This window comes from Canis aureus, chromosome 13, assembly GCF_053574225.1.
Source record: "Canis aureus isolate CA01 chromosome 13, VMU_Caureus_v.1.0, whole genome shotgun sequence".
Classification (NCBI taxonomy): Eukaryota; Metazoa; Chordata; class Mammalia; order Carnivora; family Canidae; genus Canis; species Canis aureus.
Window position 1 is genome coordinate 49,222,749 of NC_135623.1, and position 71,332 is coordinate 49,294,080.

Below are 71,332 nucleotides of genomic sequence, written 5' to 3' on the forward strand. Positions count from 1 at the left end.
ATTAAATTTAGAAATTTGTTTCGGTTTATATTGATAATTAAACATAGCACAATCTTTAATTTTAGAGAAAGAATCTGATAACCAAACACCAAATGCTTTTATCAGTTATGTACTGGATCAAATGGAAACTATTTCAGAAATACACTACTATGGAAGTATCAAAAGCATTAAAATTTTGTGTATCTGTTAACCTTAGCAATTCTACTTCTAAGAATTTAAGAAAATAGTCATGGATGTACACGATTCAGTGAAGTGTTTTTAACTGTGAAAAGATGCATATAGTCAAAATGTCCAATAGAGGATTAAATAAATTATAGTTCAGCCATACTAACAGAATAATAAATGAATAAAAATAAAAGACTATGTAATGACCTGGGAAAGATGTTTACAATATATTGTTAAGTGAAAAAAAGCAGGTTACAAAACAGTAAGCAAGTATGAGCCCATTTTTATAAAAATATACATATTTAGCAAAGTAAGAGGACAAGTGATATTTACCAAAATATTAACATTGGTTATTTCAGCATAGTAGGATGATAGTTGATTTTGCTTAATGCCCCCTCCCCCTTTTTTGCCTATTTGAATTTTCTATACTGAAATTAAATGGGAGGGTATTGAGGAAGTTATTAATAACCTCAGATTAGCCCAAATATGTGCCCCAAAGTCTCCCTCTGACAAGGTAAATATTTCTGTTCAGCCCATATCTGTGAAATTGCTTCTATCTTATAAATTTGAGTGTCCTTCCAGGATGACATTTAAATCGTCTTTTAGGCAAACTATTATACAATAGCAATTGTTGATATTAAAAAAAAACAAAACAAAACAAAACCCAAAACAGGTTAATCATCACCAAAAAAACCAGATGAGAATATACAAATCCTCATTTTAAAAAAGGAACAACCCAAGTACATACTACTAAATTATACAAAGTTACATTATCTAAGTTTAGTTTATTGCAAAGATCAAGACAGCACTAGAAGTTGGGGCTTCTGTTTCACACCATCTGTAGCACACACTCTGTTCTCCACTGCATTCACTCACCCATGTAGAGAAAGGTCTGTACACACACAATGATGTCTGACGTTTCTTGGTTCCCATAGTATAATTAGGAAACTTGACATATCAATTAAAAAGGTAAAACGAGGACATTTACCATCAGACTATAAAATTCCTCTTCTGGAAGAGGATACTTTAGTATTTGAAGATATGCTTTGGAAAAATCATATAAAAATGAAAAGGGCACCATTTCAAGAGCACTAGGACTACATTAAGCTTAAATGAATTCCAACACTCATAATAACATAACTCAAAAACAAATCTGGTCTTAACAAAAGCTCCAATAAACTAAAACTATCTTAACAGGCACAATGAACAGTGTAAACACTGTTAACGGGCACCGAGTTTAATAGGGCAGACAATGTTTGCTTCTGCATTTACACTTGATTTTTCAATTACATTTTTAAAAAATGGTGCTGCTTAAGCTATGAATGTTTTACAAAAAATTAATTTTAATAAATATGGCAAATGCTAAAAATCTAGCTAGGTTACCATGCAAGATATTATATAACCAAGACAAACTCAAATTTATAATAAAGGCAACTTGCATTCAAAATGAACTCTACCCTTGTATTTTATTAAAAGGGCAAACATCATGAATTAACCCAGCTGCTTACTTGAATTACAAAAGTAACATGATTCAATATGAAAATAAGAAACTGTCTACAAATCTCTGACAGTAATAAATTGCAATATACAATGCATACAGGAGTCATACAGAGCAACAAACTCTCGTACAAAACAAAAATATTTTAATACCTTTAAAATCCAAATTTTTCTTTAAAATCATTCATGAAAAAAGATTCTCAAGTCAGAATTAACACCTCAATTAGTCAAGCATCAGGAAGCTACATTACAGCTATTTAATATACAAAGAGACATCTTTTCCCCAATCACTTCCTTATAAGGTCTCTGTTTCCAGAATCATACAGACTCTTTTGCTTCTCTCCACTCCCCATGCCACCATTTCTTCAGATCATGAAAACTGAATTTGTTGAACACCAGAAATCTAAGAGCAGAAAATTTAAATTGAGCAGAATTAAAGAAAAAAATATTTTAAAAATAACATACATATTTTAAAAATAACATATATTGTAGATATTCAAATAAAAGCAATAGACAATGGAAAATAAATCCACTTCTCACCCCCAAATCTCCATTCTGTCTACCCAAGGGAGCTACTTTAATAATTTATGTATCTTTCTAGAAATCTATGCAAATATGAGTATATGTGTACATATTTTTAATCAATAAGAGAATATATAATTATATGTTTTGAGAAAGCAATTTTCAATAACGTTATTAGGTCCTTTTTTTTTTTTTTAAAGATTTTATCTATTCATGACAGACACAGAGAGAGGCAGAGACACAGGCAGAGGGAGAAGCAGGCTCCATGCAGGGAGCCCGATGCGGGACTCGATCCTGGGACTCCAGCATCATGCCCTGGGCTGAAGGCAGGTGCTAAACCACTGAGCCACCCAGGGATCCCCTATCAGGTCCTTAATACAGATGATCCTTGAACAACACTAGGGTTCGGGGCACCAACCTCTGCAGCTGAAAATCCTCACACAACTTTTGCCTCTCCAAAATCTTAATAGCCTCCTATTGACCAAAAGCCTTACCAATAACATAGTCAATTAACACGTTTTGTATGCTTTATGTATTATATACTGTATTCTTCCAACAAAACTAGCTAGAAAAAGTAAATGTTATTAAGAAAATCATAAGGAAGAGAAAAACACATCTATAATACTATTAAAAAAATCCACATAAGTGGAACCGTGCAATTCAAACCCATGTTGTTCATGGGTCCACCGTAATGTGCTGCAATTAACTACCTGTAATAAAAATCAATGACTACAATCAATTTTTTAGATAACTTAAAATACAAAGAAGGTTGTATTTACCTGTTGATATGACGTTGTATAAACCATAACATTTTGCTGTTGACCATCTGCAGTTATTAACCCAGCTGGTAACTGGTTAGCTAGAAGACAAAAGTTAAAGCAGGAAGATATTGCATTGACTTTGGGTCTGAACCCTAAGGTTGTGCCATTAGTCTCATTACAATTCTGCCACTAATCAATGTAATCTTGGACAAAAATCATATTTAGCATTTTAAAAAAAGTTCCCTAAAAAAACATTTTTCCTCGTACAGTTTTCAGTTTTCTGAATCTTCATTTCTCTAAAATGTAGCTGAGCTAACTGCCTGTGTGTACAAATCTGCAGAGAGACTAGATGGGGTTTCTAATTCATAGGCAGACCTATATCACGAGGCTTAGCTGGGAGCAACACTTACATTAACTAAGCACATGTATTTTACATATGAGAAATACAAAATATATACCTATAAATTTTATATGAGAAGTAGAATCACCATAGACCTTTTATTTCACCAATGACAATATTGCTTTTTTTTTTTTTTAAGATTTTTTATTTTTAAATAATCTCTACACCCAATGGGTGGGGGTCAAACTCAAATCCCAAGATCAAGAGTTACATACTCCTCCAACCAGCCAGGCATCCCATTCAGTTTTTTTATTTTTAAATCCTTCAGTTCAAATTTATTTAAATCACAAGATTTTTTATTACAAGCTACAATTCTCAATATTCCTATCTCATGTGAATCTTTTATTATTAAAAGATTTTATTTATTTATTCATGAGAGACACAGAGAGAGAGGGAGAGAGGCAGAGACACAGGCAGAGGGAGAAGCAGGCTCCATGCAGGGAGCCCGATGTGGGACTTGATCCCATGACTCCAGGATCAGGCCCTGGGCTGAAGGCAGTGCTAAACCGCTGAGTCACCCGGGCTGCCCTCATGTGAATCTTAAACCAAAAACTAGAAGCTATGGAAATCAGAACTATGGGTAAAAGATTATAATGTCTGCAGAATTTAAATTTCTATACTTATCCCTCACTGACTTCAACTAGAAGATCATGAACTAGTAAGAACTACTCAAAATAGTATTATATCAAAATAGTCGGGGCTGATATTCCAAAAGTACCATTACATTTAGTATTAATAACTGCTAACAAACTACAGGACTTATAAGAACAAATTTAGTTGCATAAATGTATCGTAACACTGCTTACTAAATGCCTCCTCTGTAAGTTCTTCACTTAGCCCATCTGTAGCTGTGACTGTTCCACCAATTCCTTTCTCTCCTTTCATAGCCTGGGGAAGGAAAAATTAAATAAGTAATCACTGGTATTCAAAAGAAACTGTTTTCTAGATGAAAATGCTTGTTTCCTAAAATTAGGAGCTTCTATTATTACAAACACTGCATGGAATATTTATTTACACTTCTGGTTAATTATATATGAAGAGGTCCTTCAAAATGCTAACTTTTTATATAAGCAGTATTCATCACAAGACAGTGTTAGTAATGGCCTAGAAAATCTAAAATATTTATGGATAAAAATAAAATTATTCTAATTCCACACTACATCAAAAGGAAAATAGAAATCTACTTACAGATGAAGTAGTCTGCAAAATACTATAAATGTTCAGCTCATATATCTACTATAAATGATCCAAATTATCATTTAACTATATATATAGAGCCACTCTCAGCCAAGTGGGCAGTACTATAACAGCAAGTTTAAAAGTCTTAATTCCTAAATCAAAAATATAGTTTGGACCAAACATAATATAGCTCTAAGTTTCCATTCATTCACTCTAAGATTCTATGATGAAAAAATTTGGAAAAGTACTGTGAAGAATTTTTACATTCTCTTCATACTTTAATCATTTGATGCATAGATCACTAATTTAATGGGATTCTAACATTAAAGCTAATAAAGTATTCTGAAAGCAATGTGAATCTGACACCCAAGTTGGAGTATAGAAATAAATATGCTGATCTCAATTTATCTCCACAAAATTCATACCATGGGCAAAGATAAATCCAAAAGGAAATGCAGAAGAATTTAACTAAAAAAAAAAAAAGAGATAGTTATAATTCCTTTTTTCTTATCTAGAAGGCCCCAAGCTTTAAGATGCTACCTCTTTTAAATTAATAATAACCATAGCATGTTTTACGATTACTGAGTGCTCACTATATGCCAAGCTAAGGGCTGTACATAGATTATTTTACTTAGTTCACTCATTAACCCTGGGAGGTAGGTACTATTAGTAACCTCACTTTACAGACCAGGAAACTACAGCCTAATGTATTAAATAATCTGCCTGATGTCACATGTGGAGCTGAGACTCAGCCTCAGGTGGTTGTAATCCAGAGTCCAATGCTCTCAATCATTACCCAACAATGATGTCATTAGTAACAACGGGAAAAAGAAAGGATATACTATTTCCTTTTTTGACATACTATTTAAATGATTTAAATGATTACATGCTTCTTCTGATCGATGATACATTTAAAAAATTAAAGTAAATAGTATATCTTAGTTTCTTAAAAGCAAATGGAGATCATCTTACTTACCTCTCTGAATTTCTGAAGGTATAATTTTAGAGGTTCTACATAACTGTCAAAGCCTAAGGTTGACATGGCAAAGAGAATATCTTCTCCATTGATTGTCTTCCGTTTCTCTTGATGACATCTTTCACTTGCTTCAGATGTTATAAAGCTGATGAACTCACTCACACATTCCTGAACACATTCTTTGGCATCTTTTGCAATCTGAAGAGAAAAATCACAGGTAAATTTGAAGGGAATATAACCATCCCATTCATAACAACCTACAAAAATAAAAAGCTATTTAGAAGAATACAGATTTTAGTTCATGGCTGTTGACATTTCATCTTTGAAATAACATGCTAATTACATTGACAAAATGTGTACTATCAAAATCCCAACACTCGGAGTGAGATAAAAACTCAAATACCAGTGAAAGAAGCCACTGTGACAACTATTCACAGAAAACAGGTAAGTTTAGGTTATAAAAGCAACCACTGGGGATTGATTGCCTGGGTGGCTCAGTGGTTGAGCGTCTGCCTTTGGCTCAGGGCGTGATCCCAAGATCCGGAATCTAGTCCCACACTGGGCTCTCCACAGGGAGCCTGCTTCTCCCTCTGCCTATGTCTCTGCCTCTCTGTGACTCTCATGAATAAATAAATAAATCTTAAAAAAAAAAAAAAAAAAAAAAAAAAAAAAAAGCAACCACTGGATGTCCCTACCATCCCGTAAAGATGAAATCTTACTAACCAAGTACCCCAAGAAAATCAATCCCATAGTGTATATAGTATAGTGTGGGCTAGATGCAGGTATCACCTCTTTGCCCTAGCACTTCCACAAATAAGGACAAGAAAAAATTTTTAAAAGACAAAACAATGAATTCATGTAAGGCTTACAGGGAGTGAAATAATGACATCTTGTGACATTTTTATTACTGAAGATATTAAGTGTCAGGTATAGATTTTGAGTTTATTAAAAAGCAGCATACACCTGCCACTTTACTATAAAAGCAATTCTTCTCTTAAAGGTGTGGGGTTTCAAAGTTAAACTAATGAATTAAATCATGCAATTCCAAAGTCATTTCTTTTTCTTTCTTTCTTTCTTTCTTTCTTTCTTTCTTTCTTTCTTTCTTTCTTTCTTTCTTTCCTTCCTTCCTTCCTTCTTTCTTTCTGTTTCTTTCTTTCTTTTTCTTTTTCTTTTCTTTCTCTTTCTTTCTTTTCTTCTCCCTTCCCTTCCCTTCTCTCCTCCTTCCCTCCCTCCCTCCTTTCCTTCCTTCCTTCCTTCTTTCCTCCCTCCCTCCCTTTCCTTCCTTTCTTTCTTTCCTTCCTTCCTTTCCTTTTCTTTCCTCTTTCTTTCCTTCCTTCCTTTTCTTTCTTCTTTCTTTTCTTTTCTTTTTTCTTTATATTGGAGTTCAATTCGCCAACATATAGCACGACACCCAGTGCTCATCCCATCAAGTGCCCGCCTCAGTGCCTGTCACCCAGTCACCCCCACCCCCACCCACCTCCCTTTCTACCACCCCTGTTCGTTTCCCAGAGTTAGGAGTCTATCATGTTCTGTCTCCCTTTCTGATATTTCCCACTCATTTTTTCTCCTTTCCCCTTTATTCCCTTTCACTATTTTTTATATTCCCCAAATGAATGAGACCATATGTTTGTCCTTCTCCAACTGACTTATTTCACTCAGCATAATACCCTCCAGTTCCATCCACATCGAAGCAAATGGTGGGTATTTGTCATTTCTAATGGCTAATATTTCATTGTATACATATACCACATCTTCTTTATCCATTCGTCTTCCAAAGCCACTTCTAACAGGAACAATAAAAGCCTTGCTGAAACGTACTGTCTTCTACCTCCTTGCCCATTTTACATCCCGAGAAAAGTAAAGAGCTGCATAAATGTAGGTGGGCAAGATAATATGCTAGCTATACACATAACTTTAGATTTTCTAGTAGCTATGTTTAAAAAAAGGTGAAATTAATTTTAATAATTATTTTAACCCAATAAATCAAAATATTTAAACACAGAATCTATTTTAAAATTATTTTCCTTCTTTTTTTCATACTAAGCCTCTACAATCTGAAGTATGTTTTACATTTACAGCACATCTTAATTCAGACTTGCCACATTTCAAGTGCTCAATAACTGCATCTGGCTGGTGGCCTGAGGTACTAGACAACACAGGCCTAGCCACAGAAACAGTAATCAGCAGTTGTGCTTTATTTCCCTTTAGAACATAAGGAGAACCTCTCATATTGGAATTTGTAGGCTTAGCTATGTATTTTAATAATATATTTCTTTGTGAGCTTTATTACTTTTGTAAGTACTTTATAAGCTACAGTGAGAAAAAGTTTATTGTGCAATATAAAATATTAAAAATGTGGATTGTAATTCAGAACAAGTGATGAGTAGAGTGACGAGTTTTTGTAAGTTGGTATAAATGTCTATATGGTTGTCTCAAGACAGAACTACTTTTTAAAAAAATCATGCCAGTTAAATTTAAATGTATGTTAATATTTATGATTATATAAAAATAGCTGATTCCAAATCTAAGGATTTTTTTTCATTAGACCAAAATGACCCAATTTTGCTGCAACATTATAGAAGCTACAACTCCATATACCCAAACCTGATAGTTCTCATAATGTACCTATTTTAAAGGAGATTCTTAATTTTGTTTTATCAGCTTCAAGTCGGGAAGGGGACGCAGTGTTGTTTGGGGTGGGGGTGGGGGGCGCCGGTGTGAGAACTGCAAACAGCGTAACTAAGTGTGTAAAACTGGGGCAGCCCAGGTGGCTCAATGGTTTAGCACCGCCTTCAGCCCAGGGCCTGATCCTGGAGACCCGGGATCAAGTCCCACGTCAGGCTCCCTGCATGGAGCCTGCTTCTCCCTCTGCCTGTGTCTCTGCCTCTCTCTCGTTCTGTGTGTCTCTCATGAAGAAAAATAAAATCTGGGATCCCTGGGTGGCGCAGCGGTTTGGCGCCTGCCTTTGGCCCAGGGCGCGATCCTGGAGATCCGGGATCGAATCCCACGTCGGGCTCCCGGTGCATGGAGCCTGCTTCTCCCTCTGCCTGTGTCTCTGCCTCTCTCTCTCTCACTGTGTGCCTATCATAAATAAATAAAAATTAAAAAAAAAAAAAAAAAAAAAGAAAAATAAAATCTTTAAAAAAGAAAAAAAGTGTGCAGAACTGTAGGAGCTACTGGACTTGCTGGAGGGCTGAATGGCTGAAATCTACAACTGACCGTATTCAGGAACTACACACCCATGTAGGTCTATGTTCCCCTCTTCCCTGGAAAAGGAAACTGGGTAAAATGTGTCCTCTGCATTACCTTTCCCGTTTGAGGTATGGCATTTTTCATTATCCTTGCTACATTTGCAATTGGAAGATAGATATCTTGTTCTCTGAAACTTTCTTTTGAACCATTTGTGTCTTCATGATCATTCATGCTGTCCTCAGTATCTAAAGAAACAAAAAGGACTTGGTTTAAAGTTTCTCATCATCTTTACTTCAAGATAGAGAAGACTACCTGAAACTAAGAACCATTCTGGCTCATTTCCTAATCACTTTTAGGGAGGAGAATAGTAGTTCTTTTCACATTCTCACAGCCATAACCGAACCTAGTTATTAGTTTCAAACCCACGGCCTCAAGTCCTTTTATCCTCAACTTGGCCTGCTAAAACCTTACGTATCTGTTCTCCAGAAAGCTCAAAAACATCTCCACAGCACCTTCAGAAGTGATCTCTCAAAGAATATCAAAGTGCTTCTCTGAGCCTTTTCTGACATATTTTATAATTCCTTTTATTTCTCATCCTCCCTATTCGATGTTTACTATCTGAGGCCAGGGACCAGCTCTATATACTTCCCAGAACTTGGTAGATTATCTTCCACAGAAGAGGTACTCATAAATATCTGTTACATAGCTTAACTAGAAAACTTACAGACTATGACCTATGGTTCCTTGCAAATTGCCAGATTATGAGGTTATATGTTTATGCAAAACCAAGTTTATATAGAATGGAAAAAGTGGACTTGAATATTACTGACCCAATTGGATAAAACTAATGTAAGTTTCTGAACAAAGCTGTAGTCTGATCCAATGTTTATATAAAAACGAATCCTCAAATTATCCAGACTTAGATATAACTGCAGCTTTCACAGTACCACTAATATTCTCTTATAATGAAATACAGTATCCTGTAAGTAAATTTCCCACTCTTTGTATGTATTAAAAAAAGAAAGGCACTTATGCTGATTCGAGCTACTTTTTTTTTTTTTTTTTTTTTTTTAGTTACATTTTTATGTGTATCTCTGTTTCAGGATGAAGTAACTAATTACCCACTTCCAACTGCCTCCTAAAAAATATATCTTCGGGGTGGCTGGCTAAGTGGCTCAGTTCAGTTAAGCATCAAACTCTTGATATCAGCTCAGGTCTTGATCTCATCATGAGATCTGACCCCAAGTTGGGCTCCACTCTGAGCATGGAGCCTGCTTGGTATTCTCTCTCCCTTTGCCCCTCTCCCAACTCACACACAAGCTCTCGCTAAAATAAATAAATAAATAAATAAAAATAAAAATAAAAATAAAATGTATATATCTTTCTCTCAAAAACAAACATCTCTCACATTTTTTTAATATTACACATCAGAATGACACTGAAGTACATTATTTCTCATAGGCCAACATGATACTGCCATTCTAATACCTAACATAGTTCAAACTTAATATTGAATAAAACCCAAAAATAGTCTGCTCATAAGTACTAGAAATACAATAGCTAGGAACTCACCCTCTAAAGAACTATTTAATTTACTCTACCAATTAAGTAAGAATTTGTCATACTTAATACTTAAACAGGACATCAGTAACAAATCTTTAAAGAAACTGTGCCAATTTTAAGAAGCATATATATATTTTCCTTTTTTAAGTATGCCCAGCATGGAGCCCAATGAGGGGCTTGAACTCAAACAGTGAGATCAAGATCTGAGCTGATATCAAGATTGGATGCTTAACTGACTGAGCCACCCAGGTGCCCCAAAAACATACTTTAATAGAATTCTTTTCTAGACTTCATCTCTCTTTTGATGACTATTTCTAGTAAAAACAGTATGGTACATCTTTTTAGACTATCACTGAACTTTGACACAAGACTGCTAATTTTCCTGTAAAGATAAAAGTAACCTGGAGCATCACATTAATATAATTCCCACTAAGTTGTTTCTGCTAGTGAATGTCTTTGACCGTGGCTTTCTTACCATCATGAGGCTGTATAACATAGTGGCTTCCTCCGATGTAGTCTGCAGAGATGCCTAGTTGAGAAGCATCTGTGGTAGCACTGTCGCCATCCATCTACGAGGAAAGAAATTTTATAATACTCTTCAATAAAACGTCTAAAATGCGTAATAGATTCAATGCTCATAACTGTCATAGGATGGGTCAATTAGTTTTCAAGACATTAAGCTTACTGAAAGAAAAGATACCTCTTGATTTGGAAACCTTTTGATAATTTTCCAGTGATTCAAGATTCCCCTATCTACACTGTATAAGTGATAGGCATAAGACCAACAAGGAAACAAAATGAATCTAAAACACACACCTCTTTCTTTTCAACTGCATACTCATCATAAGTGCAGACAACCCTGACTTACAACCTAGCTTGTCCCTGGAGTGACAAGCAAAGCCAAAGTCAGCTTAGCAGTCACCTAAAAGTCACCGATTTCCAACACTTTCTGCTGTCTTGCTAAAGCATGATAGTCCTATGCAAATACTTTGCTCCTGCTGCAAACTTTCTCTGATGTCTCACAAAAGCTCCACGAGAGGCAATGCCTTGGTTCAAACTGTTGTTTGGTATGGGATGCATATGGATTCCTTGGATAAATCTGTGCCCATGCAACCCAAAAGCACACTAATACTTTAAATGAGCCTATAACCTCTAATTCTACTCAACAGTCCTACCTCTGTCCTCAAACTTCAGATTCTTTAAAGAAAAAAGAAAAGGGGCAGCCTGAGTGGCTCAGCGGTTTAGCGCCTGCCTTCAGCCCAGGGCATGATTCTGGAGACCCGGGATCAAGTCCCACATCGGGCTCCCTGCATGGAGCTTGCTTCTCCCTCTGCCTGTGTCTCTGCCTCTCTCAATGTGTCTCTCACGAATAAATAATTAAAATTAGAAAAAAAAAAAAAAAAAAAAAAGGCAGGGTCAGGGAGATTGAAGATCTACATATGAAAACAATAAAATTATAACCATAGACAAGAATGGGAATTAAAATGACTATTTTAAAAGAAGTCTGCTAGGGATGCCTGAATGCCTCAGTCAGTTGGGTGTCTGCCTTTGGTTCAGGTCATGATCTGGGATATCCTGGGATAGAGCCCCACATTGGGCTGCTGGCTCAGCAGAGAGTCTGCTTCTTTCTCTCTCTCTGCTGTTCCCCTTTGTGTGCTCTCTCTGTTAAATAAATAAAATCTTTAACAACAACAAAAAGAAAGAAGCCTGATTAATTTTGCTTAGAGCTAAAAGAATTCTAAGAGGGAAAATCTAGAGAAAACAACCATAAGCCTTGAACTGTCTCCATTCCATTTCACCAACATGGCAAATCCTGGAAGTCTTTCTGCTTTGCAAATACTACTATACAAAACAATAAGGGACTAGCTATTTGTAGGTGGAAAAATTGTAAAGCATTACCTGAATAAAAAGAGTAGTAAAACTAAGTACAATCTATACATGTTTTCAGGCCAAATCAAAAAAACACTTGACCCTAAATGTTTATCCAGGCCCAGGACCTTGATAACAAGTTTAATGTTATTAACTGCACTATTTAAATCCTTGTGTACCATGTCCTTCTCTGGCTGTTGGATTTTCATCTACTAGGAAAACAGCAGGCTAGTTTCCAAGTCTTCAATAACATGGCATTTCTTTGATACATCTGTTGACTGCAGTGTCTAATTTAATTGTTGATAAAGATACATTTCCATAATCTACATAGTTTTCTAAGGGGCTAGAGAATAGAGTTTACCTACCTTTAATAATTTGCACAAGTAGAGGGTATCTATTTATTGATACTTCTTAGTGGCTTCTAAAAGGTAATAAACAACAGTTAGTGAGCTCTGATACTGACTCTCCTGCTGATCCCTGAAAACAGCATCCCTACCTGTTAAATGTATTTCTATATAAAATGGAAATAGTATCACCTTCCCCATATTAAACAGCTAATGTGAAACATTACCCAAAAATAAAATGCCATTTTAATCCTAAAATATCAACGAGATACTAGAAGAGTGCTCTTTGATTTGATGATGGATTTATTAACCATAAAAGCTCAATTAGGATAGCTGTGAACTGACTAGTTTTTACAATGCCCTAAGGGAGATTAGAGAGATCAAGGTTCAAGAGAAAGGACCAAAGCCGCTGTTTCAGAACCTACAACTGGAAACAAATCTTTGTTGGGGTGGGGTGGGGTGGGTGGGTATCTGGGAGATTTTTTTTTTCTTAAAATTTTATTTATTCATGAGAGAGACAGAGAGAGAGAGAGGCAGAGACACAGGCAGAGGGAGAAGCAGGCTCCATGCCGGGAGCCCAACGTGGGACTCGATCCTAGGACTCCCGGGTCAGGCCCTGGGCTGAAGGCGGCGCTAAACCGCTGAGCCACCCGGGCTGGCCCTGGGAGATTTATTAATTTATAAATAGAACACTAAAAAAGTATTAAAGGTAAAAAGTTCAAATCACATTACCTTTGTCATACACTGAAATTAGTAGCAAGATTATCATTTGGATTCACAGCATTAGCCTCGAAACCTCAGTCTTCTAAAACATACTCTGCAAGTATTTGTTGTCAGAATCAAAGAAAGGGAACCTGCTCAAGAGCTATGTTTGGTGCGTGGTGTACCCAGGAGACAGCAATCCCATCCTCCCTCCCTGAGGATAAGCTGCACATAGCAGGCTTAGCTGTGTGTCTTTAGGTCTACAAGTCGTAGCTCCTCTTGTCGTTTCACCCCATCTCTGTCTTCCTGTCCTCTATCTTTCTACCGTTAAAATCCTGCCATTAATCCCAGTGTTCTCCCATCCTCCTGAAATCTTTGATTTACTCCATCCTGCACGTCCAATATTAGTGTTCCCTTCTTTGAATCCCCAAGGATTAGTACCTTCCATTCAACAAACTGGCCTCATCTTTTATGTTTACAATAGCTAGCCACTCAAACATCTGAAGGGGGAAATGAGGCAGGGAAACTTGCTAGATACATCCTGAAGGCTTTTACAAGGTCTAAACTTCTATTAAAATATTCAAAATAGGGACTCCTGGGTGGCTCAGCGGTTGAACATCTGCCTTTGGCTCAGGGGTGATCCTGGGTCTGGGGATTGAGTCCCACATCAGGCTCTCTGCAAGAAGTCTGCTTCTCTCTCTCTGCCTATGTCTCTGCCTCTCTCTCTCTCTCATGAATAAATAAATAAGTATTTAAAAAATTTTAAAAATATTCAAAATAAAGTGGAGATTGTAAGCCAGATTGTAAGTAAGCCACTTAACAAATATTTACCAAGTAAGCACCTGGTATTTATCAGGTCCGTGCTATGTGCTGGGGATGTAGCAGTCAACAGCATAGACAAGATCTCTGTCCTCATCTTGCAGGGAAGACAGGTATTATGCAAACTAGTGGCAGGGGAAAGGAGTGGGGAGTGTAGTCTATTAATATTTCCACAGCACAGGCTCTGGAATCCTATCACCTGGTTTGAATTCCTTCCTACTTACTTGGCATGAGACCTTGAGCGAGACGGGACTCCCCATGGAAAGACAGCACAGTATTAACAGGAATACCCAGTAAACGTTATGTATATAGCTATTAAATAATTACAACTGACTAATTGCTAGTGCCAAGTGCTAAGGGAAACAAGTGTTTTGTTGTATGCTTTGAGAGCTTATTGCAAAAGGGGCCACATTTGTCTGGGGAGTCAAGGAAGTGGTCACGGGAAATGACACTTAAACTGAGATTCAAAGACAGAAATTGGTCAGGCAAGGAAAAAATGGGAAAACAATGTTCCAGGCCAAGGAAATAGAAATCTACTACTGGTGGACCAGAATGGACAAAGTAGAGGCTAGATCAAGCAGTGCCTTGTGCATAAGAACAAATCAAAAGGAAGTTTTTGCAGAACTGTGCAAAAAAGATTTTTTGAAAAGATCACTCTGGCTACAGTCCAGTGTCTAAATAGGCAGAACAGGGCAAGAATGGGGGCAGAAGACCACAAAGGACCATGAGGCCATAGTCAGAGCATGAATTCTGGCGAGATGATAACACTCCCCAGATGCTGTCCAGCAAAACGGCAGTAGGGATCAAGGGGACTGATGAAAGAGCCTTTCAGGAGGTCAGATGAGCAGGCCTGGGCACTGAGTAAAAACAAAGCAGACAAGGATGGAGGAGACGCTGCTGGGGTTCCTGCAGCTGGAGACAGAATGGGAGCACTGGGCAGTGCGAAGAGCTGAGCAGGAGCTGACGACCACAAATGCACAATGGGACCAGCATGGCCAGGCGTCACACATGTACCCGGTGTAAGAGTAGAGAAGCTACAGTGTCAAGTTTTATCCAGACAATGAAGAGGAAGGGCATGTAGGAGAATGACAAGACAGTAGGTGAACTAATGAATCATTAGATGCAATCCCTATCAAAATACCATGGACTTTCTTCAGAGAGTTAGAACAAATTATTTTAAGATTTGTGTGGAATCAGAAAAGACCCCGAATAGCCAGGGGAATTTTAAAAAAGAAAACCATAGCTGGGGGCATCACAATGCCAGATTTCAAGTTGTAATACAAAGCTGTGGTCATCAAAACAGTGTGGTACTGGCACAAAAACAGACACATAGATCAATGGAACAGAATAGACAATCCAGAAGTGGACCCTCAACTTTATGGTCTACTAATATTCAATAAAGGAGGAAAGATCATCCACTGGAAGAAAGACAGTCTCTTCAATAAATGGTGCTGGGAAAATTGGACATCCACATGCAGAAGAATGAAACTAGACCACTCCCTTGTACCATACACAAAGATAAACTCAAAATGGATGAAAGATCTAAATGTGAGACAAGATTCCATCAAAATCCTAGAGAACACAGGCAACACCCTTTTTGAACTCGGCCACAGTAACTTCTTGCAAGATACATCCACGAAGGCAAAAGAAACAAAAGCAAAAATGAACTATTGGGACTTCATCAAGATAAGAAGCTGTTGCACAGCAAAGGATACAGTCAACAAAACTAAAAGACAACCTACAGAATGGGAGAGGATATTTGCAAATGACGTATCAGATAAAGGGCTAGTTTCCAAGATCTATAAAGAACTTATTAAACTCAATAGCAGGGATCCCTGGGTGGTGCAGCGGTTTAGCGCCTGCCTTTGGCCCAGGGCAAGATCCTGGAGACCCGGGATCGAGTCCCACGTCGGGCTCCCGGTGCATGGAGCCTGCTTCTCCCTCTCCCTCTGCCTGTATCTCTGTCTCTCTCTCTCTCTCTCTCTGTATCATAAATAAATTAAAAAAAAAAAAAAAAAGACTGTTTAAACTCAACAGCAAAGAAACAAACAATCCAATCATGAAATGGGCAAAAGACATGAACAGAAATCTCACAGAGGAAGACATAGACATGGCCAACACGCACATGAGAAAATGCTCTGCATCACTTGCCATCAGGGAAATACAAATCAAAACCACAATGAGATACCACCTCACACCAGTGAGAATGGGGAAAATTAACAAGGCAGAAAACCACAAATGTTGGAGAGGATGTGGAGAAAAGGGAACCCTCTTACACTGTTGGTGGGAATGTGAACTGGTACAGCCACTCTGGAAAACTGTCTGGAGGCTCCTCAAAGAGTTAAGAATAGACCTGCCCTACGACCCAGCAATTGCACCGCTGGGGATTTACCCCAAAGATACAGATGCAATGAAACGCAGGGACACCTGCACCCCAATGTTTATAGCAGCAATGTCCACAATAGCCAAACTGTGGAAGGAGTCTCGGTGTCCATCAAAAGGCGAATGGATAAAGAAGATGTGGTTTATGTATACAATGGAATATTACTCAGCCATTAGAAACGACAAATACCCACCATTTGTTTTGACGTGGATGGAACTGGAGGGTATTATGCTGAGTGAAATAAGTCAATTGGAGGACAAACATTATATGGTCTCATTCGTTTGGGGAATATAAATAATAGTAAAAGGGAATAGAAGGGAAGGGAGAGGAAATGGGTAGGAAATTTCAGAAAGGGAGACATAACATGAAGACTATTAACTCTGGGAAACGAACTAGGGGTGGTGGAAGGGGAGGAGGGCGGGGGTTGGGGGGATGGGTGACGGGCACTGAGGGGGGTACTTGATGGGATGAGTACTAGGTGTTATTCTATATGTTGGCAAATTGAACACCAATAAAAAAATAAATTTATTATTAAAAAAAAAAAGATCCAAGAGAACTGGTAAGAATGGACAAAGAGTAGTTCAATCGCATTTAATTAATGTTTAATGACTATTCTGATTACTTAGTTGAACTGATACTGTTCTCTAAAATATTATGTGAAAGGAATGGTCAGCTGGCTAATATATTTTTATTCTACAATTCTGTGATGTAGCAGTTTTTAAATTATGTTAATAATTTGTTGCCCAAATGGAGGAAACAGTTCCCTCTTTAACATGTTTAACATTTATTGAACACTTTCTAAATATCTCATGCAATGTTCATGACCCCATGAAGCAATGAGAGAACTGAGGTTACAAAAGGCTAATGACTTGCCCAAGGTGGCAGAGTAAATGGGATTTAAATCCAAGGTGTCAGATGCCAAGTACTTTACAGCATTTCTTCCTAATAATTTTTCCTATAGTCCATCAGCCTAAATGTTTACTTTGCCCTCTCTAAATTCTGGGTCTACTGGTTGTATATTAAAAACATGTATTCTCAAGTAAGGACACTATGTGTGAGATGTAAGCAAGGCACCTGGTTTCGGGTTCAGGATCAGGAACACTGGCCCTTAGGACGGACTACCCAGGTTGGTCTTGACTTACTCTTCTCTTGGTGCCTCGGCTTCCCCATTTTTAAAATGGAGTTGCAATGGGAAGCGAAGCTATTCTATAAAAAGTACTTAGCAAAGTGCACGATACATAATAAGAACTCAACAAATGTAACCTAATATTATTTTTGTCCCTTCAAATGCAGTTCTCACCTTTATTTTCAGGCATAGTTTTCTCTCTCACATAACCCCTTCACCTGTCGTCTGGACCAATTCTTTTTTATCTCTTTGAGGATAAGAACACAAAGGTCCCTCACCTCTACTGGATCTTCCGTGCCCCCCCCACCCCCCCCACCCCCGACCAGCTGCTTCACTCTTTTTTCAACATGTTTAGGCTCCCTCACTGAACACACACAAGTACACACAGACCTGTAAAACCACAATTCTGCTCCACACCCTTGTCTAGCTATCACTGTCACCCCGACAGTCCTCATACACCTCTTCATCCCCATTCAACTCCTGGCATGCGCTTCTCTACCCCATCAGGTACTGAAACTGTTCTTTGAAGTTGCCAGTATAATCTTGCCTTCATCCTACCTGACTGCTCTTGGTAATCAGACCCCACACTTACACATGGAATTCCTTCTCCCTTGATTTCAAAAGCTACATCATTCCCTGGTTTATTTTTTCCTCCAAGGTTATCCTTCCCTCTTTCTTCCCTCACTCTCTTAATGGATTCGTTAAATACAACTTCTATGCTTAGAAGTCCTAAACCTACAACCATATCCTGCCTGTACATGTCTGATATCCCATCACTGCCAACTTAGGATTCTGGAAAATGAAACTCACCGTCCCCATTCTTGCAAGGAGGCGAAAGATGAGAGCTCCTGATCTCCTTTTCAAATACTGCAATCCCACCCTCCCAGGCTAATTATACCAGTATCAGTATTATACCAGATACTTAGAATATTCTATCTCCTCTAAGTTCTACCTAAGCTGTTACCTCTTAAAAGGGGTAAGTAAGTTTCCTGGATATGCCCTTCCTTTTTTTACTGCCACTGCATCACTACCCAACCTACCAGGGTGCACACTGTTTTAAGACAGGGCCCACTAAAACACCATTTCTATGGCTCCTGAACCTAGAATGGTTCTCAAAGTCTTTCGCAACAAATCAAAACCTAGTTTTTCACAGCTTTTCATTAGTGGATCCCCCACTTAACCTCACTGAACTTGTTTCCAACTCTGTTTTCAGGGCTGATAAAAATCTTAGTGCTAGCATGTACCTGTTTAAGGATCACCAGGTACAGCTCTTTTATTTTAGGAGTGAGGCATGATTCCTGGCTCAATGAAGCTGTAACATGCCTGACATCACAAATATAGTAGCAGATCCAGAACTAAGTATCCGGACATGGCAAGCGGTATCTCTCACTAAATTACCCTATGAAATCTCCACTTGGACGATGTAGATCTACTTCTCATCCCTTAAACAAATCAGTTACTCATCCCTCCCTCCAGGCTTTTGTTTTCGGCAATACCTTCCACCTATCCACATCCCACTCATCCTTCAAGGCTAAATCCACAACATTCCCAACTACCCAGGCATACCACACCACTGGTCTCTTCACCTCTGCTACCCTTAGAACCAGCATTTCCCATTTGGTGCTTGACTAAAGTCCTAGCAAAAGAGACAAACTCTTAAGAGCTGGGACAAGCTTTTTATCTTGTAATTTCCACAGCTCTTAGGAGCCCACAACAATACGTGCAAGTCACTAAAAAGAAAGAAGCAACAAGAATGAGTAGAGATACTGTCTGTCTAGACTTGAAGAGCATTCATCCTACTTGGGATCTCCAATATACATTACTTATAATTTTGTTTCCAGCTAATTACTGTTTAATTGACAACCAAAGTGGTAAGCATACTTACTGTCATGAAATACTGTCAGAACTGTGTTGTCAGTGGTGTTCAGGAACACCTTTTTAAAAAGGGATCCAATCTTCACCCAATTTCAACCTAGAAGATAAACAACTATTAGTAGTAACACCGTATAGCCTACAGGCTTTCTTCCTAGTAAAAATTTAAAAGGCATCTATTCTGATTCAACAGAGTGCAAAAAAGCAGGCACCCAGTCAAAGTTTCTTAAATTGGTAGATATATTTTGGAGACCTTGCAAAACAAGTTAATTCTATGGCAGGAAGGAACTGCTTTTCCAACATAACCCTGAATTTAGTCATGTTCATCATAAATATTCATCACAACATCCCAAATTATATGCACGAGACCAAAATTTACACATCTAAATTATTCAATTAAGACACAAACACCCCAATTTAATTTTTCGGTGATGATTTTCTTAACGTTTTAGAGTGAGATTTAGGAGTTCAAAAGCTCAAAAGGGGAGAAGAGTATCTCAGAATACAATGCTTTTAAATTAAGCACCTCAGATTATACTGAAAAGAAGATAGATGCTGCCAAGAGAACATACATGGAACATAATCAATTAGGACCTTTATTTATCATTTTAAAGCACCACCATTTTGGACTAAAATTGCATCTGAATAGCACTTCATTTTCGCTGTAAGGCATAAATAGCTGAATAAATTGGTATCAATTACAATGTTACAATCTCCATTTTTCATTTGCTCCTTTCCTTTTTTTCAAGTGAAGCAATTAAATTGGGGGGAGGGGCAAAACAAAAACATATCCTTTCAGTGCTAATTTTAAAGGAAGAGAAAATGATATGCATTCAAGCATGAAATCTAGTAAACAGAAAAAAAAAATTATAGCCACGAATTGAATTTTTTAAATGTCAGTCGGGGCAGCATAGACTGGCTGACATTGTCTACTCTGCTATAATCTTAAGAGCAATGTCTAATTTCTTTTTAAATATTCTCATCTAACCCCAAAACTGCCCAGAAGATTCCTTCCTTGTTTTTTGAAGTGTGTCTTTGAAAATGGAAATCCTCAGTACACTTAAATAATGGAGCTATATATATTTATGTATTTTGTTTGGGGGGGGGTGGTCGGGGTGGGCACACCTCACCACACACTCTCGCCCAAATAGTTGACTCAGTATATATTTAAATTCAATATATTAAGGATAAACACTGTCACCTCATATGGTATACATTTTCCTAAAGGCAGGTTATGATATATGTGAAAGCTCAAGGGAATGCATACATCTGTTTAATGTTTGAAGAAATGCAAATTTGTATCCAAGAAAAGCAGCAGACCCTTCCTCCACCCTCCATTCTTTGGCATCAACAACCAGAGTTTTGCATCAATAGAATCCTTAAATTAAGCTACAGGAGCAGTGCGGGGAAGGAATAATTGCCTTTTAAGGCATTCTGGTTAAACTTTCAATACTTTACAAATAAAACCCTTATTTATTAATGCCACTAATATCGATCAGCTTATCTTACCACTTTATTTTGCCGATGAGTTTCCATACTAAGAACGAACGCCCAAACCACCCCAGTGATTCGTGGCACGAACCAGGGCACCGTGGAGTGCGTGCGGGCTGGTGGGATGCTCTTTCTGCTTAAGGTCGTATGCTACCTAACCTTGTTTAAATTATCCTGTTGCAGTACTTTGGGCAAGATTGCGACTTGTGGGTGCTCTGTAATTCTTTGTTCTCGAAGACTACCGCTCCTCAGGGCTGGCAGATCCTCCCCGCCTCCCACCGAAGATTAAAACCTTAGTCCAATCCGAAAGGCTTCCTTCCTTCCCACCTTCGGGGCAAGTCCAGGGACCGCAAGCCGCCAGATGGCTGCATTCTTTACGTGAAGCCAGACTGCGGGGAGACCAAATCCACTCCTTCCTCCCGGGGACCTCGCTTCCTCCCCACGAAGGTGCGCGGGCTGGTCCCGGCCCCACCGCCCGGCCCCACCGCCCGGCCCGGCCCGGCCCCGCCGACTGTCAGTCCCGCGGGTGTGGGGCGGCCGCCCCCGGCGCGCGTCCCTCGACTCGCCCGCCCAGGCCCCGGGCCCGCGCCCAACGCCCGCCGCCCGCCGCCCGCCGCCCGCCCGAGGCGCCGGGGCAGACAAAGCGGCCCGGCCCCGCCATGCCCCCGCGGGCCGGCGGGCGGGAGGGAGGCGCCCCCGGGGACTCCGCGCGGCCGCCCGGTCAAGGGCGCAGGGTCGGGGCCGGCGCCCCCCGCCCGGCTCCCCGCACAAAATGGAGCCGGCCGGGACGCCGCCGGGACGCGGCCGGGACGGGCCTGACGGTGCCCCGGCGCCCCCTCCTCGGCCTCGGGCCGGAGCTCGGCGGCGGCGGGCAGGAGGCGGCCTGGCCCGCGTCCCGCCGCTCCTCGGCCCGGCGCACAAAGAGCCGCTCCCCGGCCGGGCCCGCAGCGGGAGCGGCCTCGCAGGCGCCGGCCCGGCCCGGCCCCGGCCCCGGCCCCGGCCCCGGCCCCGGCCCCGGCCCCGGCCCCGGCCCCGGGCGGGAGGGCGCGCGGGAGGGAGGCGAGTTGCCCCGGCCGCGGCGGCGTTGGCGGCGGGGACGGCGCCGGGAGGAGACGGACATTTCATTCGAGCTAAAGTGGAGTCGGTTTAGGAGCGATCATTGGCCGAAGCGAGACACAAACCTCCAATGCAGCCCTGGTTGGCTCCCGTCTCCAATCGGCTGTTTGGTTGGACAGAAAATGGCTGCGAAGGAACCAGTCCCAGCGCGGAGCTCCGCTTCCAGGACTCGGCCTCCCCTCCCTCCGCCGCGGGCCGCTTCCCTCGGCGCGACACCCTCCCTCCGCGCCTCCCGCGAGCCCGCCCGCCGCGGCCCCGCCCCCGGCCCCGCCCCCGGCCCCGCCCCCAGGCCCCGCCCCGCCCCCGCCGGGTGTGCTGAGCTACTGCAGTGGCTGGAGCCTGCAGAGCGGGGAGCGGGGAGCCGGGAGCGGGCTGCGGGCAGCGGCGGGCGGGTCCTGCAGCGGCTGCTCGGCGGGGGCTCCTCGGGGCCGGGACCCCGGCACGCTCGTGAGGCCTGTGCGGGCTTTCAACCCCCGGTGTTTGCCCGGGCCCGGGCGAAGCGTGATTTCTCAGGCTTCCCTCCCTTTTCAGGCCCCTCCCTCCCCCACGGGAGAGCGTCCCACCACGGGAGCGCAGCCTGCCTGCGCCTCGGCTCTTTAGAAGGGGACCTCAAGGGCAGAGCCCGCCGCCCCGCCGGGTGGACTTGAACGACGGCTCTCTCCCGGAGTGTCTCCAGCACCGCGTGTGCCTGAAAACGTTGCCAAATGCACGAGCGGCTCCCCCTCGGTCACTGAGCTCCGACGTGCGTGGTCGAGATTTCATCTAAAGATACAATCCTCTCCTTCAGGTTTAACAGGTTGGTCAGTCTGGCCAGCCTTCACCCCGAGTTTAAAATGCTGCATTTCCTGTCTTCCCCCCACACGCCACCCCCTGCCCCGCACTCCCCGTAGTTGCTCCCTGACTTGTGGCTTTTCCCACCCCGATGATCATTTGGGCCGCACGAATCCACGGCCGGTTCTTGCCTCTGCAGCCAGGCTCCCCCGCCGTCCCTCCCTGGCTGCAGTGTGGGTCGGGCTTCCCTGGGCTGCGACCGTCGCAGATGGGCGGTGAGCCAGGCACCGCTCGCTGCAAAGGGCTGCAGGATTTCTGCCATGGGAGCCAGCGATCGCCCTCCCTTTACTTCCACTAAACAAGTGGCCCGGTGCCACATTAAACTTTCCAGCTTTAATCATTTAAAAATATATAGACATGTTTTATTTATAGAGCTCCTACTGTTTCTCCGCATATTTTAACATTTCAAGAGCAAACAAGGAAGCAAAGACAAGTGAGAGCCTCCAAGTTATTCCAAGAGTTAGAGTAAGTGGCAATGCCACTGTGGAATCAAACAACCTGATTTGAAGTCCAGCTCTTCCTTGTCCTGGCTTGTGACCTTAGCCAAATTTCTTTGCCCACTCCGTGATGGTTTCCACATCTCTGTAATGACACTAATAGTAGCTTCTTAGGATTGTTTGGAATTAAAGAAAATGCACATAGAAAGCCCTAAAAAAAAAAAAAAAAAAAAAAAAAAGTTGGCCAACTATCTTAAGATCTTTATATGATATGAATTTCAACATCCATCAAACTTTTAAAAACCGTTATTCGCTAAAAAGGAGTAAAATTGGCCTGCATTGGACTTCTCCCTTTATGATTACCCATAAGAGTGGGGTTTTCAGAGTGAAATGATGTGCTCAAAAGACAGGAAATACAAAAAAGGAAGTAGTAGGATTGAGAGAAATATGACTAATCCGCGCACTGGATGATGAACCAAGCGCTACAAGATGCCTGCTTCCCTGAGTTAATATGCTCTTACTTCACTACTGTCCATCTAAATGACATATGCTTCATCCAGATTCAACAAAAAGGTGATTCAGCTCCCTCTATTTACCTGGGGCAGTGCCAGGCGCCCCAAGGCCGCAAAGGTGGATAAGGCACTCTCCTTATCCTTGGAGCTAATGCTAGAAGATGGGAGACCTGGTCAACATGCCTCTGATGTTGAACAACCTGTGTTCTCTGTGTCTTTTAAACCTGCATTCAGGAAGCCCCCCCAGTAAATGTTAACCCCATTTTTCATGATCACAGGGTAGAAGACATGGATCACAGTTTAGTTGTGGAAAAGACATTATCTAGACTAATCAAGACTTTCCTTTTTCCGCCTCTTGGCTATTCAAATGTTTTATTATTTCTAGGCTAATCTGAACTTTTCAATTAGCAATGATCGCGCCTCGGATAAACCTCATTGGCTATGATACTGCCACTGTGCAAAGCTTAATTTGGACCTCTCATTAAAGGTCAGAGGACAGGTGATTGTCTCTTTTACTAGTCCACACACCATAGCTGCCCCATAGCTTGTACCATTATTTATATGAGTCATAGTTCAGTAGACAACAAAGCGGAATCTTTGGCACGACAAAGACTTCCCAGTTGGATTTTATTTTATTATTTTGATGAGGCCTCATAGAATTTCCATAATGACAGTGTCCAGTATAGAACAGTCTCTGTTTCCAAATTCTTGATTCTATTCTTGCCCCTCTCTTCTCAGTCCATTCTATGCACTCAAGGCCTGGAAGGATCTGGCTTCTGCTTTTTTCTCCCTCGCTGACTTCTAACTCTACCTCTACCCGCTTCCACCTTCTACTTGCACTGGTCTTGGCTCTGACACGTACTCTCTCTCTCTCACACACGCACACACACAAGTGCGCTCCTGCGGCTCTTGCCTTAAGGTCCTAGCTGGCTTTCCCTCACCCCTCCTCAAGGATCCCCACCTGGTTGCTCTGTAATGTCTTCTACCATATCACCTCGTGTGAAGGTAAATACTATTCTCTTCACTCCAATAATATTTAGCCGAATTGGATTATCTTCTCTGTTTGTAACTATATTCAAAGTGGGGGCCCTTCTCATTGCCCCCCATTACTACCCTCATGGCTGAAGCCACATCTCCTCTCACCAGGATGACTGCCGTGACCTTTTAACTGATCCCCCTTGCTTCTGCCCTTGCCCACACAGCAGCCATAGTGATCCTCTGAAAATGTCAATTAGATCCTGTCACCCGTCTGCTCGGAAATCCTCTGGAACCTCCCCGTTTCCCTCCAAGTAGAAGACAAAGACTTTACAGTGACCTGGCAAAGCACAGAGTGACAAGTTTGTTCATTCTAAGTTGGACAAAGGAAAAGACTCATTGTTCTTTGGTCCGAGTATAAGTAACAGCCAGAATCTTCGAATCAATCAGTGACAACCTCTCACTCAGAGACAGCTCATCACTATAGAAAGTCAGCCAATCAGCCGCAGCCCCGCTTCAGTGATCCTGTTTCCTTAGCTAAAGGTCAGCTCATCCCCAAACAGTCCAGCTTCTGAAAGTGTGAATCTCTGAGCCTACACTTTCCAAAACACTATGTAAGACCACAGCTTTCTTTGTTCACAGGCTTTGCTTACAATGCAGCCATCCTTTGCTTAGCAAGAAATACATTCAGCACTTTTTGTTTCTCTCAGAAACGAATGGTGGCCTTTTCACCGGGCCAGGCCCTTAGCGATCTATGATCTATCCCCTCTCTGCTTTCCCATTATAACTTGGACTTTTTCCTTTGCTCGCTCCACTTCTTGTTCTTATTTCTATCAGGAATGCTCCTGCCTCAGGGCCTTTGCATTTGCTGTTCCATCTGCCTTGTACATTCTTCCCTCAGAAATCCACATAGCTCACTCTCTCAACTCCTTCCATTTCTCAATGAGACTGACCCTGATCACTTATCTAGAAGTTGCAGTTCTAGCTCCCTCTCCCCACTCTCCCTTAACTGCTTTGCTTTATTTTTCAATGACACTCATCACCTTTAATAAACTGTAGAGTTGCCTCATTTATTTTGTTCATGATTTATTGTCTGTCTTCCCACTAGAATGTAAGCTCTATGAGGACAAGGATGTTTGTTTTGTTTATGCATCCCGAGCACCTAGTAGGTACTCAATAAATATTTTTTACATGAATAGATTTTTAATATTTCACGTTATTAGGATATAAACTCTCTGAGTGCAAAGACCTTGTGTTTGCCACTATATACTTGGTGCCTGAAACAGTGCCTGGCACATAATGGGAGCTTTATAGATATGTATGGAATTGAAATATTTTTTTTAATTTTTTTTTTATTTATTTATGATAGGCACACAGTGAGAGAGAGAGAGGCAGAGACACAGGCAGAGGGAGAAGCAGGCTCCATGCACCGGGAGCCTGATGTGGGATTCGATCCTGGGTCTCCAGGATCGCGCCCTGGGCCAAAGGCAGGCGCCAAACCGCTGCGCCACCCAGGGATCCCCGATATGTATGGGATTGAATGCATAAGCAGGCATTGGATAAAACTGTATTTTAATTGATAATATAAATGACCCTGAAATTACTAAAGCTTGATATGTCATCTCTCTCTGGAGAAACAGTTAATAAACATATTTAAAATTCTTCAAGTTCTTATGAAGTGTTAATCACAATATTCAAAACATATTCATCACTATTTCCTCATGGATTAGTGAGTTATTTAAATATCTTTGAAAATATCTTTGATCAACCTGAAAAATCAACAAGATCACTCCTTTCTGGGGCTGCTCAGGCCATGAACTAGAGGAAGACTTGTCTTGAATAGGAAAGAAGGCCAGAAAACTTCCTTTTGGCTTCAACTGTTGGGGATCCTCTGAACTGGTGGCCTTGTCTGCAATCTCTCCTTAATCTACTTCATATAATAACATGGCCAGATTTATCTTCCTGAAACACAGTTCTTATCATGTTGTTACCTTTACAGATCATGAAAAGAGCTCCAATTTATTGCATGTTTACTGTGTATCAGGCGCTTTGCTAAATCCTACATGTCTGTTTTCTCATTTCAGCCATGCGGTGATCTCATGAAATAGGTATTATTATTATCCCCATCTAATAAAGACTTGCAAACAGGCTAAGATCTTCAGAAACCCAGAAATCACACAGCTAGAAGTTGGGGGAACCAAGTCTTAAACCTACGACTCTGTCTTGATCTCACCGCACCGCAGGTTCATTCTGGTCCCAATCCCTCCCATAAAATCCATCCCATTCCTAGGATCTGAACAGACATTTCTCTGAGAAGATATACAGATAGCCCATAAGCACATGAAAAGAGGCTCAACATCATTAACCATAAGGGAAACCCAAATGAAAACCACAATAAGATACTACTTCATACTCATTAGTTAAGCTATAATAGAAAAGATAAACAGTCGCTGAGGACATGGAGAAATCAGAACCCTCATATGCCACTGGCGGGAACACGGTATGGTGCAGCCATTGTAGGAAAGGGTCTGGCAGTTCCTCAAACAGTGCAACATAGAGTCACCAATTGACCCAACAATTCCAACTCCTAGGTATACCCTGGAGGAAAATGAAAAAAATATATATCCACACAAAACTTACATGTGAAGGTTCATAGTAGTATTATTCCTATAGCCAAAAAGTGAAAATCACTCAAACGTCCCTCAACTAATGAATGGATAAACAAAGCAACGTCTATCTGTACAATGAAATATTATTCAGTCATAAAAAGGAGTGAAGTTCTGATATATGCTCCACAAGGATGAACCTTGAAAACATGATGCAAGTTCTTTCAAAGCTGGACACAAGATCACAGAGCATGTGATTTCATTTATATTAAATGCCTAGAAAAGGGGCTTCTGGGCAGCTCAGTCAGTTGAGTGTTCTGCTCTGGTCATGATCTCAGGATCCTGGGATTGAGCCCTGTTTGGGGCTCCACACTCAGCGGGGAGTCGGCTTCGTTCCCTTTCTCTCTCCCTCTCCCTCCACCTCCCCCACTGCTCACACCTTCTCTCTCTCTCTCAAATAAATAAATCTTTTTAAAAAGGTGTTCTTACCTTTCTAGTCAATAAATGTATCATAAGGAAATGATATGTAATGCAGGTAATAAGATATTCAGAAGAGCATGTTAGCAGTAGAAAAATTGGGGGAAACCTATGTGGTAGGCAGACTCTAGTATGATCCCCACCTCCTGTAGTCACAGTTTTGTGCAATCCCCTCCCCTAGAGTACGGGCTGGACTTACTGACTCACCTCTAATGAATAGAGTACAGCATGCACAATTAGATTATAAGAAGACCCTGAATTCTTGAGTAGCCTTCCTCACTTTCTCTTTATAGATAGGCAGATGTCTCCTGATACCAAGATACCTACTGACATCTACCTATTGAGAGTGGGAGAAAGGAACTGATGTCTCCAACCAGCAGCCTGCAGGGAACTGAATTCTACCAATAGCCGAGTAAGCCTGGAAATGGGTCTTCCCCAGTTTGAACCTCAAGATGACCACAGCCCACCCAGCATCTTGGTTGTGTCTTTGAGAAGCCCTGAGCCAAAGCCACTCGCAGATTTTCACCCTACAGAAACTTAAAACTTGTTTCGAGCTGTCTTGTTTAGGGGGGAATCTGTCACACAGAAATAGATAACTGATACAAACTAACTGTCTAACAACTTGAAAATGGTTAAAATATGTCATGAGCTAGAATAGTATACTACTATTTCAAATACATTTTTTTTAATACTACTTTTTATACTACTTAAAAAAAAAGACTTTGGTTTGGTGTAATTTATTTCTTGATGATATCGTCTTGTGTTTTTTTCTTGGTGGCAGCACTAGAGACAGAGAGATGGAGAGTAGGAATGTCTGGGTGGCTCAGTGGTTGAACATCTGCCTTCTGCTCAGGGTGTGACCCAGGGTCCTGGGATCGAGTCCTGCATTGGGCTCCCCTCAGGGAGCCTGCTTCTCCCTCTGCCTGTGTCTCTGCCTCTCTCTGTATGTCTCTCATGAATAAATAAGTAAAATCTTGAGAGAGAGAGAGAGAGAGATGAAGAGTAGTACATAGACCGGCAATACATTTTAGAGGTAGAACATTTTTGTTCTAAAAATGGAATAGTTGAAGAAATGGGGTTTCCTCTCAAGGAATTAGCTTGGCTAACCTGAATGGAGGACTCTAGAACTAGACTTCTTTGTATGACATCCTGGTGTGGTCAACTGCCAGTGGGGGACCTTGTGTCCCTGGACCACACAGTCTCTGCTGCCTCAGTCTCCGTACTTGCAAATCAATGCTTTTCCTCAACCGTTTTGGAGATAACACTGTCATGCAAGGTTGTGGGGAGACATGCATTAGTATAAAGTGCTTAGAAGAGTGTCTGAAAATCGAAAATGGAAACATCAAAAAAGGGCCCAGATTGTTAGCCATTGTTACTATGGTTATAATTATTGAGATGAGGACAACTGAAAAAAAAAATTAAAACCAAGAATGACATGATAGCCATCAATACTTCTTTATTATAGTCGAATCTTGCCATCTTTTTTTTTTTAAGTTTTTATTTATTCATGAGACACACACACACAGAGAAAGAAAGAGAGACAGAGACACAGGCAGAGGGAGAAGCAGGCTCCATACAGGGAGCCCGATGTGGGACTCAATTCCAGGACTCCAGGATCACGCCCTGGGCTGAAAGCAAGTGCTAAACCACTGAGCCCCCCAGGGATCCCCAATCTTGCCACTTTAAAATTTATCTAGTTTACCTAGTTATAGTCATTTATATGCTATGTCATCATTAACACCATCATCACTGTGGATTAGAGGTGTCTGGGGGAGGAATAAAAGGGCAATAAATTTTAATAGGGACTCTAGGGAATGGTCCTACCAGGGAGGGGTGATGAGGCAGGTTGAGCAGCAGGAAGGAACTGCTGACAGAGGTACCTGAAGGGGAGGAAACTGGAGGCCACATATCTCCCTCCCACTTCTGGGTCCAGGATGCTCCTAATGAGCTCCATTAGTGGCTCTAAGCACTGAAAGGATTATGATGGTGCCATGTCTCCCATATATGATTGAACAAAAAGGATGGTTCATTGTAAAATACATGGAGAAAGTCCCCAAAAGTTTTGGCTTTCTCCAAAAAAATGGACACCTTGATACCTTGATACGTTTTTCAAGATCAGATTCTTCCTCCCAAATATTTTCCCATTTTTTGTGTGTGTCTCTCTCTCTCTCTCTCTCTCTCTATATATATATATATATATATATATATTCCTGCTTTATTGCTATCTAAGCTCATTCTTGGTTTGCATAATAGGTAATTCCGCCTGGAAGGTTCTGGCCACTGACAAGGACCTGAGCAAAGTTATCTGGCAGGTTCTGTGGAGGTTATGATCACCTGCCTCAGGACTCTTACACTTCCCCTTGTCTCGGAGACCATGCCACCACCCTACCTTTGTCTTGACACAGATTGAGTCCAATGAGAGTCCTAACCAATCAAAGGATACAAATTATAAGCACAGATTGAATTTACATGACTGAATTTTCCGAGCCTAGAGTGATAGTCTTTTTAAAAGGCATTTATGACCTCGCTTTGAGAAGTTGCTGAGTTTTACAAAACACAAAGGATGTCCCTCCCAACTTGGCATCCCCCGCCTTAATTATCTTTCTTAATTAGCATTGTCCTACCTGGAAAGGCCTCTCCCACCTTGGTTTGCTTACTGAAAATGGCACAGATTCATTTGCCGAATTGCGAAGAAAGGCCTGAAATCTTCTAGCTCAAAGGTTATGAACTCCTACCCAGCCAGTGCGGTCTTTGGAGGCAGCACACATATTTTTATTTGACCTCTAGAAGGGTTGGAGTGGAGAGTGAAGAATTTAAGTCATTTGGGAGTGATGGTTTCCTTCATTTGCCCCAGACCCCAACCCCTGGCTTCCAGCAGGCTATTCCTCACATTTCTGTGAACTCACTGCCCCCCTGATGACAGAGCTGAGTTATGTCCACTGTTGCTGGTTATACCTCCAACTACCCCAAGTAAAAACCCTTCCTTACCCAGGACTGTAAACTTGACACCAAGGAGAGCGGGGTGGGTGTCAGTCCATCTCTGGTCCAAGGGGGAGGAGCCTTCTCTGGCCTGGCCACCAGCCCTAGGGAGAGAGCCAACACACACACACAGAGATGCAGAGAGGAGAAACAGAAGAGAGTCTGGTCTCTCTGGTTCTTCGTCTAAGCCAATCCAAGTCGAGTTTCCCTCTCTTGAAAAGAAGTGCTGAGTAACATCACGTGTCTAGTCCCTCCCAGGAATAATAACCACAAAGGGGAAGTTAATTTTGTCCATTGTGATGCTGCTTGCCATCTCCTTTTGTCTGCATGAATACACATACCCACCTCTCCACCAGCTTTGTGGGTGATACACAATGCAAAAGAAGTCATTACAGAGCTTAGAATGAGGGAGATGAGGGAGACACACTGGCTTGCATCCGATAGAGCCAAGGAAGGTGGCACGCAGACAGTGGGAGATGCCCTGAAAGGAATCAAGAAGGGGAGAACTGTGAATTGGACTCTCATTTCAGACATTTAATAATAACAGCTCTGGTTACCCATGAGGCAAGCATCCTCTTCATCAGAGCTGGCTCCCGGAGGCACTCAGAAACAAAGTGACAGGGTTTGACTCCAGTCTGGGTGACTTCAAAGTTTCATCTTCATTTCACCAACTAGGGTATGTTCCTGGCAAGAAAGGGAAAGCTTCCTATAACATAACATTTTCTCAGGAAAATGGAAATCCAGATGTTGGAGCTGGCTATCCTCCCTGCTCCCTTCTCAGAGTGGCTGGTCAGCTTCATACACCCTCTTTCTTGACATCAATAGGAATTTGAGCTGAATCTACTGGCTCATTTCATTCCTGGTTCTCTGAAAGAGGTCCAGCTGCTTATCAGTCAGAAGGCAGACCTGGGCAAAGGCCCATTCAAATAGATACATCAAACCTATCTGAAAGCAAAATGATGAAAACATTCTTAAATGTCTAGGGCAGGGGTTGGCAAACTATGGCCTGCAGGCCCGTCGCCTATTTTAATAAAGAAAGTTGTGTTGGAACACAGCCACACCATTCATTCAAGTATTATCTCCGGCTGCTTCCCCATGACCGGGGCAACTGAGGAGTTGTGTTGCAGACCTCTAAAATACCTACCACCTGTCCCTTTAAGAAAATGTTTGTTGGTCTAGGGCAATGCTTGAAACCTACAGAAGTACAGAAGTACAGAAGTCCGGGGCCTATACAGGAGTTTTTAAGCCACTTCTCCCCAAGCTGAACTGCCCCTTGGATCTGCCCCTCAGACAATATCCTGGTGCTCAGAGAGCAAATGTTATCACATCTAAATCAGCCTTATGTTTTGTTCCCACTCCCACCTTCTCTGCCACTCATTTGAATTTTCCACATCCACAGCCTACACAATAAATCTTACCTCTGCCTCCTACTCCTTAAATCACATACTCTCCTTTGCCCAGGCCTGTTTCCACCACCTTCTTCCAACTGTGAAACTCAAGCTCAGAGTTTGGTCAACAAGGGAGGTATCAGCAGAGAAGAGTGGGCTGGTGTATTTATTTCCTCTGTTATTTCCTGTTGGAAGCTGTGGGTTTGTGGCTTCCTCCTATCAAAGTACAGTCCTGTCTGGGCAGCCCCTTCCATTCAGCTACTCTCCATAGATTCTGGAACTATTCAGTTTCCTTGCTCCTTGAGACCTCTGGGTACTAATGGTTTCCTGATGTTGTAAATGTAGGAGAAATACAGTCTCCTATGGATTTTCCTAAACCCCACTCACATCTTTGGCCCTCTGTATATCTTTGGATAAATGTCTCTTTGGATCCTTTGCACATTTTTTAAATAGGGTTATTTATCCTTTTTATTGAGTGGTAAGAATTCTTTATATATTCTGGGTATAAATCCGCCATCAGATACAGGATTTGCAAATACCTTTTTTCATTCTATGGGTTGTTGTTTTTTTGTTTCTGTTTTTTTGTTGTTGTTTTTTTTTTTTTAAGATTTTATTTATTTATTAGAGAGAGAGAAGGAGGCAGAGACACAGGCAGGGGATAAGCAGGCTCCACACAGGGAGCCCAACGTGGGACTCGATCCCAGGTCTCCAGGATCAGGCCCTGGGCTGAAGGCCAGGCTAAACCGCTGAGCCACCCGGGCTGCCCACCCAGGCTGTCCTCTTCTGTGCTTTTGAAGGACATCATCAAGAAAGTAAAAAAACAAATATAGGCCTGGGCACCCCGGGTGGCTCAGTGGTTTAGCCTGGCCTTCAGCCCAGGGCCTGATCCTGGAGACCTGGGATCGAGTCCCACGTTGGGCTCCCTTTGTGGAGCCTGCTTCTCCCCTGCCTGTGTTTCTGCCTACCTCTCTCTCTCTCTGTGTGTGTCTTGAATGAATGAATAAATAAATAAAATCTTTAAAAAAAAAAAGCATAGATTTTCATTTTCATGAAATACAGTTAAATCTATTTTTTTCTCTAATGCTTTTGGTGCTGTATCTAAGAAGACCTTGCCTAACCCAATGTTTCAAAATTTGCTCCTGTGTTTTCTTCTAAGAATAGCTTTTACATTTAGGTCAGTTTGGAGTTGATTTTTGGGAATGGTGTAAGGAGGGATCTAGCTTCATTCTTTTACATGTGAATATCCAGTTGTTACAGCACTGTTTGTTGAAAAGAGTAGTATTTTGTCATTGAACTGTCTTGGCACAGAAACAACAAACAGAAAATCAATTAGCCATAAACATGAGGGTTTATTCCTGGACTTTCAATTCTGTTCCATTCATCTATATGTCTTTCTTTATGGCAGTATCACACTGACTTAGTAATCCATTTTTTTTAAAGATTTTATTTATTTATTCATGAGAGACACAGAGAGAGAGAGAGAAAGGCAGAGACAAAGGCAAAGGGAGAAGCAGACTCCATGCAGGGAGCCTGACGTGGGACTTGATCCCAGGTCTCCAGGATCACACCCTGGGCCGCAGGCAGCGCTAAACCGCTGCGCCACCGGGGCTGCCCTAGTAATCCATTTTTAATGTATTTTGCAATGGTATCAATTCACAATGGATTGAAAAAGAGAAACCCCACTGTGTGTGTGTGTGTGTTTTCCCCCAACACCAACAAGCAATTCTCCAACAACAGCTGAATGTCACAATTCAACTGAATTCTGAAACTATCTCCCTGAAGATAGTGTCAGAGGCCACACAGGTCAAGGGCTCAATCCCACAAGACTGTCTGTACTCCCTTCAAGTTGCCAGTCAGAAGTCCATGTTGTCACTTGCACTTCTGACCATGGACTATAGATTGGAGATTTCCATGACCCCCTCCTTGGGTTCAATTAATTCGCTAGAACAGCTCACAGAACTCAGAGAAACATTTACTTATATTGACCAGTTTATTATAAAGGATATTATAAAGGAAACAGATGAACAGAGCGAGGAGAAGCCTAGGGCAAGCTGTGTCCGATGGGGCACAGAGCTTCTGTGGCCTCTCTAGGGGCGCCACTCCCAGCACTTCCCCATATTTGCCAACCTGGAAGCTCTCCACACCCAGACCTACTGGGGTTTTATGAGGCTTCATTACATAGGCATGATTGATTAAATTTTGGCCACTGGTGATTGAACTCAATCTCCAGCTCCTCTCTCCTCTCTGAAGGTGGGGGAGAGTCCAATTCTCTAATTACCTGGTTGGTTCTCCCGGCAATCAGCTCCCATCCTTTGTGGCTTTCCAAAGTCACTCAATGACATAAACTTGGATGTGTTTGAAAGGGGTTTGTTAAAAACATCAAGACACTTTTATCCTCTTCTTACTTAAAAAATTCTAAAGGTTTTAGGAAGACCAAATACCTATTTCTTATACTAAACCTGGGGCACCTGGGTGCTTCAGTGGTTGAGCGTCTGCCTTTGACTCAGGTCGTGATCCCCAGGTCCAGGATTGAGTCCCACATCGGGCTCCCCACAGGGACCCTGCTTTTTCCCCTCTGCCTCTGTCTCTGCTTCTCTCTATGTCTCTCATAAATAAATAAATATAATCTTAAAAAAAAATCATGAAACCTAACTGGATCCTCACCACAAATAGCTTGAGACACCTGTCAGGTGAATTCTTCCTGTCTCCTCCCAACTGATCTAGACTGTGAGTGATGCAGCATGAGGCAGCACATGCTCGTTCCCTCATACAGCCTTCCCAGTAGCATTGTAATTGTGTAGCATTCTGTCTTCTTATCTTCACCATGAATTCTTGGAAGGCTAGGGCATCTTTTGTTATTCCTAGCATAGGAACAAATATAGACACTCCATAAGTGTTAGTTAAATGAATATATAAATGAATAAAATGATTTTTTTCCCCATGGGCAAACTAAGAAAACAGCCTTCACATTTGGATTTGAGGATTGTGAACAGAGCTTGGTTTACACACATCGAGATGCCCTGATAGAGTGTTTCTTAAGCATCTGTAGAAATGCTATGTTAGCCAAAACAGGGAGAATCCTATGCTCCAATGAGATTGAAAATTCTGAGTTCAAAAGTAAGTGGGGAAAAAAATTATTTTAATTGCAGGGCTTTTTAGAGCTTGTATTATATAATGTGCATCATGACTCTCTAATTTGCTTGCAGCATTTCCCTTTTCTGGAAAAATATTCCTCTGGGACTACTGTTCTGTGGGCCACATTTTAGGAAATGCTTATCTTATCTCCATATTTAAATTTAAAAGAAGATGAAACCATCCTTTGCATTCAGTGAAGTTCAACAAACATTTACTGAGTGCCTACCCTGTGTCCTAGGACCCAGATGGTGCACTGCACAATGCCAAGAAGCACCACTCACTTAGACTCTAACGAATGGGATCCTCTGGAGTTGTGCAACATGTTGGCTCACCCCACTTCCTACACCTGTCATATCTCATTTTCTATTTTAACTCATTCCCCACCACACCATACCACCACCACGCTCAGAGTGTGCCTAGCACACTTGACTATTTCACATCATAAGAACTGTAGAAAACTTAATTTGTGCACCAGCCCTCTCTCACTTGGAATGAGCAAATCACACCATAAATATTTACAAGATAAAATGCAGTCTGGCTTTGTCCTTTTCTTGTTTTTCTTCTTGGTGATATCAGGCTGTGTTTCTAGTGCTGAGTCCTATTTGCCTTGGGCCATTTTAAAATTGCCTAAGCTAGATAGGATTGAGCAGGCCAACTGTTGAATTCCAGAGACCTCTTAAGGTTCTAAGGGCAGTGCAGCGACCATAGAGGCAATTCAGCCAGGAGCCACTTACTTACTCACTAATGAAGGAAAGAACCGATGCTGGAAGGCCTGAGCCTTTGGAGTTGTCAATACACTTGCATATGAGATCACAAAACCAAAGTCCTTCAGGCTTGCTATCAATACAGATTTTTAAATACATATTTTGGAGGAAAAACTGATCTGTGGGGATGCTTGGGTGGCTCAGCAGTTTAGCGCCTGCCTTTGGCCCAGGGCGTGATCCTAGAGTCCCTGGATGGAGTCCCACATTGGGCTCCCTGTGTGGAGCCTGCTTCTCCCTCTGCCTATGTCTCTGGCTCTCTCTCTCTCTCTCTCTCTCTCTCTCTCTCTCTCTCTCATGAGTAAATAAATAAAATCTTTTATAAAAACCTGATCTGCAAATTCGAAGTTTCCCTGTTCTTTTGATCTTTAAGTCGGTCTATGTTTATCTTTTTTATTTTTTGGTTCATTACAGAATTCTCATTAAATCCTGCTTAGAATGCACTCTTATCCCATTTTCAGAGTTACCTTTCAGGAGGGTTCACAGCTAGTAGCTCTCCCTGGCCAGTGAGGGCCCAGGGAAGATTATACCCTGTCCCTTCCTCCTAGCTCAAAACACTGTAGATTAGCTGATAATAAAACCAATGCACAGGATGGCCCCAAGTGGAAGATAAGACACCACAAGATGATGGAGGGGCATGAGGGAGTCCAGGGGCCCCTGGCCTGCCTGCCTGCCTGCAGTGTTGGAAGAATCCATGGGCAGACCATGGGCAGGCCTTTCAGTTTTTCTATTGCCCACTGGTTGAACTATTGCCATACCCAGGTGGTCACGACACAGAAGCTAGATCTAGGAATCCCACTGAATAGAATCTTTCAAAGCCCTCAGGCACAGACTGAACTTTATCAGTGGGGACTGGGAAGAAGGTCTGAAGTGAGATGTGTTCGGACCTTCTTGTGGCCTTTCTCTGGGCCACATGCTATATGAATTCTGACCAAAGGGTGGCCAGGCAGCCTGTGAGCCATGGTGGTGGGGGTGGGGGGTATGGAGGAGGGAGGACGGGAAAGCCAAAACGCATTCTCTAAGTGCAAACCAATAGTAGCTGTTCAAAACAGAATCAACGATCAGAACAGACTGGAGTCCACTTAAGAAGGTGAGTTGTGGATATACTAAAGGAGGCTATGGAAGCAATCCAGGATGTTGAAAGTTGACAAAACCTAGAGATCTGCAGGACAAGAGGATCAGGCTTAAGTACACCAGATAATTCATCAATTTCTGCCCTAGGTGTTGGGCTGCCTTGTATACCGGGCAGAAGAGGCTCTGGGCATAGAGCTTGTGACATACTTGGGCCTATGAAAATATTTGGGACCTTGCAAAAAAAAATATTGCTCTAAAATGCAAAGAAAAAAGCTCGAAAAGTTAATAAATGTTAAATAAATGTGTGCGAAGTATCACATTTGTCAACTTTGTAAGTTGTTCAATCTAGTGTTCATAAACATGTTCTTCTACAGGAAAATAATTCACAGGTTAACATAATAGTTAAGAGCATAGGCTGTAGAACCAAATTGCCTGTATTCAAATCCTGACTCCTCCATTTACTGTGTGACTTTCATCGAGTTACTCAATCTCTCTGAGCTTCAAGTTTTCTCCTTCTTTGTAATCCTATGTAAAAAAAGGGAAAATTATGCCACCAACCTCAAAGACTGTCGGCAAGATTTAAATGAGCGAGGCACTTAGTTTGGTACATTCTAACTACTGGATATGTACTAATTGCTGTTATTACCATTATTTTCCCACTTGGAAAGCATTCCAAAATATGAATGGATTTCTAACAAATCATAGCTAAATTAAATGAGCTACTCAAGTAATTTCAAAACAAAATTCTAAAAATTCTTTCCAAAGGATTTCTTAAAACATTTTAGCAATGAAATTTCCAAGCAAATACAAATGTAAAGAAAGTAGTATATAATGAACCTCTGGACCTTTCACTCAGTTTCAACAGTTATCAACTCATAGATACTCTTGTTTCACCTATACCTTTACCCCTTCCCCTGCCCCTCAACCCAGGATCATTTTGAAAAAAAAAAAAAAAAAAAAGTCAGACACCCTATCATTTCATTTGTAAATATTTCAACTAAAACGTAAAACCCAAAACCCAAAAATAACATAAAAAAGTAATACCATCAAATATCTAGCCAGTGTTAAAACTTTTGTGCTTATTTATAGAATTGATTTTTTTAATAGTGTCTTTGAATCAGAATCCAAATAAAGTCAATTCATTGCAAATGACTACTCAAGTACTCTTAATCTAGAAGTTTTTGCCTTCATCTCCCTTTTACTTACAGTTTTTCTTGTTGAATAAAACAGGTTGATTGTCTTCTGGAATTTACTATAGTCTGGATTTTGCTATTTGGCACCTCATGGAATCATTTAACATGTTCTTAGAAGGAAGTTACATGTACCTACTTGTAACTAATAACAGTCTAGTTACTTGATTGGATTTAGATGCAGGTATTTTGAAGCCTCCTTCAGAGGTGCATCCATTAGGGCCACACCACATCTGGTTGTTGTTCTTTTTGAGATATTTGCGACCATTGGTGATCTTTGCTTAGATCCATTAATTCATTAAAAGTTGTAAAATGGTGATATTTTAATTTTATCATTCCTTTAATAGTTGGGATACTATAAAAAGAAATACCCTGTCATCAATTATTTGGTTATCCTGAAGTGGAGTTTGTGTAGAAAAGGCAAGAGAAATGTTTGATTCTTTCCTTTTACTTGCTAGTTTTCAAAATCATGACTTGGTGCTCTAGTACCTTTTGATGGTGCCCCAAGAGTGTCGGTGGTTATCTTGGTCTTAGTTCTTCACAGTGTGGTTATGCTGGCAATGAAAAAGTTCACATGCAGTATTAGATATTGCTTTTTTATCATTTAGTTCTTTTTATAATTACATAAAATATTACATGGTTCCTTGAATCTACAAAACAAAGTATATTCAAAGAAGTGCAGCTTTTATTTCTGTTCTATTTTGTTTCTTCCCTTTTTCTATAGAAAATTGCTTGTTGGGGAACCTGGGTGGCTCATTCAGTTAAGCATCTCAGGTCATGATCCCAGGGTCCTGGGATGGAACCCCGGTTCAGGCTCCCTGCTCAGTGGGAAGCCTGCTTCTCCCTCTGCCTCTCCCTCTGCTTGTGCTATCTCTGTCAAATAAAGAAATAAAATCTTAAAAAAAAAAAAAAAAAAAAAAAAAAAAACTTCCTTTTGATGATGGTATGTAGTTCCAGTGCCCTTTCTTGTTCCAAATAAGTAAATAAACACATTTATCGTTGTATCCCCCTCTTTTTATAGAAACATTGGTATAATCTACTCACTTGTCTCCATTTTGATCAAATAACAGTTACAGCAAAACCCAAAAAGTATATTTAATGTGTGATGTGGTTGGGTGCTATTCTAATTTCGCCATAACAGGTAGGGAGGCCTACAACAGTTCAGAAAAAGTCAAGCCAGCTGCTTTTATCTTCCCACCCAGACAAAATCTACCTCAAAGTCAGGCCAGTTTGAGGTCAATAGAGGGACTGCAATCAGCTGGCTGAACGTGGGAAGCATCCTGGAAGGGCAAGGAAGTGCAGCTCTTCCCAGAAGCAGTTCCTGTGAGGGTCAGGGTGCAGAGTTGAGTCTTCAACAACAGACCTTTGTTATGGGTTAGGAATTGAGGACCCTCCCAACTCTCAGAAGGTAAGGTGGAGGCTCTCCTTAGGGGAACCACACTGGCTATTTGTCTCTGATAATAACAGCACGTTAGAATGAATACTTCCGGGTAATCTTGTTTTGTTTTTTTTGTTTGTTTACAGACTCAAAACAATCCCATCTAAAGCTATTAGGGATAAGCACTTAGTGTTATACTATATGTTGGCAAATTGAATTTGAATTTAAAAAAATGTAAAAAACCAAAAGCGATTAGGGATGTGGATTATCAGAGCTGGAGATGGTCCTTCCACGTAGAGAACAGGAGGCGGGTGGGGGCAGGCGGGGGCGGGGCCTGGACGCAGGTGCAGCGGAGGCCCGTGGGGCTGGGGGCAGGTGGCCCGCCTCGCGTCGGACCTCTACCTTACCGGGTCCCAGCCAGCTCATCTCAGCCTCTTCCAGCCAGACGTTTTGTCCGGCTAAGCCAGCTCACTCCCCACCTCCCTCTGGGCCCTCAGAAAGCTGAGAAGGAGGCCAGGTCAACGGAGCAGAGCCAAGGAAGGGAAGGGGAAAGGGCAGGAGGAGAGCTAGAATAGTCTGGAGAGTAGCCCTCTTCTGCAGTCTCAGGCTGCATCTTTGTCACCAGGACTTGCTGGGAGATCTTGTCTTCTACAAAACATCTGCCCTCTCTTGTTCTAAAATCTGATTTATTTGCTCAGACTACCTTTGGTCTTCACTTAAAAGTGTATTTCCCCTGCTTTAAATATGACCCCATTTCTAATGAGAAGAGAAGAACATGGTAATTTGACTGTAGATAAGGCTCTGCCAGTGGGTCCCTGTGTCTTTTGCTGAAGAAAAAGGGTACAAGATAAATGATTATGGACAAAAGCACATGGATTAGGGCATATCCTATGTGGAATTCTATGTGGCCATGAAAAAGATGAAGGAAGACCTATATGTAATGATGTGGAAGGATATACATGGTATATTAATGGTTACAAAATAAATCAAGTTGCAAAATGGTATGTATGTTGGTAAATGTACTAGTAAGGCTCATAGTGAACTGTTAACAAAAGTTCTTTCTGGGAAGTGGGATTGGAGGGTAACTGTATCAGTGGCAATGCTTTCTGCTGCAAGTAAAGAAAACCCCAACTCGGTGGCTCATGCGATAAGGGAATTTATTATCTTGTAAAACAAGAAGTCCATGGGGAGAGGGATTCTGGGGTTTACTAACTCAGCTGCTCAGGAGATCACTGGGGACCCCGGTTCTTTCCATCTTTTGGCATTGCCATTGTCAGCAATTAGGCTTTGTTCTCAGGCAGCTCCCCTCTTGGGGGAGAGGTACAGTAGTTTCAGGAGAAACACTCGAACTCTACGTCCCTGGCAGAGGTGGTCAAAGTCATCTGCAGAGGAGCCCCAGGTCTCCCAGAAAAAAGCTTGTCTCAGTATCCCTGTCACACTCCCTCATGCCTGGAAGCAGCCCCTGGGAAGCAGTGGCTCAGAGGCTCAGACACTGCAGCAACCTTCATTCACTCTTGCTCCCTGTAGCTGCAGATCTGAGAGGACATTCTCATGACATCCGCAAGCACTCTCTTTTAAGAACACATGCCGCAGCTGATGTCTCCTATATGTCACATACGTCACATGTCCCTGTCTCAGCCAACAAGACCACTATGATTGATTTAAAAATAAATAAAAAAAAATAAAAATAAAAATAAATCAATCAGAACCACACCTTAGACTCAGCTAGTGCCCAGCTCCCTGGAATCATTTGGCTATCATTCTTATCGGAGGATAAGAAACTGAAAAAAATTGTTCTTATCGGAGGATAAGAAACTGAAAAAAAAAAAAATCCAGGCTCTGTTAGGAAGAAGGAAATGGGGAATGAATATTAGGTAAGTAACCAGTAGTGCCTGCTACAATGAGGGGGAACTTTTAAATCTGTATATTTCTGTGTAGTTTGGATTTCTATGAGTTTATCTTACTTATATAATAGTTATTTTGGTTGGGTCAGTTGAGACTGAGACTTGGCACCAGAAAGAAAAATATTTGATTACATGTCTATGATTTATAATCTGTAATCTTGGGCAAGTAATTTAACATCTTCAAATCTTTATTATTAAGAAAGTTTAAAGTAATTCTCAAGTTGCAAAAAAAGGACAGAAAACATTAAAGAGATATGGGTTTCTCTTATGTCTTGGGAAGCAAATTATTTCCTATCTGTAAAGACTTAGAAATATATGTGTTAGATTAACCTACTTGAGGTTTGTTATTGTTTTAATATTTCAGAGAACTGGAAAAATGTAGTTCCTCTAAGCATGTTAAAGAAAGTCAAAATGACTTCTTTTTAACAAGTTGAGTAAAATGTCCTTCTGTTTCCTCTCAACTAGTTTGTTGTTTGGAATGATAAAATAATATTTTTCCCAAAAAGTTAGGAGATTTGGGTATGATATTGCACAGAGATTTTGTTAGGTTTATTTATACATGTATTTATTTATTTAAATTCAATTTAATTAACATACAGTGTGTTAGGGATGCTTGGGTGGCTCAGAGGTTGAGTGTCTGCCTTTGGCTCAGGGCATGATCCGGGAATCCTGGGATTGAGTCCCACATCAGGCTCCCTGTGGGGAGCCTGCTTCTCCCTCTGCCTATGTCTCTGCCTCTCTCTCTCTTTCTGTGTCTCTCATGAATAAATAAATAAAATCTTTAAAAAAAACCATAGAGTGGGTTGGAGGTCCCTGGGTGGCTCAGTGGTTTGGCGCCTGCCTTGGGCCCAGGGTGTGATCCTGGAGACCTGGGATCGGGTCCCACATCAGGCTCCCTGCATGGAGCCTGCTTTTCCCTCTGCCTGTGTCTCTGCCTCTCTCTCTCTCTCTCTCTCTCTCTGTCTCTCATGAGTAAATAAATAAAATATTTTTAAAAAAAACCATAAAGTGTATTATTAGTTTCAGAAGTAGAATTTGGTGATTCTACTGCACACCAGATTCTACTGCACATAACACCTAGTCTTCATTTCATCTTGTACCCTCCTAAACTCTATCCCCCAGTTACCTCGTCCTCCCACTCCCCTCCCCTCCAGCAAACCTCAGTTTGCTTCCTAGAATTAAGAGTCTCTTATGGTTTGTCTCCTTCTCTGTTTTCATCTTATCTTTCCTTCCCTTCCCATATGTTCATCTGGTTTGTTTCTTAAATTTCACATATGAGTGAAATCATATATTCATCTTTCTCTGACTGACTGACTTCACTTAGTATAATATGCTCTAGTTTCATCCACATCATTGCAAATGACAAGATTTTGGTGTTTTTGATGGCTGAGTAATATTCCATTGTGTGTATGTGTGTGTGTATATATATATATATATATATATATATAATCTCTTATATATAAGAGATTATATAATCTCTTATATATATATAATCTATAATATATAAGGTTATATAATCTCTTATATATATATATATAATCTCTTCTTTATCCATTTATCTCTTTTTTAAAGATTTTTTTTATTTATTTATTCATAGACAGAGAGAGAGAGAGGCAGAGACACAGGCAGAGGGAGAAGCAGGCTCCATGCAGGGAGCCCGACGTGGGACTCGATCCTGGGTCTCCAGGATCACACCCCAGGCTGCAGGCGGCACCAAACCACTGCGCCACCGGGGCTGCCCCATCCATTTATCTCTTGATGGACATCTGGTTCTTTCCATATTTTGGCTATTCTTGATAATGCTGCTATAAATATTGGGGGTGGCTGCATGGCTATTTTGAAAATGATCAGTTTAGTTTTATTTATTCATATACTTATATCTAATCTTGGTTCTTAATCATTTAAGATTGAATGGAAGCCCATTCTTTTAATATCACTTTGAGTTACCTTCTAAGAAAACTGGAGAGTTAGAGATCCATCATTAAATAGTAGATTAAGGTTTGGATATCTTCTGAGAGATGTGGAAGTTGCAGAGATGAAGTGGTCTTTAGTCTAGGAAGTGATGTAAGAATTCAGATCTACCCCCAAATTGTTTTTTTTTTTTTAATTTTTTTTCTACCCCCAAATTGTGGTGAGATCTTCAGAGTAATTTACCTTTCCTGCTTTTAAGTTTCCTCATTTGCAAAACAAAAATAGTTAAACTGTTTGAGGATTACACCCTATCAGTTATCTATTGATGCATAAAAAACTACCCTAAAATGTAGTGGCTCAAAACAGCAATCCTTTAATTTGCTCAGAGTTTCTTTGTGTTAGTAATTTGGACTGAGTTCAGCTAGACAGATTTTCTGAACTAGGTAGTCTTTCTGCTGGGTTCATCTGAAGTCACTCTTGTCGGTTGGCTGGGAGCTGATTGACCTAGGAGACCGTGCTGGGATGCTTATCTCTGCTCCTTAATTTCCAGTAAACTAGTTTAGGCTTCCTCATATGCCTTGCTCTGAGAGCAAGAGAAGAGACAGCAAGCCCCAGTGGTCAAGGGCTGCATCATGTCTCCTAATGTCCCATTGCTCAAAGCAAGTCACGGGGCTACACGAAAGATCAGTGTGGGAGGGGTCTACCCACGAGGTTGGCTACAGGAAAACCTCCCTGAGTGAGAGCCACTGTTGTAGCAATCTACCACTGGGATATCACATAAGTCAATCAGCAGGTATGAAGATACATATTGTAAACTTTAAAATACCAAGTGAGTTATAGTCATGACCCCTTGATGCCAAAACAAGTGTTGTTACTCAGGGTGCAAATACTTGGGGAAAAGAGTGATTTGTGAACTCAAAATGAAGCTTATCAATATATCAAAATTTTTGTTACTTTGAAAATGCTCTCCCAGAGGAAGGAGCTGTGAACAGTCCCACTTATTTATTTTTTTTAATTTTTTTTTTAAATTTTCATTTATTTATGATAGTCACAGAGAGAGAGAGAGAGGCAGAGACACAGGCAGAGGGAGAAGCAGGCTCCATGCACCGGGAGCCTGATGTGGGGACTCGATCCCGGGTCTCCAGGATCGCGCCCTGGGCCAAAGGCAGGCGCCAAACCGCTGCGCCACCCAGGGATCCCCCCACTTATTTTTTTAAAAAAGATTTTATTTATTCATGACAGAGAGACAGAGGCAGAGACACAGGCAGAGAGAGAAGAAGCCTCCATGCAAGGAGCCAGATGTGGAACTCGATCCAGGGACTCCAGGGTCACGCCCTGAGCCAAAGGCAGGTGCGAGACCGCTGAGCCACCCAGAGATCCTCCAAACAGTCCCACTTAGAATCCAACTTCAGTTTGACCCCTCTTCCTAGGAAGTTCTCTGCTCCCTATCTCTTCATTTCTTCTCATTGCGCCTGAATCAATTGCCTTCATACACTTAATACCGTTTATAAACTTTAACGATACACGATGTTTGTCATCCTTCTGCCCCAGGACGGTATATGGAAAGCTGCTTGATGACAGGACCCATGCTGGTTCCATCCCCCCCCTTATGCCCGGCATCCAGCACAGGAGCTGGCACACGATAGGAGCCTAATAAATATTTGTGGAGAAGTGAATGAAATGAAAAGCTACACTTACACAACAAGTATCTTCTGATGTTTCCCAGGGTCAGGCTTCTTCTGTTCTGAGAACACAATGAACTTTGTCTCTTATGGATGATTCATTCTATCAATAATTTGCCAGGGGTTGCAACTCATGTCTCTACCTCCCTCTTCTGTAAATCAGTTCTTCCCTCCGCTGTGGCAGAACCAGATCCCATGGATTTTACCTGAGCTCCCTCTGGAATCCCACCCTTACTCCCCACTGTCTTAGGGGTCTCTGTCACTCCTTACTGGGATTCCCACCCTGGATTGCTACCTGGGCTCCTTGCCAACAGTCTTTCCCAATCCTGCCTCACCTCCCCCTTAGCTGTTCCAGAGATCATGGTGAAAATATTTGAAAAACTAATTCAGGGGTTAAAGACCTCCCCTGCTCTCCTGAACCTAGAGATAAGGTCAAGTTCAAATAGTTTGGCACGAGGTTCAAGGAGTCTCCCCTGGGGCCCCTCCTCAGGCTCCTCTCCTGCGACCTCTCTTCCCCCCATGCAGCCTCTGCCCGGAAGGTTCCAGTACTGAATGAACATGCCTCCCCTGCTGCAACACCATAATTTGATGCCAGGCATCTCCTTTACAGGGCCTGTCTTCACCGCGCCCCCTGCAGCCAGCAGTCTCCCTCCTGACTCAAGATCTCATTCTCCGGAAGCCTGTTCAGTCTCCATAGTTCCTATCGCTATTAAAATCTTCATCTTAACGTGTCCAAAGTCCACAGTCACAGCCTCTGATGCTGCTGTTTCCAGCAAGGGAGGAGCATTGTTGGGAGAGATGAGGGAAGGAAGGAGGAAAGGAAAAAATTGGAAGAAAAAAAAAATTGTGTCCCACCGTTGGCACCCCATCCCTGACTTCCTTCCTTCTGCCCCCCTGTTCCACTAAGTTCCTCTGAAAGGCCTTTGGTGGGAATTATCTGTTGTGTTTTTCTGCCTGACATTCCTTCTGTCTCTGGAAATGGCATTCTTCTTCCTTTCTTTTTCCATTGGAAATCTGCCCTGTATAGTTTGAGCGGCTTTGGTTATAGCCACTTCCCAAGGAACTCCATGCCCTTGGACATGATGAATGGAAAAATTGGACACATGACCCAAGCCATACCATTCACAGCCCTCCGTGAGACATTTTTTGCCAAAGAAATTTGGGGAGATGCTTTCCATCCTTGGAGAATGCTAAGCTGGTAGGATGTAAATCTAGGTTTCCAGTAATCATTGTGATCTCCAGTAGCGAAGCCTTGTAGAGGGAGTCCTGATGACATCATTTGAGCTCCTGGATCAAGTTGTGCCTGAAGCCAACTAATTTTCTTTCCCATAAGCCAAGAATTGTCTTTTCATTTAATCTAGTTAGTTTGGAGTTTCTTCCAGTTGCACCTGAAGGAGTCCCCAATGCCTATACCTTTAAAACAAAAAATGCTTCATTATTATCTCAGGTTTACTCAGAGTAGGTGTGGATTAGACATGAAAAGTAAGGCCCTGGCCCCACAGCATGGTGAAGGAAATGTGCCTGAGGCAGAACCTTTGGATGAGGAAACTGTGTATCTATCTCTTCAGCCTTTCTTGAGCCAGTCTCTCACAGAGCAGCTTCATTCTTGTCTGGATATGTGGCAAGGAAGTAACCAGAAATCAGGCAAACCCATTTCCAAATATAAGTAACAAATGCAGGATGCCTGGGTGGCTCAGTTGATTAAGGATCTGCCTTCAGCTCAGGTAGTAATCCCAGGGTGCTGGGATCGAGCCCTGTGTCGGGCTCCCTGCTCAGCCAGAAGCCTGCTTCTCCCTCTGCCTCTGCCTACTGCTCCCCTTGCTTGTGCTCTCTCTCTGTCAAATAGATAAAATAAAATCTTATTTAAAAAAAACAAAAACCAAAATGCATTCCTTTGCCCAAAATAAACTCTTTAGTTTAGTTCTCTTTTGCATTACTAACACCTTAATTCTTATTATTGTTACAAATGCTATCTGTGCAGCTGTTTTAAAAGGGCTGGGTTAAGAAACCTGGCGCTTGTTTTCCAAGTACTAAGTCTAGGGGCATTTCCACTCCTCACTCTCAGTAATTTCAGGGAAACATTGAGTTCATTCTTATGTATGCTCAGAAAAAATCCAAAATGAACACTTAGTTTCCAGGTCTTTCTGTCAAAGCCCATCTCAAGCACAAAAGGTGTTCCATGGCTACCGAATAGAAATAAAAAGAATCTTGAGAACCACCTCACAGATTGGAGAGTCATTGGCATTTAAGGAAGATAAAAGGAGAGAAGCCCAAGAAATGGAGGCACTTTAAAATCTCTTTATATATAGGACCTCAAAAGATATTCTTTTAAGTGGAGAATTTCTCTGTTTAGAGGTTTTTAGGGCAAAGCAAAATTATGGACCATTTTGGGAAAAGGGAAATTGTTAAAAAGGCAGGACTGACAAGAATAAACTAGTAGGGAAAAAAAATCTGCTTTTAAACCATTATTGGCAGTTCAAAGAAGGTCAGTGACCCCATATAGTGATGTTGAGAAAGGAGCATGGGTGAGATATCTGTGAGAATAAAATCAGTTGGGCTCTCTCACCAAGAGTCAGCCTCAGGACAACTTAATAAGTTCAGGACAACTTGTCTAAAAGGATCCATGAGAAGCTCTCCTTAGAAAGGTGTGTCCAGGGGGCATCAGGGTGGCTCAGGTGGTTAGGCATCAGACTCTTGATTTTGACTCTGGTTATGATCTCGGAGTCATGAGCCTGCTTAAGATTCTCTCTCTGCCTCTCCCTCTGCCCCTCTCACCCCCAGCCCTCTATCTCTCAACAAGAAAGGTATGTCCAGGAGGCCTGGGAAAAGATAACCTTTATACAGTTTACTTGTTGACCTTGCTTTCTTTTGTTCTGTAGCACCTTGAGATCATTGCTGAGTCCAAGTAAATAGAACATTTTATTTCTTCTTACATTTACTTGCTCATGTACTCATTTGACAAAGATAGTTTCTATTATGGACTAGGCCCTGATGAGCAGACTTGTGTGGCTCAGTGGGGAGCAGAAGGAGCTGGCTGGTAGAACTCCTGTCCCCACTCTCCCTCCTCACCACCTCTAACCTGTGCTGTTCAACAAATATTTATGATACAAGCATATTTTATGCTGGGCACCAGGAAACCATAGAACCAGTCATCCCCCTTTGCCATCATGGTGGCAGTTAGGGGTTGATCCCTAAAGAAGCTTAATAGGACACCCAATGACAACATTGCAGGAAAAGGCTAAAATGTAGCAATAGCATTAAAGTCAGGTCATGCATAGGGAGTAGCCAAAGTCTGCATCACAACAAAGGGTCTAGAGATGCCAGATGTGGGCACCATCGTCCTTTCTTTGCAAGGCTGAACAGATGTACTTTCTCTTTCGGATCAAGAACCACCAACATGTACACTCGACATCTTAGAATCAGTGTCCAAACTGCATGTGCAGGCTGGGCTTCTTAAACCCTGCTGGTCGCACAGGAGATTCTTGCTCTGGAACCATCCCAAAGGCAGAGCCCAAAGTGGGGGGTTCATTGAGACCAGGTGTACATCACCAGTCTCACCAGTATCAATCAGCAATGCTGACAAGCTGGTACAAAGTGCCCTGAAACTTGCTTTGGATCCATGGTACATTTTTTGTCTTGGCCAGAGGCCAGTGCTATCCACATCCATTTCTTACTTTAGCAACTCATCCAGGCCCACAGGAGTTAACTCTGGAATCCCTCCTTTGTTCATGCTATATCTGGTGAGTTTTAAGAAAATAAAATAAAACCTAGTCTGAAAAAAAAAACAACAGCAGAAAATAATAAGTGTTAGCAAGGATGTGGAGAAATTGCACCCTACACTGTTGGTGGGAATGCAAAATGGTGCGGCCACTTTGAGAAACAGTGTGGAGATTTCTGTTTCTGCTGTTACCAGAGGACGGGATGCCTGGATGTTGCAGTAGCCTCTGCAAGGACAGTGGCTGGTCCTAACTAAGTTTTCTACAATTTTAATTTTTGTTCTTTCCCTGACCTGTTTTCCGTCCCTACTCCTGACTGCAACCTTTCATACACATCCTTTGAGAAGTAAACCTTCCTCCACCTGGTCCACAGAGACTAGTTACCACAATCTCTCCCATAACCTAAAGCCCTATAGGAGAATTCTATATCATGCATGATATCTTAAATACTGAAGGGTGGCTATTTCTCCCTGACTCTAGGCCATACCCACCTGCCATTCTAAGCACACCACTAATAGGAGAAGGCCGAGCTGGTAACGGATGGCGTGCCTGGTGAATTTGCACCCCTCTCCAGCCACACACACCTAGATGATCATATATACATTCTTTGTAGTCCCAACATTTCCCCCTAGATATCAACAATAAGACCAAATTTCATGCAACAGCTGCCTTTCTGTCTTCTTTTTCTCCTTGCTCTGTCCCCACTCACCGTGACCTTCCTTGGGCTATAACTTTTTTTAAGTTTCTTCCTCTTTATTAATATGCTTTGCATCCATATGGTTCAAAAGTCAAAAGGTACCAAAAGGTGCATGCAGCAAAAGTTACTCTCATCTGTCTCCAGTTACCTAATCTCTTACCAGAAGTGAGAGATTACTTTTACTAGTTTATAAATGCTTTCAGAGATATTATCTATATTTATAAGTAAGTATATAGAGCAGCCCTGGTGGCGCAGCGGTTGGGGTCCCTGCATGGAGCCTGCTTCCCTCTCTCCCTGTGTCTCTGCCTCTCTCTCTCTCTGTGTCTATGAATAAATTTTAAAAATCTTTAAAAAAATAAGTAAGTATATATGTAGATTCTTCTTCTCTTTTAAAACTTTCTTTTTATTTTTTAAATATTTTATTTATTTGAGAGGGAGAGAGCACAAGCCAGGCTCGGAGAGGCAAAGGGAGGGGGAGAAGCAGACTCCTTGCTGATCAGAGAGCCTGATATCAGGACCCCGGGATCATGACCTGAGCTGAAGGCAGATGCTTAACTGACTGAGACAGCCAGGCAATCCCCTTCCCTTTTTTAAAAATGATAGTATTTTTTGCATATGGCTACATGCTGTGCTCTGGCTCTATTGTATTTAAGGACTATTTTAGAGAATGTGCACATTAGTACATAAGAGCTTGCTCATTCTCATTATGGGGTCCTAGCCTTCCATTTTATGGATATGCCATAATTTATTTAACCAGTCCCCTCTTGCTGGGTGCTATTCACTGAATGTTTGTGTATCCCTCCTTTGCCCCAAATTCACATGTTAAATCTTAATGCCCGAAGTGATGATATTAGGAGGTTGGCCTTTGGGAGGTGATTAGGCTGTGAGGGTGGAACCCCCAGGAATGGAATTAATGCCCTTATAAAGGAGATCCCCCCAGAGCATCCCAGAGCATCACCAGGTGAGGGTACAGCAAGAAGATGGCTCTCTATGAACCAGAAAGCTGATGTATACCAGACACCAAATTTGCTGGCACCTTGATCTGGAACTTCCAGCTCCCAGAAACGTGAAAATAAATTTACATTGTTTATAAACTGCCCAGTTTATGGTATTTTGCCATAGGAGCCCCAACGGGATGAAAACATTGGACATTTAGATTGTTTTTAATCTTTTGTTGCAAAAAACCTCCTTATTACAAAGAACCCATTATCACTTTGTACCTGTGGGATTACATCTACAGGATATGATGTGTTTAGAAGCAGAATTGAAGAGTTAAAGATTAAGGACATTTGTTGTTTTGAGGACAATTTCTATGTTGCATTCGTTCACTCCCCTCGGCAATGTGTGAGAGCGGCCACTCCCCCCCCCACCACCACCACCATGGTGTACCCCTGCTGTCACACTCCTAAGGGCCTGTTGCAGTGAGCAGAGCTGGCCAGGCTTCTTTTGCATAGAAATAGAAAAAAGTGTTAGGGGCACACTGGGCAAAAAGCAGTGAAACTCCTGCTCAGGTGGAGCTGGGGGTAGGTGATTTCTAAACTGCGGAGCTCATGGCTGATGGTGATGGCTAATTCCACTGGGAGCAGGTCAAACAACTGAACTTCCCGGGGAAGGGATGGCATCTCAATGCATGGAGACTCCTGGAAACAGGGTAGCCTCAGGGACTCTGTCCTAAGGTGGTAATTTACATATTGAAAAAGCTTTAAAAGCACTGTCTTGGTCTCCTTGGGCTGCCACACCAAACAAAATACCGTAGACTGGACAGCTTAAACAGAAACTAATTTTCTTATCATTCTGGAGGCTGGAGTTCTGAGATCAGGGTCAATTTCCGGTGAGGACCCCCTTCCTGGCTTGCAGAAAGGCTGCCCTCTCACTATGGGCTCACCTGGCAGAGAAGGAGAGACAGAGACTGCGAGAGAGGTTGGTCCTGTGCTCTTTGGTGTCTCTTTTTAGGCAGGAACTAATCCCATGAGAGCCCCACCCTCATGATCTCATCTAACTCTAATTGCCTCCCTAAAGCCCCATCTCCAGGTACCATCACTTTGGGGTTTAGGCTACAACATGTGGATTTGGGGGGCCACAGTCATTCAGCCCAAACCACCCAAAGTTGTTTATCTAACCTAAGCATCCAGCAAAATTAATCTAAGTGCACTGAGGTACAGACCTGAGATGGAAGCTCATGTAGCCATCAAAAACTCAGTTTAAAAAAAAAAAAAAATTGACAGCTTAGGTTTATCAGCTAAGGTCTGTTGATTGTCTTTGGCCCACTTGAGCAAGAGAGGACTTGTGGAAAGATGTTAGAGGCTGAGGCCACCCAAAAGCAAAGTGAAGCTGGAGACCCAGTGGAAATTGGGCCAGAATAAAGATGGTTCCAGAGTTGTGGGCAACAGGGATCTCCCTGCCCAGTGGTCTCTCATGAGAACCCTGAAGCGGCAGTGAGCAACCTGAGAATAACCCTTCCCTCTTTGCCTCATGCACCTGGGGGATGCTGCCAGCCTGCATTGAAAGACACCAAATGGCTCTGAGTACTTGTCTTTGGGAGGTGCAGTGTCGGTGTTTTATCCTCTACTTTTCTGTATTTTCCCCATTTTTTCTAGTACACCAAATCTGTACTTCTTTATTTTAAAATATCTGTGTGAGGGGATCCCTGGGTGGCTCAGCGGTTTGGCGCCTGCCTTTGACCCAGGGCGTGATCCTGGAGTCCGGGGATCGAGTCCCACGTCGGGCTCCCAGCATGGAGACTGCTTCTCCCTCCTCCTGTGTCTTTGCCTCTCTCTCTCTCTCTCTGTCTATGATAAAGAAATAAATAAATCTTTAAAAATAAATAAATAAAATAAAATAAAATAAAATAAAATAAAATAAAATAAAATAAAATAAAATATCTGTGTGAACAGTTTGAATGCACTGCTTCCAGGGAAAAATACAATTTAGGACTGGAACCAGGTAACACTGCAAGGGGGCTTTCTGGAAAGCTAATTGGGTTTCAGGCAACCAAGAACTTCACCTTTCCCTCTGTTGACCTACCACTTTCTCTCTATCAAAACCTCCTCTTAAAAGATGGTATGATAGGGGGATCCCTGGGTGGCTCAGCGGTTTGGCGCCTGCCTTTGGCCCAGGGCGCGATCCTGGAGACCCGGGATCGAGTCTGCATCGGGCTCCCAGCGTGGAGCCTACTTCTCCTTCCTCCTCTGCCTCTCTCTTTCTCTCTCTACATCTATCATGAATAAATAAATAAATAAATCTTTAAAAAAAAAAAGGTGATATGATGTCAGTTACCTTCAGGAAATTCAATAAGAATAACTACAATAACAATAAATCCAGCTAACAGTTGTTGCCCGGGACTAAATTGTGTGCCCTCCCTAACCCCCGCCCCCCCCCACCCCCCCCACCCCCCCCGAATTCAAACATTGAAGCCCAACTGCCAGTCAGTGAGACTTGGTGGGGGCCTAATCCCACAGGATTGGTGGCTTTCTAAGAAAAGGAACTGAGATCTCTCTCTCTCCTCCTCCTCCTCCTCCTCTCTGTCTCTCTGTCTCTGTCTCTGTCTCTCCCTCCCTTCCCCTCTCCTTCTCTTTCCCTCCCTCTCTCTCCCTCTATCTCTCCCCCCACCTCCCCGTGTCTCTGTGTCTCTCTCCTCTACCTCTGTCTCTCTTTATCTCTCTCTCTCTCTCCTCACATATGCCCAGAGGAAAGGCCATATGAACAGAGGGAGAGGCGGTCCTCAGGAAGCCAGGAGGAGGGTTCTCACCAGAATCTAGCCCTGCTGGCACCCTGATCTCACACTTCCAGCCTCCAGAACTGTGAGTATGTAAATTTCTGTAGTTGAAGACACCCATTTTATGGTATTTTTTTTTTACAGCAGCCCAAGCAGACTGATATACTTACTGTATTCTCAGTGTTTTACATGTATTAACTTAGTCTCATAAACACCCTAGAAAGTAAGCACTTATTATTACACCCATTCTTCAAATGTGGAAATTTGAAGCACAGAGGTACTACAAAGCTCACTTAAAGTCAACACAACCAATCTGTGCCAGCACAGCAATGAGGATCTGAATCAAAGCAGGCTGGCTGGTGCCAGTCCATGCCTACCATGTACTGAGCATTTACATGCATTATCTTGTTGGGTACCTAAAACTCTATGACTGGGGTATTATTCTCCTCATTTTCCAGTTAAGGCAACTGAGCCTGAGACAGGTTAAGAAATGGGCCAACTTGACACAGCTAGAAAGTTGAGGCTGGTCCCAAACAACTTCACATCAGCATCAGAGCCCTGCTCTTAAACACAAGTAAATTCCAGAGGGATTTTTTTTTTTTTTTTTTTTTGCATGTTGTCTTGTCTCTATGGCCCACCATATAAGAGTTGATATGATTCTAAGAAATTTTCTTGCTGCATTTAACTTCAGAACACTGCACCCAACTATTACCCATAGATTCTTTTACAACATATTTGATAGTCCTAGTATTCTACAAGTAATTTTAATCAGAAAAATAATGCAAGTTAGAATCAGATAATTTCAAATGATCCAGCAGGATGAATGAGCACCCTAGGAAAAATCATAAACTCTCAACTTCGCAGAGTCCAGTGTTTGTTTCTTGTGTTTAGGCTTGCTCTAAAAATCTATTTAAAATTGTACCCCTTTGGGACACCTGGTGGCTCAGTGGTTAAGCATCTGCCTCCAGCTCAGGGCATGATCCCAGGGTTCTGGAATCAAGTCCCACATCAGGCTTCCTGCATGGAGCCTGCTTCTCCCTCTGCCTGTGTCTCTGCCTCTCTCTCTGTGTCTCTCATGAATACATAAATAAAATTTTATTTTATTTTATTTAAAAAAAATAAAATTGTACCCCTTTCGGGCACTTGGCGGGACTCAGTCAGTTAAGCGTCTGCCTTCAGCTCAGTCATGATCCCGGGGTCCTGGGATCAAGCCCACATCAGGCTCCCTGCTCAGCAGGAAGCTTGCTTCTCTGTCTCCCCCTGCCCCCTGCTCATGTTCTCTCTCTTTCTGTCAAATAATTTATTTGATAAATAAAAATAAAAATTTTGATAAATAAAATCTTTAAAAAATAAATAAAATAAAATTGTACCCCTTTATTGGTCCCTCATCCCCTCATTACTCAAACCTCCTTAATCCAGCTCAATTCCTTTTATTTATAGCTCTTATCACCTTCTAACTTGCTGTATGTTTTACCTATTTATTATCTGCATGTCCCCTGCACTGTGGGCCTGGCACTGTGTGGTGCTCAGTTTTCAGAATTTTTCTCCAAGGACTTATTTGTTGTATCTTAAGTTAAAATGCCTGCCCAAAACAAACTTTGGAGGAAATAGAGGCAAAATTGTTTATTTTCCTTTGGAATTCTTTTTAATAAGTCATATATTCAAGTGGTTCAAAATGCAGAAGTTATACCAGGTTGGATAGTGAAAAGTCAAATCTCCATCCTGTTTTCCTTTTTAAATTTTATTGTTTGTTTCCCTGGACACAGTGTTATCGATTTCTTTTGTAAATACATATATATATGTAGATCCTATCTTCTCTTACACAAACATTACCCCATATTTATATGTATACACTGTAGTATAGGTGGCCTTTTTTAAAAAAAAAAAACTCAACAATATAAGGTAACTAAGGAGGAATTAAATACTTTCCAAAATGTGTTCTTCACTAATCTAATTATGTGTGAGCATTTAGTATGTGCATGGGGGAAAAATGCCAGGAATCTTGTGTTTTGGTCATTTCTTCTTGCCATCTTGAGTAAATGAAGTGACATGTCACACTGCTAACTCAGCTGTCCATGCTGATGTGCCCCAAAGGGGCTGGGGTGAATTTGCTCACAGGAGTCATAGGTGGGTACGGCACCTAAAGGGTGCATACTGAGCATTTCTAAGATTATAGACACTTCCAGATTGGTTTTTAATGCATGTTCATATATGTTGTATTAGTGTTCTCCAGAGAAATGGAACCAAATAGGTAGGATGTGTATATGTATATGAGTGTGTGTGTGTGTGTGTGTGTGTGTGTGTATACACATGACAGAGGGAGAGAGAGAGAGAGAGATTTAAGGAATTTATAAAGACTTGGCTCATGCAATTATGAAGGCTGGCAAGGCAGGCTCAAGACCCAGGAGAACTGATAATGCAGATGAAATTCAAAGATTTTGCAAAATGAAGAAAAGTTCTGGAGATGGATGATGGTGATAGCTGCACAGCAATGTGAATGTACTTAATGCCACTGAATTGTACACCTAAAAAGGATTCGGGAGGTAAATTTTATGTGTATTTTACTATGATTAAAAATAAGTTAAAAAATTTAACAACAAATTAAAAAAAATTTTGTTTTTAATCATCTCACTATTTGTGTGGGTCAGAAATTGAGGAGCAGCTTAGCTAGGTGGTTCTGGCTCAGGGCCTCATAAAGTTGTAGTTGGATGTTGGCTGGGGCCATAGTCACCTGACTATCCAGAGGCTTAACTGGGGTGGGAGTGTCTGTTTCCAAGATGGCCATTACGTGGCTGCTGGCTGGAGATCTTCATTCCACACCTCAATTGAGGCAGGGAGCCTCAATTTCCCACACATTGACCTTTCCTCAGGGCCGCTTGAGTGTTCTCATAACATGGCAGCTGGCATCCCCCAGAGCAAGCCATGTCATGGGAGAGAGAGAAAGAGGAGCCACGTGTTGTTTATGATCTAGCCACACATTCATCATCATGACACACTCTTCATCATTTATGCAACGTCTTCTTTGATAGTAGTGAGTCACTGAGTCCAGCTCATACTCAGGAGAGGGATATTAATCTGTACCTTTTGAAGGGACTAGTGTTCAAGTCTTTTTAGACGTATTTTTTTTTCTTAGATTTTCTTTATTTATTTGAGAGTGAGTGAGTGAGTGAGTGAGTGAGTGAGAGAGCACAAACAAGGAGGAAGGGCAAGGGCAGAGGGAGAAGCAGAGTAGGGAGCCCGACACGGGGCTCGACCCCAGGACCCTGGGATCATGACACGAGTTGAAGGCAGATGCTTAACTGACTGAAGCACCCAGGCCCCCTGTAAACATATTTTAAAAACACTCTACCATTTGAACTTACATTGGAACAAATTCTAATGAAAACTACTTAATTTTTCCAAGCTTCTGTTTGCTCAAATGACCCTGATGAGAGTGGTGGCATATGTGGCCTGGTCTGAGTTTCCCTGAACTGCATGGTATAGATGGCTCCACCAAAAGAAAAGGATTCTGTTTTCAGAAGGATGGGGAAGGGGTGCAGGGCAGTCAGATGTGTCCAGATGCCTGCTGCACAATCACTTTGGTTTCAGCACGTGGCAACACGAACAGACTCCAGCAGAGGCATTGCTCGTTACTTGTCTCAGTATTATAGGAGTCTCAGCATGTTTTCATTTGACTTGTTTTCATTTTCAATTTTTAAAACCTGTGGTAAAATACACATAACAAACTTCGCTACTTTCACCATTTTTAAGTGTACGTTTCAGTGGCACGAAGCATAATTCCCATTGTTGTGCAGCCATCACAGCCTCCATCTAGACCCTGTCTCCGCTGGGCCATACCTTGCTACCTCCCCCTCCCTGCAGCGCCTCCAAAACCACCATTCTACTCCGTATCTCTGTGAATCTGTCTGCCTTGGTTACATCCCACAGATGGACTCATACTGTGTTTGTCCTTCCATGACTGGCTTATTTCACTTGTCACAATGTCCTCAGTGTTCATCCATGTTGTGCCACATGTCAGATTTTTCTTAGACACTTCCAGATTGGTTTTTAATGCATGTTCATATATGTTGTGTTAGTGTTCTCCAGAACACTAAAAAAAAAAAAAAAAACTCAACAATATAAGGTAACTAAGGAGGAATTAAATACTTTCCAAAATGTGTTCTTCACTAATCTAATTTTGTGTGAGCATTTAGTATGTGCATGGGGGAAAAAATGCCAGGAATTTAAGGCTGAATAATATTGCACCGTACGTATGCATCACATCATGTTATCCAGCCATCTAGGCATGGACGGGGGTTGCCTCCACCTTCTGCCTCTTGTGAATCATACTGCTGCGAACATGGATGTGGAGTCTCAGCATCATACCAGTAATTCACCTGGAGTAATTGAAGAGTTTGTTCTAGGATTTAGATCCCGGACTCTGAGAGCTTCAGCCACGTCGAGAAAAGAGCGCACTGTGCTGGCAGAAGAGGTGGGTTGAGGTCGGTGTTCCGCTGCGTGTCAGCCACATGCTCTCTGACCCCAGGGCTTCTGGGCAGCTCAGATGAAATGACAAAAATGAAGTGGCTGGAAAAACAGTTAAAGAAGGAAGCAGAAATGACAAATGCGTGGTTGCCTAACTCCTTTTCCCAGCTCCTGGCTTACCCTGCACCTGAAGATTCCTCAGGGCAATGTTTCCGGAGGGCACATGATATTGGTTCTAAATGGAAGCCAGTCACTGGAGCGTTTGTCCATAGGTCCAGAAGCTCAGAGCTGAAAGCACTTTAATGAAATAAAAATCCTTTCTCTTCCCAAAATGGTTGGCCTTTGGGTAGCCTTTATCCTTAGTATTCTTTCGGGCTCATCTGATTCTTCCCCCCAGAAGTCGACTGACTTGCAGTATCATTGACACTAATCCCTCATTTTCCTAATATACAAAAACTCCTCAATTCACACCTTACAGCTGTGCCCTGGTTATAAATGCAAAGATTCCTTCTGGAAGGATCCACAAGAAACTAACAGTAGTTGCCTTTAGGCAGGGAGATTTGGGGCTTGGGCTAGTGTGACCGAGAACCTTGTAAACTTTTCCGTATTTTTTTTCAGGGGACGATTTTATATTGTGTTTCACTTTAAAAAATAAAAACATTATTATTATTTTTTTAAACATTATTCTTGAAGCAAGAACACATACTGTGTGTTCATTCAACTGAGTCATTGCGGGTGGCGGGGAGGAAGACTAAAATGGAAAAGGAAACAGTTCCTGAATCAGAAACTGAAGCCAGCCCAAAGAAAATTATAAATCAGATGAAGGTGCCTTAGAGGCAACAGTGTGTAAGATCTGTCAACAAACAGGATGGGAATCAGATAGAATTGGGAGCAAATTCTAGTTTTACCACTTAGTAGCAGAGTGGCCTGTCTGACCCTTTCAAGTTTCTGTTGCTCTGTGCACAGAATGGGGATTGTAATGTCCGTCCCTTATTACTAACTTTGTAAGGGTATTTGGTATTTTTCTGAGGGGAATTTAGAAAATCACAGGTCCCCAAGGAGGAGAGGAAATTTCACTTGTCTGCTGTGTGCTGATGATCACGCTGAGTGTTTACTTGTATTTTATTTAATCTTCACAACTATCGTGCCATGTGGGTACTGTAATCATCCTTGCTTACAGAGAGGGGGAAGCTTGGAGAAGTTCAGTAACGTGTTCAGAACCCCCCAACTAAGAGTGACAGAGCGGGATTCGAATGCAAGTCTGTCTGGTAACAAAGCCCAGTTCTCCACTCTCCTCGCTTGGACTTCAGTCCCCAGGACAGACATATGGAGACTTTTAAGGCAAGTAGCACTCCGACTGAATGCCCCGGGAGGAGTATGAGCTATGTCTCCTGACGACCTGTCCCAGGTAGGTTTCCATCCAGAGCACAACCAGCACTCACTTGATCTCCCCTGGCGTTTGCCTGGCCTGGTGTAGTTCACTGTCAGGTGGACGATGGTCCTACAATGAGGACAGCTTGGTTCTCAGGGTGACATGTGGCACATTTTATGGAGCCGCCCAGCTACTGTTGGGTACACCCTACCTCCCCACTTGAGGGGGTAGGTGAGAGCTGCATTCAAGGAACCCTTGTCCTAGGAGGTACCCCTCATGCTGCTCCCACCTCTCCCCTCCACTACCCCCAACCCAACATGTAATCCTGCCCTACTCCAACACCTACACTTAACCTAGGCTGGGCCCTACCCCTCTCTACACCTAACTCCACCCCTTCCACCCCCAATGCTACTCCTTACCTACCCTTACCCCTACCCTTAACCAGATCCCTACCCCAACCTCACTCCTACCCCTACACCTACCCCTAACCCTACACCTCCCCTGACCCTATCCCTACTCCTAAACTTACACTTACTCTTACACACACACCTACCCCTACTCCTACACCTATCCTGAACACTACCACTAACCCTACCCCTGCACATACCCCTAACACTCTCCCCCACCCCTAACCCTACACTCACCCCTACCTCACTCCTATTCCTTCCCCTACCACTTCACCTACCCTTACTCCTACCCCTACCCCTATCCCTATCTCTAACTCTACCCTGAACCCTAATCCTCTTACTACGCCTACCCTTAACCTTAACCCTTTACCACTACACCTCCCCCAACCCCTAAACCTACCCCTACCCTAACCACTACACCTCCCTCTACACTATGATTACCCCAACGCTTCCCCTCCCCCATCACTACCTCTATCCCTACCCCTAACTGTACACCCAAGCCTAGCCCGAAACCAACCCTAACACCAACCCTAAGCCTACTTAGTCCTACCCCTACTACTACACCTAACCTCACCTCTATACCTACCCTAAACCTACTCCTAACACTAACCATACTTATAACCATAGCCATACTCCTACCCCTACTTTACCCATATCCCTAACCCTACCCCTTCTCCTACCCTACCCATAATCCTACACCTTCTCCAACACCTACCCCTACTCCTACCCCTAACCATATTATACCCAAAAACCCTAACCCTAACCCTACCCCTATGCCTAAATGTAGCCATACCACTACACTTACCCCTACCCCTAGCCGTACCCCTACTCCAACCCCTAATTCTACCTTCCCTCTCCCCCTCCCCAATCACCATCCCTATCACTATCTAAGCTTACCTCTACCTCTAACCCTAACTGCAACCCCTAAACCTACGAATACCCCTAAACTTATCCTTACCCCAACCCCTACGCCTAACCAAACTCCATCTCTACCCCTACACTACCTATAAGACTACCCCAATCCCACCCCTACCCATACCACTAACCCTACCATATACAACTCCTACTCCTACCTTTACCACTACCCGACATATAACCCTACTCCTACCATACCACTTCCCTTACCCCAAACACATTCCCTATAACTACCCCTATTTCTACACCGACGCCTCCTCTTCCCCCATCCCTAACCCATATGCTAACACACTAAACCAACCCTAAATGTATCCCTAAACCTAAATGTCCCTAAATCTACTCTATGCCTATCCCTAACTCACCACTATCCATACCCCTAGTCATACCCTTACAATCTAAGAAATAAGGGCTCCATGAATGCAGCTTTCAATAGTACAACAGTACTATTGTAATAACTTTGTACGGGGACAGATGGTGATTACACTTCTCTTGGTAAGAGCTGAGTAATGTACAGAATTGTTGAATCATTAAGTTGTAGCTCTGAAACTAATGTAACATTGTGAGTACACTTGAATAAATATTAAAAAATAAGGGTGTCTGATACAAATCACGGTTGGTCCGTGAAAGGCATTTACACGGCCATTATACATACGAAGGCACCTCTGCAGAGATGATAAAGATTTCTCAAATGTCTTCAATGTTAATTTTTAAAAGATTTATTTGAGAGAGTGTTCAGTGGGGAGGGGCAGAGGGAGAGGGAGAATCTGAAGCAGATTCCTCACCCAGCAGGAGCCTGAGCCCCACATGAGGCTCTATACTACAACCTCGAGATCCTGACCTGAGCCAAAATCAAGAGTTGACGTTTAACTGACTGAACCACCCAAGAGCCCCTCAAATGTTCGTAAGTGCAAAACCCATGCTGTGAACCTTTGGGGGTGGGAGGACATCTGTGACCCCCAGTCTGCCTAGAAGGACAGGAGGCCTGGAGGGCCTGAGGATGTGAACTAAGGATGCATCCCCTTCTCACCTGGCGTGGTGACAGGACCCTCCCCCAGGACCCTTGGCCTTCAGGGTGAAGGGCTAAGTGCTTACTGGACCCTGCTGACCTACAGTGATGATGTGGGACCCCATTGTGGGTGGAACTGTGGTACCCCATGGTTCCACCACTGCCTGGCATTCACTCTGAGTCCACAGGCTGTTGGAGGCACTCATCCTCTGGATCCGGCTCACAGTGACTAAACTATCCCACTCTCCCCAGTATTGCAGTGCATAAAGAGAAGGTGCTCACACAGCGACTTGTCACAGGTGAGTGGCAGCTGCTCCCTGTTCCCTGCAGGCCACTGTGGGGCTGTGGGGCCGGGTGGGGGTGCTGGGGATCTTTTTCCATTCATCAGTCCGAGAACATCGTGGCTCCTCCCACAGTGTAGCTATTGTGGACACTGCTCCCAGCCTGGGGTCGAGAACACCCTGACCCTCATGCGATGACCATGAGGCAGCTCCTGCAGCCCTTCCACAGCTCCATGGGGTGAGGGCTGTCACCCTGCACCCAGTCCAGGGAAGGAGGCTGCGGTCGGAACTCGGGCAGCTCACCCGGGACCCTCACTCCCCTGTAAGCCCTGTGCTGTGCAGGGGAGACCCAAGCCATGACCTTTCCAGCCCATCCTAGATGCATGGACCCCAACATGTGATGACACCCCCTCCCCACCCTGTGATCTGGGGTGGACGGTCAGGGCTCTCTGGATCCTCCTGGCCCACGAGCAGGCTTGTTCTTCATGAACTGGAACATGGAGTCCCTTGTGCTCCCTCCAGCCCCACCTTCAGGCTATTCACAAATCGTTGAATTCAGGGTGAGTAGTTTAATCACACTCTTGCTGGCATCAGTTTTTTTTTTTTTTTTTTGGCTGACATCAGTTTTTAATTTTGATGAAGTCCAATTCGTTGCTTTTTCCCTTTGGTTGTTGTGCTTGTGGAATCTAAGAGAAACCTTTGTTCCCCCCACAAGCCTGCGGGAACACTCGCTGGCCGCCCATCCACCACCATCTCAGCGCTGGCCCCGGGCTGGGAGACGTCACCCCAAGCATCAGGTGGGCAGTTCCCTGGAGCCTCCTGGGCACCCCCGTGTGCTCCTGATAACAGGGCGGGAGAACTCTGTCATCTCAGCATGACAGCGTGTCCTGGGACCGTGAGTGCCCATGTGTGATCCTCCAGCCATGCATGTCCCCCTCAGAGCTATATGGTTGTCTCCATGCTCCCATCAGACAGATGGGGCTCTGCCAACACGGAGCACACAGAAACATGTGTCCTCTGAAGGTTTTCATGTGGTGTCATTCTTGGATGTGTTCGGTTTACAGCACCATGTAAGAGGACCTGGAGGACCTGCTGGCCTTGATAAGGGCTGATAGCATAGCCAAATACCATCAGGTGAGGCCCAGACAGGTACCATAGATGCTAGAGCACCCACTAGAGGTGGGGACCATACCTGCAAGAGCAGGTGAGGCCCAGGAGATCAGAGCCAAGGATGAGCCAGGTAAAGCCAAACAAGGACCACAGTCATCAGGAACAAGTGAGACCCTGGGGAGGTCCTGGGCTCAGTAGCAAGTGAGGGTCCATCCTGGATCCTAGTCATTGGTAGCCGATGAGCCCAGGTGGGGACCATAGTCACCAGGTCCAGGTGAGGCCCAGGTGGGAATTGTTGCTGGAAGAAGCGGGTAAGGCTGTCAGGCTGCTCCCACTGGGCATACAGGCCCTTCCTCTCATGCCTGGCCAATCTCAAAGAGTCCTGGGCTCCCTTGGGATTTAGGGGAGAGAGGAGCCATTCTGCTCCTTCCTTTCCCCATGTCCCTGGCTCTGATCAGTCCCCACCAGGAGGCCCCCTCTGTTTCAGGCTGCCAAGCAAGGTCTCCACAGGACCCTTGGGATGATGCTGACCTGTCACTGTGGAAGCTCACGGACCATCAGGGATTTTGCAGTGAGTCCCCTGGACACTCCTTCATCCATATCAGGGGTGGAACGCCTGAGGAGCGCCTCTCTGGAAGCTGACCCATGCTCCGAGGTCAGGACCTCATCCCCTGGAGCCCTCTGAGGGCCATGTCTGCCCTGGGCTGACGCTGAGAGACCCAGGAGGCAAACCCGGGAAGTGGGTAGGAAGGGAGCTGGGCCTGGGGGCAGGTCCCTGGGTACTCAGAAGAGTGGCCTCCATGCCTGCTTCAGGGAGGGTCAGATGTCTGCCTCCTGCATCCAGGGGCTGGGGGATGAGGGAAGTGTCCAGTCCCTTTGGCCAGGGTTCCTGAGAGTGAGGGGCTCTGGGACAGTGGCGTGCTTTCTGTAGGAGGACGGTATGGTCTATGGCGAGGTCAGAGGGGTGCTCCTCACTCACACCCCCCAGGCCAGGGCCTCCACACACCCGAAAGCTTCTGTGCGGCTGCAGGTAGATGCCAGGGACAAGGTAAGTCTAGGGAGGGAGGGTGGGCAGCAGAGGGAGGGGCCGACCAGCTTGAGCAGGAGGAGGGAAGAGGAGGAGGAGGCTGCCTTGGGGTGGGAATGAGGGAAGGGGCTAAGGGAAGGGGGACAGCCCAGTGGCCTTGGTTGGAGGGGAGGAGGCTTCTGGGTCAATGGCCCCACAAGAACATCAAGGAGGCTAGAGACTCCATGTGGGGTCAACAGGGCTGCTCCCGGCCCCCTCAGCCTTGCTCCCTGCCCAGTGGCTGCTTGGATGAGTCTGGAGTGGGTTGTGCTCAGGGGCTCTGACAAGATAAGAGGTAAAAATGGGCCAGAGCAGCAGAGGTGACAGCAAGAGGGGTGGAGTCAGGGGACAGCAGGGGGATGGCTAGGGTGCAGGGGGAGGCCAACTAGACGCTGGGCAGTCAGGCCCCGGGAAGGTGGGGGGACCTCAGCCAGATAGTCATGGGGGTACCTGGGCCATGCTGACAGCTCTCAGGCAGGTCCATCCCAGGACAGGGGCATGTCACCTCCTGGGGGTGCTGAGGGGCACCTGCCCAGCCCACCACCAGCAACAACCCTTCTCAGACTCCCCAGAATGCTGCCCCTGCCCAACCACAGGCAGCTGGCAGCCCCTGCCCTCCCTGGGCCCAGATGTGGGGGCTGTGGGGCCATGGCCTGGGCCTCAGGGCTCTGCATCTCCTGCCTTCCAGGGAGAAGGAGCTGCCCGGCTCCAGCCCCCACGAGGCCAAAGTGAGAGGCCGTCCAGGGCGCCTGGCAGGATGTGGATGGTAGACTTAGGGCCAGCTGTCCGCAAACCCCGTCCCCCAGGACGTCTCCAGGGGTATCTCCCCAAACCCCTATCCCAGCACTGCACAGGCTGCTGGGAACATGCCCCAGACCCAGAACCGTGGTCAGCACGAGCGGCCCTGTGCCTTTCTGGCTCCTCTGAGTCCCCACAGGGCGACTGGGTGTGGCACCTACCTCCCACGGCTGGAGGCTCATCTGTGCCCCCATTTGTCCTTTTCCAGAAACATCACCAGGAGACCCGGTGCGACTACAAGTGACTAACAATGCTCAGGAAATGGGGCCACTACCATCAGAGTGAGAAGGTGGGGTGCTGGGTACCCCCCGAGGGCACTGTGTCCTGATGGAGCTGGGGAGCCGCCCACAGTCTCCTCCTGCCCCGTCCCTGGGAGAGTCCCCTGCCTGGGGAGAGTCTGCTGCCAGAGCTGAAGCCTCCCCAGGCCCAAGGATGGTGGGGGGGGGGGAGCGTCAGTTCAGAGCCATGGTCCCCTGCTCTTTTGGGGGACGGGGCCCAGCTCTAGGGAGACCCAGCCTCTCCGGAGACACCGTGGAGCCAAAGCCGGAATCTTCTAGATACCTCCCACTCCCTGGACTTGAAGATGCCACCCTTGGCCCATCTCACCAGCACTGCCTTCCTTTCTGCAGCTGCATCACTGGGTCTACAAGGGGTCCCACCCCAGGTGCGGGGACAGGTGTGGTTGTGTTTGCTTGACATCGAGAAGGTTAAAGTCAGGAACCCAGGGGAAAAAAAAAGAAAAAGAAAAAAAAGGAACCAGGGAAATACCAGGTAGGGCCTTTCCACTCTTGGCAGATGCATGGCCCTGAGGGGAGGCCTGGGCAAGAGCTGAGGGGAACCTGGGGAGACGGGGGAGGTCACCTGCCTGGGGACCCAGGGTGGCCCCAGCATCTCCTGGTATCTCTCTGACATGAGGGCCCCGTCCACCTCTCTGCTGCCCCCACCTCAGTCCCACTGTCCCTGGAGCAGGGTGGCCCAGGGTCCAGAGAGGGACAGGGCTGCGGGGCTCTGAGCTCCTCCTGGGCAGGGTGATGGGAGCTGGCACCCTGGATAGGCCTGGAGCCCCAAGTGGGGCTGAACAGGTGGGCTGGTGCCAAGTTCCTGCTGGACGAAGCAGGATGAGCTCTGGCCCTCAGGTAGGCCCCATGGGCACAGGGGGCAGTTGTGTTGTCCCTGGCTTCACAGGGGAAGGAAGGAGGTTTCTGCAGGACACACTCACATGGTGGCCAGCAGTGCCCCCTGCTTAGGATGGCAGTTGGTGACAGTTAGGGTTCTGTGTTCCTGATGCTGGCTCCTCCTCCCTGATTCTCCCCACAGGAAATGAAGGAGGAGGCCTAGGTCTCCTCCCAGGACATCAAACAAATAGATCTAGACATCAACAGAACCTTCCGCAACCATATCATGTTCTGGGACTGCTATGGGGTTGGGTGAGGCTGCTGGGCAAACAGGGTTCCGGGAGCCCCAGGGGCCTTCTGGGTAGGGAACATGGGGTCTCTGAAGGCCAGGGGGAATGATGGCAGCAAAAAAACAAAAACAAAACCAAAAAATCCTCAAAACACTCCTGCATGGTAAAGTTTTTGGGATGACCCACGTGCCCCCCACCCCCCGGGGTCTTGGGGATGGGGAGGCCACCAGGATGGGGCCTCCAGGTATCACTGTGTGAGCTGAACCCCAAGGGGATGTGGAGCTGCTCCGTGAAGAGGAGGGGGCAGGGGTGGGGGCTGTGGAGGGGCAGTAAGGGGACCTGGGGTCCAGGCAACACGGCCGCGGCTGGACCAGGACACACATGGACTGAATGAAGGTTGGATGGGTCAAAGTGACACCCGCCCTCAGTGTTTTTATGTATTTCTGAATTTTGTGCATTTTATCTTAGACAGTTTGCACTGTTTGTAAACATACATAGTATGATGCCCAGCCAGATGCCGCCCCTGGTCCAGCCAGGGTCCTGCGCTAACCACACGGGTCCCCAGCAGCAAATGTGTCACAGCAAACCCCAGACCTGGGGTAGAATTTATCTGTAAACCTGTCTGCATGTGTCTTAGAGAATGGGGATGCCCTGTGTCTACATGCCCCCCATGCCAGCACCCCACACACCATACCCTCACTCCACCCCCCCACCATCACCCAACACTATTATCCCCCACACCATTCCCCCCATGCCACTGCCCCCCATGCCATCATCCTACTCCACCCCCCCATGACATCATCCTACACCTACACCCCCTGCGCTATCGCCCTCCACACCATCTCCCCCACACCATTGCCTCCTGCAGCTGCTTAGTGTGGGACATGTTCACACTTCTCTGGCCACCTTGGGGTTCTCTGGACAGTCTGTTCCCATCAGAAGCCCAGGTGTCCCATAGAGTCCCCAGGGGCCACGCAGAGGGAGGGGAAGGCAGTGTGCCCGCAGACAGGGTCGGTGCAAGTAGATGGAGCAGAGGATGGAGCTCTGTCTGTGTGCAGTGTGCAGTGGCTGGGGACACAGAGGGGCTGACCTGAGGGGTGCCAGGGATGGGGCTTAGGAGCCACAGGCAGAGGTGCACTGGGGCTTCCTGGAGGCCGCTCAGACCGTCTCACCACGAAAGGTTGATGCTCCTCCCTGCAAGGAGCCTGGTGACCCCTGTGTCTCCCTTGGCCCTCAGAGTGCAGCTGGGTAGAGCTGACCTGTGACCCCTGGCCCAGGGGGAGCTGGCCTCCAGCAGCCCTGGTACAGGGGCAGTGGGTGCTGGGGGTGCAGACTCAGGCAGCCTTGCGAAAAGGCAGATGGGTGGCTTCTGGCAGAGCTGAGCGGGGTCTCACCCCTGTATACCCCAAAGTGCTCATAGTGACCAAAGTGGTTTGAATCCTTGTATCTGTGTCAAACCTGCATGAACGTTCCCTGCTCCCTTTGTGACAGCTCAAACCTGGAAGCACCAAAGATGCTCTGGGATGAGCAGGCACGGGGTCCCCCACACAGAATCCACTTCAGGGACACATAGGAAGGCGCTGTGGATGCACTCAGTGCCACGGATGCACCGGCTGTGTTTGCTCAGCTCAGGGGCCAGATAGTGGCTGGTGGTGTTCACAGGACACAGGGAACAAGCCAGAGCAGGGGGAGAGGTGTCAGGAGCTGCCAGGAGCAGGGGCAGTGGGAGCTCCTGGCTCCCAGGGGGGCGTTCAGGGTGCGGGGCTGCTCCAGGGCTGGAGGGGGTGCTGGCAGCTCTGGGAGAGCCCAAGAGCTGCACACCCCACCCCAGGAGTTCTAATGGAGGCACACAGAAAACCCCAGAATGCAGATAAACCCACTGTATGTATGAGATTGCTGCCTGTCACCATGCGCAGACCTGACCCCAGAGAATCATCCCCCACTGAGGTGCCCTGAAGACCGCAGGGTCTGCATGGCTGGTGTCTGCACCTCGCTGGCCTTACTGGGCGGGGGGCCAGACTGAGCAGAGCACCCTGGTGTTCCCCCTTCTAGGCAGCAAGCCCTGTTCCATGTGCTGTTGGCCTATTCTGTGTATAACATCGTGAGTGTGCCTGCCCTCAGGCCTCCTGCCCCGCGCATGTCCTTGTCCTAAGTATTGGTGACCAACAGGACTCATAGTTAGGACCCCAGATACCACTGTCCCAAGATGCAAGGGAGGGTCTCTCTCTTCTAGGACCCAGGCAGGGGACTGGGGTGCAGACCTCCCTGTGGGAAGGAGGGTGCCTGAGTGCCCCATTGCTGGGGCTGCCTGGGGCCCTCGCGTGCACCACTGCTATCCTAAAACTCAGGTCTGGACCCTGAAGAGATAGGACTACTAATCAGAACCTGGGCAGGAGGAAGGCTCCCATTCCCCTGAAGTCCCCATGAGACCATGGCTGACCAGGAGGCTGCTCCCCTTCCATGGCACTTTCCAGAAGGGTCCCCCGAGGAGCCCCAGCTCAGATGCTCCATGGCTCCATGGCGGTGTCTTAGCCCTACTACCCCTGTGGGACCTCTCAGAGGCCACAGTCAGGCCCACAACCTGCACTCATGGTGGGGTATCCAGACCTGGCTGGTCCCCTTCAGCCTGGCATACCTCACGGAGGCCCCTCCTCCTGGTTTGAAGAAGGGGGCCATGGCATGGTAGCCACAGGGCTCGGTATCAGGGCCACATGGTGCTGGCGCCTGAGCTGGTCTGGGTGGCCCTGAACCCTGCTCTCCTCACCCTCTGGGAGCCCCCTCTGGGATCCTGGGAGCCTGACGCCCAAGTAGGGAGGGCTCAGAGGGGGGCCTCAGGGGTGGACACCCTCCATGGGGCTCTAGCTCTTGCAGGAGGTGGGCTACTGCCAGGGCATGAGCCAGATCGTGGCCGCCCTGCTGATGTTCCTGACTGAGGAAGAGGCCCTCTGGTCACTGGCCCAGCTGATGACCAATGAGAGGCACACCATGCACTGTAGGGGCTGGCCTGGCCGCTGGTTGGGATTGGAGCTTAGGAGAGCCTCCCTGCAGGGCAGCTGCAGCCATGGGGCAGGCGGGGACCCCCACCCAGCCCACTTCCCCAGGTGGCCCTCGGTGTGCTGGAGCCAGGGCCACTGGCCTCACAAGTGCAGACCAGTCTTGCACTCCTGCAGCCTCCTGTCTGGCTGCCTTCTTGCCCCCTAGGCCATCCTGTCAGCCCACAGCCAGACGAAGCCCAGGTGGCAGCGTCTCTCCCCTACTGTATGCCCCCAGCCTGACTCCCAAGCCCCAGAAATGGCCGTGCACACCCATCACCCTCCCCGTGGCCTGGACTCACTGCCCCTTGGTGCTGGGGACCCGCCTGCCCCCGTGGCGGCCACTGCAGGAAAATGGGTGCTGGGTCAGACGGGCCTGATCCTCAGCCCAGGGCACCCACCCCCGGCCTAGAAGGCAGTCCTGCTCTCTGGGAAGAGCAGGTCCAGTCGGGGTCAGAGGGCTGTGGGCACACTGGGGTCAGGGCACGGGGGAGGAGGCCCCTGCCAGGACATCCAGGACATCCCTGATCACTGGGGGCCTGGGGCCTTCTCAGGCTTCTTCATTCCATGGTTCCCCAAACTGCTGAGATTCCAGGCACATCTCGAATACATTTGAGACCAAGCCCTCCCCAAGCTGAAGCAGCACATGTAGATAGAAGCTCCCCAGAGGCTCCATCCCTGTGGCCGGGGCAGGGGTGGGGGCGGCAGAGTTTGGTGTCAAGTTCCTCCTCCTGGGGGCGCCGGGGGCGCTATCAGGGCTGGGCGGGGGCCGTGGGAGTGTGTCCATCTGGCTCTACAGGGCCGCGGCGTGGGCCGGAGCACATCCTGCCCCTCCGCCGGGACGAGGAACATATGCGCACTGGCATTTCTACCCCCAAGTGGTTCCTTCAGTGTTCCATTGACCAAGTAAGGCCACCTAAGGACCCCTGCTCCCTGACCTGCCCCCGGACCCCGGGGGAGGGCCAAGCTCAGCTCCACCCTCCAGACAAGCCAGACCCAACCCCGGGGCCCTAAGATTGAGGTTTGCAGCCCAGACCCATCCTGGGGAAGCCCAGAGGTTCCCTTGAGGAGGTTCTGGGGGATGGGCTATCTGCCTCAGCTCCCCTCGGGGAAGGCCGCGTCAGCCTGGGATGTGGACGAGCCCTCGGCCTATTCTGCAGCCAGCCTGGGGTCCCCTCGAGGCATGGTTTGTGGGTGGTGCTGGCCAGGGTCCGAAGTGGAGAGGCCTGGAGCCCGGATCTCCCCGGGAGGAGTGCGTGCACAGGAGGCCTGTGGGGCCTCGGCGGATGCAGCCAGGAGGGCGACATGGGCTGTGGGCAGTTGGGAGTCCCAGCCCGAGCTGAGACCCCCAGGGGCCCTGCTCAGGCCGCTCGTCCCATCTTGCTGTCCCTTAGACCCCCTTCTCACTCACCCTGAAGCTCTGGGCTGCCTACATCCTGGACGAGGAGCAAGTGCTCACAGCCACGGTTTGCGCAATCCTCAAGGTGCACAGGAATAAGTGAGCCCCGGGAACCCAGGTGTGCCCAAGGAAGGTGGGGGCACTGCTGAGCCACACCCTGGCCTGGGGGTGGGGGGATGGCTGGGCAGGCAGATTGAGGGGGGGCTCCCTGAAAGGAGCAGCAGGCAAGGGCCTCCCCTGGCCATAGCACTGCCCACGGCGCTCCTGGGCACAGCTGGACCCCCAGCCACTGCCCCGTGAGGCACCTGGGGGCCACAGGGTGGGGGCCCTCTGGGTCTGACTCACACCTACTGCCCAGAGCGCCTCCTGAAGCTGCCCCTGGAAGGTCTTAGGGAGTTTCTGCAGGACTTGCTGGCCCAGGCATGGGCCCTGGAGGACGAGGTGGTGCTCAGACACCTTCTGGCCTCCATGACCCAGCTCTGAAGGATGAAGTGTGACCTGCCCTCCCAGGTGGGCTCAGGGCTCCATCCCCTCCCGATTCAGCCTCCTGGGGCTGCTCACAGTGGACAGAGCCCCCAGGGCCTTCCTCCTCATCTCTGGGCCTCTCTTCTTCTGCTCCAACCTCAGGGAAACCAGGCCAGGGCTGGGTGTGCCGGCACTCACCGCTGGGGCTGGGCACCGGCAGTGTGGAGGGCTGTGGACACGGTCAGGCTGGGGCGCCACGTGGGAGCC

General features: G+C 44.8%; 1 protein-coding gene, 3 long non-coding RNA genes and 1 pseudogene across 12 annotated transcripts; 2 read left to right on the top strand and 3 right to left on the bottom strand.

Annotated features, from left to right (window-relative positions):
• Positions 1-930: 930 nt before the first annotated feature.
• NFYB (nuclear transcription factor Y subunit beta) lies at positions 931-22,195 on the bottom strand. 6 transcript variants are annotated; one of them, XM_077846149.1, is made up of 9 exons: positions 22,043-22,195; positions 19,384-19,470; positions 12,490-12,545; positions 10,731-10,824; positions 8,807-8,937; positions 5,501-5,698; positions 4,152-4,233; positions 2,964-3,043; positions 931-2,065 (listed from the first exon to the last, which is right to left on the bottom strand). In XM_077846149.1, the coding sequence occupies exons 4-9, from the start codon at positions 10,822-10,824 to the stop codon at positions 2,033-2,035; spliced, it is 618 nt and encodes a 205-aa protein (XP_077702275.1). In that variant the 5' UTR covers positions 12,490-12,545; positions 19,384-19,470; positions 22,043-22,195; the 3' UTR covers positions 931-2,032. The 6 variants fall into 6 exon arrangements, with proteins under 6 accessions (XP_077702275.1, XP_077702276.1, XP_077702277.1 ...); XM_077846150.1 differs by lacking the exon at positions 22,043-22,195 and adding an exon at positions 21,189-21,345; XM_077846151.1 differs by lacking the exon at positions 22,043-22,195 and adding an exon at positions 20,880-21,124.
• Positions 22,196-24,107: 1,912 nt separating this feature from the next.
• Positions 24,108-24,222, bottom strand: LOC144282757 (U4 spliceosomal RNA; annotated as a pseudogene).
• A 4,672-nt stretch (positions 24,223-28,894) lies between these two features.
• LOC144281656 (uncharacterized) lies at positions 28,895-45,280 on the bottom strand. 4 transcript variants are annotated; one of them, XR_013350089.1, is made up of 5 exons: positions 45,234-45,280; positions 38,832-38,896; positions 31,352-31,478; positions 30,804-31,275; positions 28,895-30,598 (listed from the first exon to the last, which is right to left on the bottom strand). It is a non-coding gene; the product is annotated as an uncharacterized LOC144281656 (long non-coding RNA). The 4 variants fall into 4 exon arrangements; XR_013350088.1 differs by having other exon boundaries at positions 30,804-30,898; positions 31,140-31,478; XR_013350087.1 differs by adding an exon at positions 39,556-39,663 and having other exon boundaries at positions 30,804-31,478; positions 45,234-45,278.
• Positions 45,281-61,259: 15,979 nt separating this feature from the next.
• LOC144282471 (uncharacterized) lies at positions 61,260-63,998 on the top strand. Its single transcript, XR_013350905.1, has 3 exons — positions 61,260-61,404; positions 61,762-63,471; positions 63,832-63,998. It is a non-coding gene; the product is annotated as an uncharacterized LOC144282471 (long non-coding RNA).
• Positions 63,999-64,368: 370 nt separating this feature from the next.
• Positions 64,369-66,459, top strand: LOC144282470 (uncharacterized). The gene is made up of 4 exons (XR_013350904.1): positions 64,369-64,785; positions 64,973-65,053; positions 65,394-65,535; positions 66,082-66,459. It is a non-coding gene; the product is annotated as an uncharacterized LOC144282470 (long non-coding RNA).
• The last annotated feature ends 4,873 nt before the right edge of the window (positions 66,460-71,332 follow it).

Excerpts from the sequence above, each read along its gene's own strand:
- NFYB (XM_077846145.1), bottom strand. Across the intron at positions 8,938-10,730 it reads TGTTATACAGCCTCATGATG|ATACTGAGGACAGCATGAAT; the intron begins GTAAGAAAGCCA and ends TTGTTTCTTTAG. Across the intron at positions 3,044-4,151 it reads ACTTACAGAGGAGGCATTTA|CTAACCAGTTACCAGCTGGG; the intron begins GTAAGCAGTGTT and ends TTTGTCTTCTAG.